The sequence below is a fragment of the Mauremys mutica genome, chromosome 2 (genome assembly GCF_020497125.1).
Source record: "Mauremys mutica isolate MM-2020 ecotype Southern chromosome 2, ASM2049712v1, whole genome shotgun sequence".
NCBI lineage: Eukaryota > Metazoa > Chordata > Testudines > Geoemydidae > Mauremys > Mauremys mutica.
In genome coordinates this window covers 55,364,854-55,436,942 of record NC_059073.1, presented here as the reverse complement: position 1 = coordinate 55,436,942, position 72,089 = coordinate 55,364,854, and the positions used below count along the sequence as shown (strand labels likewise).

Here is a 72,089-nt window from a genome sequence, read left to right as displayed (position 1 = left end):
CAACTGAGAATACCAAATTCAGGACAAACTGTTGAGAAATAGGGCGGACACACCCCAAGCTAGTGGTTATTCTCCCATGAGATATACCAAACCAGCAACAAAAGTAAACTTCTATTTCACCAAGCTGGCTAACAAGTCATAAAAACAGTTCCCTTAGGCATTCCAGTCCTTGTATCACCACCAAAATCACTAGACTTAGAGATGAGTCGTTCTTTAAAACCAGTTTCACCAAACAAAGGGTTCTTCTGATCCCAAAGGACCAGCCACACACCCAGGTCAATATACAACTCAGATCTTACCCAAACATCACGCTGTCGCCAATCCTTTAGTATCTAAAATCTAAAGGTTTATTTATAAAAAGAAAAAAAGAAATGTGAGAGTTAAAATTGGTCAAAGGAATCAAATACATACAACAATCGCAAAGTTCTTGGATCAGGCTTGTAGAGTGATGGAATAAACTGCTGGCTTAAGTCAAGTCTCTGGTTGCTTCCAAATCATTGAAAGGTCCTCAATCCCTTGGTTAGAATGCTCCCATTAGTATAAGTCCAGAGGTTTGAGCAGGAAAGAGGCAAAATGGAGGTGTTTCCAGCGCCTTTTATAGCTTCTGCCACCTGGAGGGAAACCCATTGTTTCAAACAAAGCCCTCAGCACAGCTAGTGGAAAATCACAGGTGACAAGATGGTGTTTGGAGTCACATGGGCAAGTCATATGTCTATGCATGATTCTGCTTAGTCACAGTAGAAGTCATTACCTATACCTCAAACAGCACATTCATAGGAAAGTCCAGTTGGGGTAGGTGGGCGTCTTCCATTGTGAGTTAAATGTCCTTTTGATGGGCCACTGTCATTTGAACAGATGTGCTGGCTAACTACCTTGTGGGTGCTACCCAGGAGCAAACATTTTGAAATACAGGTATAGAGCCAACAGTCATACTTCAAATACAAAAATGATACATACATACAAATAGCATAATTATATGCAGCAAATCATAACCTTTCCATAGACACCTTACTTGACAACCTTTGTACAAGATTTGTTGCAAGTATATAACAGTCATAGCAACAATGATCTACATGGTCAGATAACATCACAGCGCTTACCTGCTGACATCTCCAGGACAAGAAAGCTGGACCAAGAGGAACAGAGAGAGGACTGGGGGAGTGAGGGATGCTCCCAGCAGAGAGACTGGGGAGGAGGGTTTGCACTCCAACTGGAAGGGTTAGAGTGGCTGTCCAGGGATAGAAGAGAATCTGGATGTGGCCCGAAGCACTGGAGGGTATGTAGGGCCTTGGGGAATGAGATGACAGGTGATCTTAATAACTGTTTGCAGTGGGGGTGATAAAGGGATTTTATGCTGGGACTTTTTTATGGACTACTTGCATGAGGTTCACTAATAATTCAGCCCTCAAAGAGGGATATTATTGAGAGAGGAGAATTTGCATGAAGTTATTGTTTTACCTGAGAGGGGAAACTCAGGCATGAGGCCGCTGACTCTGTTACAGTCTTGAAAAATTTGGATTAGAGAAATAAAAATAAAAAACTCAGGTGTAAATCGTGACCAGGCCTGGGTATGTTGGGGGAACATTGTAAGGCTCTTCATAACTTAATGCACCCCTACTTCCTACTTCTCCAACCTTGTATCTTCTCTCATAAGCCACAACCTTCTGTTCCTCCAGCCATGCCAATGTTCACATTCATTTGTCTGCTTTTCCCCACAAGCACCTATAAAGCATGGAATGCCCTCTATGAACTATTCAATAATACCATAATCCTGTCCTCTTCAAGAACCACTTCTACCATACTTATGGGAAATGGCCAACTGATAATGATTAGGTAGATGACAAGTAGGAGTTTCTGATGTTTACCTTATTATTTGTGTTTTATTCTGTGCTTGTACAGTGTCTAGAAGAATTAGGTGTTACCATAATAGAAATTGCCAGTATTGAAGCCTACACTCAAGTGCATTGCCAACAAACTACGTGAGCAAGTGAAAAATATGATTGTGAGTATAGAGATAGAGCTCTTATCCTTGATATATTTGTTCCCAAGACACACTTATGTATACAATTAAAACATAATACTGCTATAATTTGTGTATTAATTTATACACTTTTTATTATATGGGCAGACCTGGAAGGCCTATTGAAGGGGGCTTTGCATATATATGAGGAACTTATAATGCGAAGGAGAGTATTGCACGCTTACAACAAGAGGGCATCATCCTGGCACTAAAGACCACTCTGACTATTACCAGCTCTGCCACAGTCTCTGTGATGTTGGGTGATTCACTTAACTTCTCTGTACCTGTCTTTTCCCAATTTGTCTATTGGGCCCTGCCTGCACTGTGTATGTCATTGTGCCTCTCTACATAAATAGCATAAAGGGCAGAGTAGCCACAACTGTCCTTCAGTTCACTTGCTAACTCAGAATCCCAGATAACAACGACTGAAAAAGTGGGAATGAAACGTAAGTCATGGGCTCCATGGAGATAACAAATATCTGAGACCCACAGTTACTGTAAGGTAAGTAACCACTCGTATTTCTAGCAGAGATAGGGGAAGTGTTATTAAAATTGCACAAGGCACTGGTGAGACCTCATCTGGAATACTGGGTGCAATCCCATGTTCAACAAAGATGATTTCAAACTAAAATAGGTTCAGAGAAGGAAGGGCTGCTAGGATGATCACAGGAATGGAGAAATTACCTTACAAGAGGAGACTTAAGGATTTTGGCATAGGTCCTGGAACTAGCAGTTCAGGGGGTGATGCAGCACCCTCTGACTTGAAGTGGTTTCCATTATATACAGGGTTTATAGTTTGGTTCCATGGCTCACAGCACCCCCACTACAGAAATTGTTCTTGCACCTTGTTTAGCCTAACCAAACGAAGGCTGAGGGGAGATATGTTTGCTCTCTGTAAATACATCAGAGGGATAAACATGAGGAAGAGAGAGGTGCTATTTAAATCAAGGGCCAGTGGTAGTACAAGAACAAATGGATATAAACTGGCCATCAACAATCTTAAGCCTGGTCTACACTACGCGTTTAAACCGGTTTTAGGAGCGTAAAACCGATTTAACGCCACAACCGTCCACACTAGGAGGCACCTTATATCGATTTTAATGGCTCTTTAAACCGGTTTCTGTACTCCTCCCTAACGAGAGGAGTAGCGCTAGTATCGGTATTACCATATCGGATTAGGGTTAGTGTGGCCGCTGATCGACGGTATTGGCCTCCGGGCGGTATCCCACAGTGCACCACTGACCGCTCTGGACAGCAATCTGAACTCGGATGCAGTGGCCAGGTAGACAGGAAAAGCCCCGCGAACTTTTGAATATTTCCTGTTTGCCCAGCGTGGAGCTCCGATCACCACGGGTGGTGATGCAGTTAAAAATCAAAATAAAGAAAGAGCTCCAGCATGGACGATGCGGACGTGATCGCTGTAAGGGCAGGCAAAACTGTTCTATCAGCGCTCCGTTACAGAAGACGAAATTCAAAATCATTTTTTAAATATCTCCAGACAGACGCCATAGCAGGGACTCAGCGCACTGCTGCGTGGCAAGCGTAACGGAAAGCCAAAGAATCAAATGGACGCTCATGGACTGGAGGACTCAAGCTATCCCACAGTTCCTGCAGTCTCTGAAAAGCATTTGCATTCTTGGCTGAGCTCCAAATGCTTCTAGGGTCAAAAACAGTGTCCGCGGTGGGTCAGCGCATAGCTAGGCAATTTACGCACCCCCCCCCCAGAAGTGAAAGGGAAAACAATCCTGTCTTGACTCTTTTACATGTCACCCTATCTTTACTGAATGCTGCAGATAGACGGGATGGTGCAGCACTCAACAACAACATCCTTCCTCCCACCCCGCCATGGGTGGCTGATGGTACAATAGGACTGCTACCCGTCCTCATCATCAGCCTATTGGCACATGGGGCAGTGCAAAAGGACTGGTAACCATACCAACTTGCTTGGGACAGGTCGATCAAGGTCGCCTGGTCCTAATTTTTCCTGGTAGATGGTGCAGTATGGCTGATATCCATCATCATCATAGCAACAGGGGGCTGAGCTCCATCAGCCCCCACCCTTCATGTGTAAAGAAAAGATTCAAGTGCCCCTGAACTAGCAGAGGGATGCACTCCTTACTGTCCTGTCTGGACTATCATAGCAGCTGGAGGCTGCCTTCACTAACAAGTCACTGTGTCTTATTCCTGCATTCTTTATTACTTCATCACACAAGTGGGGGGACAATGCTACGGTAGCCCATGAAGGCTGGGGGAAGAATGAAATGAACAGGAGGGGTTGTTGCAGGAGCACCCCCTGTGAATAGCATACAGCTCATAATTTCTGCAGGATCTGACACAGAGCAGCTGTGCTCTCTGGTTCTCTGATACAGTGGTTTTCTAGTACACTTGCCCATATTCTAGGCAGGACTGATTCTATTTTTAGATACCAAAAAGGAGGGATTGACTCAGGGAGTCATTCCCAATTTTGGCTTTTGCGCCCCTGGCTAAGAGCAGCCAGGGGCACTTATGACAGCAGCAAATGGAACAGTGCAAAAGGACTGGTAGCCATGATCATCTTATTACCAATTTATGGATTGGTAGATGGTGCAGTATGGCTGATAACCATCTCTGCTATCATGCAAAAGCAAAAGCATGCTGCTGTGTAGCGCTGCTGAATCGCCTCTGTCAGCGGCATCTAGTACACATACGGTGACAGTCACAAAAGGCAAAACAGGCTCCATGATTGCCATGCTATGGCATCTGCCAGGGCAATCCAGGGAAAAAAGGCGTGAAATGCTTGTCTGCCGTTGCTTTCCCAGAGGAAGGAGTGACTGACGACATTTACCCAGAACCACCTGCGACAATGATTTTTGCCCCATCAGGCACTGGGATCTCAACCCGGAAATGCCAAGGGGCGGGGGAGGCTGCGGGAACTATGGGATAGCTACGGGATAGCTACCCACAGTGCAACGCTTCAGAAATCGACGCTAGCCTCGGACCATGGACGCACACCACCGATTTAATGTGTTTAGTGTGGCCGCGCGCACTCGATTTTATAAAATCTGTTTTACAAAACCGGTTTATGCAAATTCGGAATAGTCCCGTAGTGTAGACGTACCCCTAGGCTTGAAATTAGATGAAAGTTTCTAACCATCAGAGAACTGAAGTTCTGGAAGAGGCTTCCAAGGGGAGTAGTGGGGGCAAAAAAACTAACTTGTTTCAAGACTGAGCTTGATATGTAGGGCTGTCAAGCAATTTAAAAAATTAGTTGTGATTAATCAGCTTTGATTGCACTGGATAAAAAGCCAGTTATATGTAGCTGTTGCAAAGCTAAGTTCCAATACCATCAAAGTACTTCAAGTCTGCAGTAACACCAACATGCTAAACATGCTTTCGCCTCCAGTTCTTGCGCCGCAGATAACCCACTGACAGCAAATGAATCCCACCAGCTGATACAGAGTTCGTTTACAGAGTTTCAGGATCGTTACAAGCCCATGGATCAAACAAAGTACAACAGCTTAACCAATGCTAATGCAAAGTGGATATCTCTGGACAACAGACCACTCAACCAACACTGTAAACGACAGAGGGCTAAGAGATGTTATTCAAATTGAATCTTCCAATCAATCATACCCCTTGCCCTCCTGAGGAACCATTGCATCACGAATACATGACCTATATTACAATGACAAGAATACACAGTTGAAGCTTCTGAAAAATGCACTAACTGTTACTTTGAGTGGCATTTACTGGACAGGGAGCAATCACAGCTCTCTTGGAGTCACGGCACACTTGATGGATGCTGCATGGACAATGCAGTCGTTTGCTTCAACAGTCGCACATACTGAAGAGAGACATTATGCTGAAACACACATAGAGCATTTCTTGGATGCTGTGAAAGAATGGAATATTTAAGAAAAGGTAACAACAACAATTAGTACTAATGGTGTGATCAAAACTGCGATTAATCACGATTAATTTGTTCTGACTTAATCACTAAGTTAATTGCAATTGACAGCCCTAGTGCACACAATGTTATTGCAGGCACTAGAGGATCCCATGTCCAGCTATGGTTTCTGTAGATCTCAGCTGGGTGACCAGGCTACAAAATGGCAGATGAAATTCAATGTTGATAAGTGCAAAGTAATGCACATTAGAAAACTTAATCCCAACTATACATACAAAATTATTGGGTCCAAATTAGCCATTACTGCTTAAGAGATCTTGGAGTCATTGTGGATAGTTCTCTGAAAACATCTGCTCAATGTGCAACAGCAATCAAAGAAGCGAACAGAATGTTAGGAAAGGGATAGAAAATAAGACAGAAAATATAATACCGCTATAAAATATCCATGGTATGCCCCCACCTGGAATACTGTGTGCAATTCCAGTCACCTCATCTCCAAAAAAGATATATTAGATTTGGAAAAAGTACAGAGAAGGGCAACAAAAATTATTAGGGATATGGAATAGCTTCCATGTAAGAAAAGATTAAAAAGACTGGGACTGTTCAGTTTAGAAAAGAGACAACTAAGGGGAGATATTACAGATATCTATGAAATCATGAACGGCAGAGCCATCCCTTGGGTAGGGAAAATTGGGGTGACCGCTCCAGGCCCTGCACTTTGGGGGGCTCCGTAGGCCGGTGTGATTGGCCGGCGTGGTCGGTCCTGGAAGACATAGGCATGGGAACTAGGGGAGCAGGGGATGCTGCAGCACCCCCGGGCTCCCAGCTGCCAGCGCTGCACCTGGGGTCTCGGCTGCCGGCCTGAGTGCCCGGTCCCAGCTGCCACCCCGCAAGCCAGGGTCCCAGCTGCCACCCTGCGCACCCAGGATCTCAGTTGCCACCCCGCCCCTGGGGTCTCATTTGCCACCTTGCACGCCCAGGACACTACTGCTGCCCCGTGCCCAGAGTCTTTCCTGTTGCCCCACGTCCAGGATCTCTGCTGCTGCCCCACACCCAGGGTCCCTGCTGCCGCCTCGCACCCAGGGTCCCGGCTGCCGGCCCCACGCCCAGGGCTCTGAGGCCACCCCGCACATAGGGATCTGTTGCCGCCCCATGCCTGGTGCTTTGCCCCTGGCCTCAGCTCTGGAGGTGTAGGCAGGGGTAGGGGTAAGGGGACTAGCTTTCAGCACCCCTATTAAAAATGTTCCAGCACCACTGCCAAAAGATGAACCCATCACTTCCGCAGGGCCGCCATCTTGTTGGCAGTTAGCAGAGACAGCACCCGGCTCGGCCGCCCGCCTTTCAGTGCAGTGAGTCCCCCGCCCCAGCCGGAGCCCTGAGCTGCCGTGGCGCGATGGCCAACAATAGCAGCAGCAGGCAGCCCAGCACCAAGCCATATCCGTCCCGCCAGCCCAGCTGCCAATGCAGAGTGGGGACCCCAAACCAGCAGGGGCTGATTTGTCCCAGGCTCTGCATTCCCCTAGGGACAGCCCTGATTAATGGTGTAGAAAAAGTGAATAAGGATGTGTAATTTACCCCTTCACCTAACAAAAGATCTATGAAATAATAGGCAGCAGGTTTAAAACAAACAAGGAAGTACACAGTGAGCCTATGGAACTCACTGCCAGGGGATGTTGTGAAGGCCAAGACTATAACAGGGTTCAAAAGAGAACTAGATAAGTTAATGGAGAATAGGTGCATCAACAGCGTTTAGCCAAGGGACACAACCCCATACTCTGAGTGTCCCTAAACTTCTGACTGCTAAACACTGGGTGTGGATGACAGGGGATGGTTCACTCGACACACTCTCACTCTTCTGTTCATTCTGTCTGACGCATCTGACTGCCCACTGTCAGAAGACAGGATACTGGTCTAGATGCACTATTGGTCTGACTCACTATGGCCATTCTTATATTAGCAGTACTTATATCTTCTTCTTCTACAGGTGCACTGAAATTCATTACCAGTCATTAGGTACTTTTCTGATGTCTGTAAATGTAACAGAAACATTGCTAAAACGAATAAAGAAGGGAGAGGACTGAAAAATATATCTGAAGAAGGGGGATTCTGCGTGTTGTGTATTTGGTTGTCATGGTTTTTGTTGCTATGGCAACTGAGTTAGATTATTATGGGTTAGCTCAACCGGTTTCAACCGGCTGAGTGAGCTCTCTGTATATCTGTAAATAAAATGGAGGTTTTTGGTTAGCTGCCTGCTCTCTGCCTAAAAGTGATTGCTTCCTAACACCGGCTGCCCCAAGGATATAACACTGGCGACGAGGATGGGATCCTGGTGCTGCTCCAAGTAACAGAAGGAAGTAGAAGTCAAGGTAAAGAACAAACAAACAAAAAAAGCTGCTTGTTTGCACTGACTGTGAAAGTGAAACTAAAAATCATGGGGGGGCTACTCTGACCAGGCCCCTGGGAGCCTTTTGATGAGAATACAGAGCAGTGGCATGTGTATACTGAGCGTTTTGAGCATTTTGGTATTGCAAATGACATTACAGAAGCGAAGAAGGTGCCCAATATTCTTAACTGTTTGTAGGGGGCTAAAACCTACTCTCTGCTACTCAGATAAAGAAGCGGCAACTCGCGTTGACCCAGTATTGTCCCCCACATTATGGACCTGTGATGCATGGAAAATCTCGACAAACCTCTCCAGTCTCATCCGACCTTGTTCCCTACATGTCCCAGCGGACGGGGGGGGAGTTTAAAAAAATCGGAGTCCAAATCTGGTTGATTGTTGACGTGGGGGATGACGTTGTGTCATTATTCCACCACCACTGAGATCACAGATGTTAGAACAGCTACATTCCGTTCACTGTGGAATCGTAGTGCGGCATAGAAGGAAATTGCTGCACGCAGCTTATTCTTGGTGGCCTGGACTGGACAAGCGCTATTGAAAGAGAAGGCAAAAGCTTGTATGTCATGTCAGGTGTGTGAGGAATGCACCCCAGTGGGCACCCCTACACCCATCGGGACTGGCCTGAAAACCCATGGCAACGTAATTCACGTTGACTTTTGCTGGACCCCCCATTGAAGGAAGCATGTTCTTGGTGGCAATAGATGCCCATTCTAAATGGCCAGAAGTCTCTATAATGGCAGTCCCACATTCTGGAGAGAGAACTATCCAAAAATTACGAGGACTCTTTAGTCGTTTTGGTCTGCCAGAAACAACTTGTGTAGCGACAACGGACCCGCAGTTCGTTTCTCATGAGTTTCAAAATTTTATGAAGGCAAATGGATACACCACATCACGTCAAGCACCATATCATCCGTCCACCCAACGTAAAAAGATTAGCTGAAAGATTTGTGCAGACAATGAAAAACGCTTTGAAAATCAGCAATCACTCCATTTCAAAAGCGTCTGGATACCTTCTTACTTTCCTATAGAAACACACCTCATGCTACGACCCAGGCTTCCCCAGCCTTTTTTAATGATGGGACGACAGCTTTTCTGGCACTTGCTTTTGATCTGCTGAAAACCTTCTGAACCCCGACAAATTGTGCAACATCAGCAGCAATATCAAGTCATCAGACGGGCACCCAGAGCAAAAGACCGAACCTTTAGCCCGGGACAGCCAGTTTTTGGCTCGGAAAATTATACTTCCAGAGCTAAATGGGTTCCGGACCACAGTCATCACTCAAACAGGACCTGTTTCCTAACACCAGTCCGGACTGCAGAGAATCTTACCTGGCGGCGACATGTAGATCAGCTGTTGCCAGGTCATGCCAGACCTCAGGGGACCCATCTGCAGTTGAGGGGTCTGACTTCACCTCTTCTAGTGAGGGACCGAATCACGAGTCACCTGTTTCTGACTGTTCTCCACCATTACTGCCGGCGGCCTGAGATACCCCTTTGCCCAGCACGAGCTGATACCACCTCCTCACCTGTTCGTGCTGCGGACCCTGAGCCCCCTAGTGCTTTCGGGTGCAATAACACCAGAAGTGCTCGCCGTAATCCACCTAGAGACAGAAGGCCTCCTCATCGGCTGGATCTTTAGCTAGGGCGAATCCACCGTTATGGGCAAAATAATCCCCAGGGTTTAGCCGGGAATGGAGGCAGTCTACCCTCCTTCTCTAGTCTAGTGTAGTTTGGTGTGTTTTATTTAGGGGATGTTCTTATTGGGGGGGAGGATATGTTGTGTATTTGGTTGTCATGGTTTTTGTTGCTATGGCAACTGAGTTAGATTATTATGGGTTAGCTCAACCGGTTTCAACTGGCTGAGTGAGCTCTCTGTATATCTGTAAATAAAATGGAGGTTTTGGTTAGCTGCCTGCTCTCTGGCCTCAAGTGATTGCTTCCTACACCGGCTGCCCCAAGGATATAACACTGCGGTACTGTGAATTTCCAGCAGCTTCAGGTGTGCTGTTAGCACTTCCCACATTCTCTCTAGATTTTTAGCATCGCCAAGAACATTAGTCATAATTAATAGATAACATGCTGCTGCAGAGGGATCAGTTGTGTGAAGTAGGAGGGAGGAAAATGGTGTAAGGAGATTTGAGATGGAGTCTATAAGACATATAGTGGGATTTGAGGGTACAGGGAGAGTTGATACAAGGGGCCAGAAGAACACAAGGATGGCACAGTGGGTCAGACCAATGGTCCCTCTAGCACAATAGCCTGTCTTCAGACATGGCCAATGCTTCAAAGGGAGTGAACAGAACAGGGCAATTATCAAGTGATCCATGTCATTCAGTCCCAACATCTGGCAGTCAGCGGGAACTTGGGAGGTATGGGAAAGAGTAGCAATGTACGGAGATTGAGGGGCCCAATAAAAGATGTGCAGGGATTTGTCAGAGGATTCAGGAGGATGGAAGGTAAATTGGATTTGGGGACAGACTGGCTGCAAGAAAATGGGAGGGGCTGGGTATTTTGGGAGATCTAGGAGTTGCTGGGGTATTGGGGGGAAATTAGAGATGCGGGAGAACTGGGGGCCAACGGGGATTTAGAGAAATTGGGGGACATGGGGATTTGGGAAAGATTTGGAGATGGAGGGGACTAGAGGCCAGGGGCATTTGGGGAGTGATTAGAGATGCAACAAAGAGTCCTGTGGCACCTTATAAACTAAGGGTACGTTTTCACTACCCGCCGTATCGGCGGGTAGCAATCGATTTCTCGGGGATCGATATATCGCGTCTCATCTAGACGCGATATATCGATTCCTGAACGTGCTCCCGTCGACTCCGGAACTCCTCCAACGCGAACGGCGGTAGCGGAGTCGACATGGGGAGCCGCGGACATTGATCCCGCGCCGTGAGGACGGTAAGTAATTCGATATCAGATACTTCGACTTCAGCTACGTTATTCACGTAGCTGAAGTTGCGTACCTTATATCGATTTTCCCCCATAGTGTAGACCTGCCCTAACAGACGTATTGGAGCACAAGCTTTTGTGGGTGCTTATGCTCCAATACGTCTGTTAGTCTATAAGGTGCCACAGGACTCTGTTGCTTTTTCCAGATCCAGACTGACAGGGCTCCCCTCTGATACTTGATTAGAGAAGCAGCAGATTGAGGTTTGGGGGTGGGCTGGCGGCGGGGGTATGTGAGGCGGGCTAGGGAGAGGGCGGGGTCAGCAGGGACAGGGGCTCTGTCTCCCCCTCCCTCCCGCACTGTGCGCCGCGCCGCCCGCCCGCTCCGGGAAGCCAATGGGAGCGGGGGATGTTAGCGGTCGGGGTGGGGCCGCGTTGCTACAGCAGCGGCAGCCGGAGCCGGAACGCGCCATGGAGGAGCTGGAAGGTGAAGGGTGGGGCGCGGGCGGGGATCAGAGACCGCAGCGGGCCCCTACCCCGGGCCGGGCCTTTGTGTGTGTCCGGGGGTCTGGAGCGGAGGGACCGGGGTTCCTGGGGGAGGGGAACATGAGACCTCAGCTCCGCCTTGGGCACCGCCCCCCCCCGCCCCCTGTAGGGAGCCGCGGGGTCGGGATGAGGGGCCTGGCACCCCGGGCTGGCTGGGCTCCCTGTCAGCCCCCTCCTCGCTCCAGGGCAGCAGAGCCCGCGGGCCGAGCTGCTGCCAACCCCTGCGAGGTGCCGGGCAGCGCAGGGCGCGCTCTGCCCGCAGCGGGGCTGTCCGCGCCCAGGGACACAAACCGCAGAACAGCCTGGTTTCCTGCCACTGAGGGCGACTGAACATGCGCCGGGGGGGGGCGTCCCCCCCCGTGAGTGGGGTTTGGCAGCCAGGCTGCGAGTGCTCTTCTCGGTAGCCAGGTCCCCCCTGCTGTTTCCCCCCTCCCGGCGCCCCTGTCGAGCCAGTGCTGGCTTCACAACTGAGCGCTCAGTGTTTGACTCTTGTGTTTAACGTACAAAAGCGAGCACGCCCCTGATTATCGCTGCAGCCTTTCAAGTTCCCAGCATCAGGCTCCACCTTGCTGATGTGCTGCAGCTGGCTGATGGGGATGACTACAGCATTGTTTTGGGTGGTGCAGGCATCCTTGTCTGTCTGCTTTTTTTAACCAGAGGATTGGGCTTGATAGTATTACAAGTTTTAAACACTTGCTTTGGGATTGCTACAGTGGCGAAGTATTACAGCTATTGTAAATGGTTGATTATGCACTGGTCTATGCTACAAACGTATGTTGATATAACTATGTCCACTTTCCTGAGCGACGTAGTTAGACTGAACTAATCCCCCAGTGTAGACAGCGCTAGCCCTGTAGTTACTGCCTCTTGGGAAAGCAAAGTACCTACACCAATACATAGTGATCAATGGCTCCATGTCTAGTTCGCAGCCGTTATCAAGCGGAGTGCTCCAAGAGTCGGTCCTGGGGCCAGTTTTGTTCAATATCTTCATTAATTATCTGGAAGATGGCATGGATTGCACCCTCAGCAAGTTTGCAGATGACACTAAACTGGGAGGAGTGGCAGATACACTGGAGGGTAGGGATAGGATACAGAGGGACCTAGACAAATTAGAGGATTGGGCCAAAAGAAATCTGATCAGGTTCAAGAAGGACAAGTGCAGAGTCCTGCACTTAGGACGGAAGAATCCCATTCACTGTTACAAACTAGGGACCGAATGGCTAGGCAGCAGTTCTTCAGAAAAGGACCTAGGGATTACAGTGGACGAGAAGCTGGATATGCGTCGTCAATGTGCCCTTGTTGCCAAGAAGGTGAACAGCAATTTGGGCTGTATAAGTAGGAGCATTGCCAGCAGATTGAGGGACATGATCATCCCCTCTATTTGGCATTGGTGAGGCCTCATCTGGAGCACTGTGTCCAGTTTTGGGCCCCACACTACAAGAAGGATATGGAAAAATTGGAAAGAGTCCGGCGGAGGGCAACAAAAATGATTAGGGAGCTGGAGCACATGATTTATGAGCAGAGGCTGAGGGAACTAGGCTTGTTTAGTCTGCAGAAGAGAAGAATGAGGGGGGATTTGATAGCTGCTTTCAACTATCTGAAAGGGAGTTCCAAAGAGGATAGATCTAGACTGTTCTCAGTGGTAGCAGATGACAGAACAAGGAGTAATGGTCTCAAGTTGCAGTGGGGGAGGTTTAAATTGGATATTAGGAAACACTATTTCACTCAGAGGGTGGTGAAGCACTGGAATGGGTTACCTAGGGAGGTGGTGGAATCTCCATCCTTAAGAGGTTTTTAAGGTCAGGCTTGACAAAGCCCTGGCTGGGATGATTTAGTTGGGGATTGGTCCTGCTTTGAGCAGGGGTCTGGACTAGATGACCCCCTGAGGTCCCTTCCAACCCTGATATTGTATGATTCAATAGAAAAAGTTTGTACATAGTATTTCCACTAAGCATTACAGTGCTGTAGCAGCATTGTAAGTGTAGACAAGCCCAAGCCTTGTGGAATATTTGCACCTTTTTATCTCCTACGGTTAGATTAATGCAAATAATATTTTGGTGGGGTTGTAGCTTTTCACAGATAACAGAGGTAAGAAGATACTCTTGCATTAGTGAAGTTATCTGACATCTGTAAACGTTTATAACTTTTAATGTTGCTAAAAATAACATGAACAGAACTGTAAAAGCAGCAAAGAGTCTTGTGGCACCTTATAGACTAACAGACGTTTGGAGCATGAGCTTTCGTGGGTGAATACCCACTTCGTCGGATGTCTGTTAGTCTATAAGGTGCCACAAGACTCTTTGCTGCTTTTACAGATCCAGACTAACACGGCTACCCCTCTGATACATGAACAGAACTGTTTTGTGTAAATATCTGTAAATGATCATTTAAAAAAGCATTCATACTCTGTTTGTCGTAACCAATTGAGTATTTAAGATAAGAATGATATGGGCAATCTAGCCTCCTCTTCTTTTTGCTTCTACTTCAAAGAACTAAAGCAATTAAAATAATTTTTACTGTATAGCAATTTTTATCTTTATAGCTAGGCTAGGCAAGTCAGTCAATTGATTTCCTATTTACTTGATCATGGTCAAATATTGTGAAATTTTCCAACAAGACTTAGGCAGTGGCCTACCTTTTTGATTCCATCATGATGCCATTCTTTCATTTTTAGAACTTTATTTCATTGTGCTTCACATTTTTCTGTGTTAAAATAACTCAGGCCTGGTCTACACCTAAAACTTAGGTTTACGTAGCTTTGTCATGCATGGGTGTGAAAAATTCACACCTCTGACAGACGTAGTTAATCCAGCCTAAGGCCTGGTGAAGACTCTGCTGTGTCGAAGGAATAATGGTTCTATTGACCTTGCTTCTCAGGGTGAATTTACTACAGTGATGGGAAAACCCCTTCTGTTGTTGTAGCTAGTCTCTACACTACAGCGGCATAGCTGCAGTACAGCAGTTGGCCACTGTAGTGCTTGTAGTGTAGACACATCCTCAGTTAAGTAACTTATTTTTTTATAAGCAGGCAGAAGTATATATCTAAAGCCTATTGGAGACCATATAGTTTTACTCTTGTTTGTTACTCTTCTAATAAATTAGTGCTTTAAAATATTTAACCATTTTTAACATTATTTGACTGGTTAGTTGATTTGATTATTTTTGGACCAAATGCCCCACCCTATATATACGCTTGGCAGAACTTCATTTTTTAAAAAAATATTGATGGATATCTATTTGTTTTAAAGCATTTTTTCCTATTTTTAACAATAAATTTTCACATTTGCAAGAAATTATGGGGTGGAGTGAGAATAATTGTTTAATGAGAGTACATGTTGAGATTCAAAAAGTTAGTTTTATAATTGTTAAAACACAAATTGTCAGCATCAGATGTCAAAATATGCAGTGTAAACTCTAAGTTATCAAACAGCACTTTTCTTTCATTGCCTATCTGAAATTGCTATTATTACTGATGAAAATATATTTCATCAATTTGTGTGTGTACAGAGGAATTGACGTTTACTGACATTTACTGATTAAAAATCTAATCCTTCCGAGGCTACCAGTGTAGCATTTACAAACATCATGAGCGAGATTCTGGTCTCCTTATACAAGCAGCCCTACTGACTTTATTGGGATTACTTGCATAAATACAGAGAGCAGGATTTGTCATAGAATCATAGGACTGGAAAGGACCTCGAGAGATGTTCTAGTCTAGTCCCCTGCACTCAAGGCAGGACTAAATATTATCTAGACAAGCCTTGTCAGGTGTTTGGAGATTTTAAAGAGCAGATTAGACAATGACAGAGATTCCACAACCTCCCTAGGCAATTTATTCCAGTGCTTAACCGCTCTGATAGGAATTTTTTCCTGAAGTCCAACCTAAACTGCCCTTGCTTCAGTTTAAGCCCATTGCTTCTTGTCCCATCCTCAGATGTTAAGGAGAACATTTTTTCTCCCTCCTCCTTGTAACAACCTTTTATGTACTTGAAAACTGTTATGACCCCCCCTCCAATGTTCTCTTCTCCAGACTAAACAAACCCAGTTTTTCAATCTTCCCTCATAAGTCATGTTTTCTAGATCTTTAATCATTTTTGTTGCTCTTCTCTAGACTGTTTCCAATTTGTCCATATCTTTCCTGAAATATGGCACCCAGAAATGGACACAATACGCCAGCTGAGGGCGAATCAGCGCAGTGTAGAGTGGAAGAATTACTTCTTGTGTCTTGCTTACGACACTCCTGCTAATACATCCTAGAATAATGTTTGCATTTTTTCAACAGTTTTACACTGTTGACTCATATTTAGCTTGTGATCCACTATGACCCCCAGATTCCTTTCCACAGTACTCCTTTCTGGGCAGTCATTTCCCATTTTGTATGTGTGCAACTGATTGTTCCTTCCTACGTGGAGTACTTTGCATTTTTCCTTATTGAATTCATCCTATTTACTTTAGACCATTTCTCCAGTTTGTCCATATCGTTTTGAATTTTAATCCTATCCTCCAAAGCACTTGCAACCCCTCCACAAACTTTCAGTGTACTCTCTATGCCATTAACTAAATCACTGATGAAGATATTGAACAGAACCAGACTCAGAATTGATCTCTGCAGGACCCTACTCGATATGCCCTTCCAGCTTGACTGAACCACTGATAACTACTCTCTGGGAATGGTTTTCCAACGAGTTCCAACCAGTTATGCACCCAATTTAAAATAGCTCCATTTAAGTTGTATTTCCCTTACTTGTTTATGAGAAGGTCATATGAGACAGTATAAAAAGCCTTTAGTAAAGTCAAAATATATCACATCTACTGCTTCCCCCATATCCACAAAATTCTTACTCTGCCAAAGAAAGCTATTAGGTTGGTTTGACATGATTTGTTATTGACAAATCCATGCTGAGTGTTACTTATAACCTTATTGTCTTCTCGGTATTTGCAAATTGATTGCTTAACTATTTGCTTCATTATCTTTCCTGGTACCGAAGTTCATTAATACCCTTGAAAGATTATGTCTCTTGTGTTCACTCTTAAAGTATTGCTGCAATTCTTAAATATGATCCTGGTGTTTAAAAAATCAGTAAAACCAAAAGATGGTGTCTTATGCTTTATCAAAGGACGGCCTTTTGGGCACTAAAAACTCATTAATAAGGCTAAGATTTTGTCATGGATATTTTTAGTAAAAATCACGGACTGGTCATGGGTAATAAAGAAAAATTCACAGAAGCCTGTGACCTGTCCCTGACTTTTACTAAAAATATCCATGACAAAATGGGGAGCTGCTGAGGGGGGCCCTGGCTGAAGCTCCAGAGGCCTCCATCACCTGTGGGGGTCTCAGAGCTCCAGGGTTCCCCTCCCCCCATGGTGTTGGGAGCTGCAAAGGCTAGCCAGGAGCTGTGGGGTCCCCCACCATGTGGCTTAGAGCCTCCCAGTGCCTGCAGCGGCCGAGAACTCCAGGGGTCCCCCCTGCCACCCGCAGCGGCTGAGAACTGTGGGGTTCCCCCCTATGGCAGCTGGGAGCTCAGTGGCCAGGAGTTCCTGGCAGCTGTGGGGGGCCACTGCCATTTGGGAGGGGGAGCTCTAGGGTCACCCCTGGGAGTTCCAGGGTCACCCCTGCTGCTCGCAGCGGTGGGCAGCTTCGGTATGCCACGTGCAGCAACGGGGACCTGTGGGGGGCCCCCAACTCCCATGGCAGCCGGGGTAGAGGGAGTCCCCCGCTATCCACAGCAGAGAGTTGAGGGGTACTCCTGCCAGGAGCTTGGGGGGGGGGATCCTACAGCTCCCAGCCACCTGCCAGCTGATGTCGCGGAGGTTTTTGTAGGTCATGATTCCGTGACTTCTGCGACCTCCGTGACGAAATCGTAGCCTTACTCATTAAACCTTTCTCACAAATACTTCTATGGCCAGATTCTGTCTTTACTTACACTTGTGGCAAATTTGCACCTTCCTAATTTGTGAGCCAGTTGGGGGTTTTATACAGTGTTAATCATGGCAGAACATTGCCTACTGTCTCTCCATCCAAACTAGTTTGGGGTTCACCTGAAACAAAAATGTTTCGAATTTTTCAGTGACTTGGAAAAAAAATAATTTAGTCTGAATAAAATATTTCATTTTAGAGTTTTTTAATTTGTGTCTTAGATGCAGTTGAACCAAATTTCAAAATGAAATGTTTTAGTAAAAACTTTGTTTAATAACAACAATCAAAATATTTTATTTAGAAAATATCAAAACAAGAGTTCTGATTATTTATTTATTTGCAGATTTTTATTTTTTTTTCCCAACTGAAAACATTTGGCAAATTTGGGAAATGTTTCAGTTGACTCAAAACTGCATTTTTCAGTGGAAAAAGTGTTGGCTGAAAAATTTCACCAGTTCTATCCTGACTAGTTGAGTCACGAGTTGATTCAAGGCTATCCACATTCCATGTATTGGAAATCAATTTTGGGAGTTAAAGGTGTAACATATCCCATATTTACAAAGCAGGCCTTTTCCTCAACCCCGATACCTTGTTTTCTGAAAAATAAAATATTGCTCTTGTGACATGAAGCTTATTTTCTTTATGATCACTCCAGATTGATATGAGCACACCAAAAGGTAGCTTAGATATTTTAAAAAAATTGAGTTGGGACCATGTAAACTTTCTTATCCCAAATAATTTTAAAGACAAATTTCCTCAGAACTGTGAAGAATAAATTCAATGACTTCTTGACTTGTCACTATAGTGCATTTCTCTTAAGTGAATCAGTCCAGTAAGAAGCAAATACTTTCTTTGTTTTTTCTGTTTCAAAACATGTACTAAAATGGCTTGTATTTGTGTTCCAGCAGTTGCAGGGTAAACATAGGTAAGCAAAGCTTTTATTTACTTGAAAAGACAGTGCCAGATTAAGCTGTACCTCTTTGGGGTGTGATGACATTGGATCTCACAATTTAAGGATCAGGTCTAGTCAACATTTGTATGGAGGGTAGTCTCCAAGGAAAATTGTGGGACAGAAAGTACTGATATTTCATTAGGTAGCATTTTCCCTTTTAAGACATTACTGAACTAGTGACGCAATATACTGGTGTTGGAGGTGCCATCTTGGATTAAATGTAAACTTCTGGTAAAAATTCTGGCATAGTTCCCCCATCCTTGTAACTTGCTGCTTCTAACAGGCATCTAAAGCTTAATATTGTAACCTGTAAGATGCACCTGTTTAAACTAGCTTTTAATCAATCAATGAGCAGGGATTTTCTGATAAAGAGTGCAGGGGGCTGATTGGGTAAGTTGGAGAGTATTTTAGAATATGTGACTATATTGATTGAATCTTAGAGCAATGTTCGTAACATTCAAAGGGCTTATCATATTTCTTGTATTGTGATTATACCCCTTAAGACATGTATCTAGTGAAACAGCAAAATAAATCTTCTCTATGTGACTTCTAATTTCCTTGGAATTCACTTCTGGCTTTCTTTTGAAATGACATCTAGTTCTGTTTTTGCTTTACTACTTTCTGAGCTGGTTCTGAAGAACAGTCTTGGAGCTTAGACTGGCTGTAGGAGGATTAGGGCTCAAATATATTAATTAAAGTGACAAAAGCTGACATAATTTTTTAAAAGCTAATCTAAAACTTCCTAGCTTTTGTTAGTTATTGTGGAATCTGTTTGCTGATTAGCTGTCGTCTTGAGAACAAATTTGGTTTTGTTAGCTTATTGTTAATTTTTTTAAAAGTTACTTTTTGAAGACAGTGTAAGACCTGACTTTTAGAGGTGCTGACTAAGGACCGTCAGCTCCCGTTAACTTCAGTTGGAGGAGTTTACGCTCAGCACTTCTTAAAAGTAGGTCCAAACTTCTTCACAGTCAGAGATGGGAGTAGTGTTTGGCAGAATCCCTATATCAGGTAGGGAGCAGAAAGATTTTTATAATGGACTTCATAGAATGTTTTATGAATGCTGACATACTTGCATTTCAAGAATTCTTTTGCCACCTTGAAGGGGTGCTATCAACTTTAAACTCATGTTTTAAACCTCATTAGATTTCAAGTATTTTCAAATATGACACTGGCCCCTGAATCCTCTTCCAATTTTTATGGTTTTACAATCACATTTTTGTTTTTTAAATCTTTCCCTCTTTCTGTTGCTGCATGGAAGACCCACAAAAACATGAGAGGCTGTATGTACAAGAGAAACAACTTAACTGACAAAATGCTGTCAAATGCACAAAGTTTTTAAAACATAGACAATTTTTATTTAGTCTCTGGTTCATAATAATTGTTTGTAGTAATAGTAGGTAAAATATTTTCAGATAGAAGTGTGTGTTTTGTTTGTTCAGATAGAAGGGAGTGTGCTCGTGGGCATCAGCCTGTCTTGCTTCCCCAGTGCATGGAATGTCTGACAATTGATGTGCTGATTTGTGGATATAATTATTTTAAAAGTATATGGGGTCAACGTAAAGGTTTTGCACTAAAATGTGAAATATATGAAGCTGAGGTACATACTGCTTTTTGGTATCTGTTCGAGATGGAAAGGAAAGCCTTATGGCAGTGGTTCCCAAACTTGTTTCGCCACTTGTGCAGGGAAAGCCCCTTGCGGGCCGGGCCGGTTTGTTTATCTTTCACGTCCGCAGGTTCGGCTGTTCACGACTCTCAGTGGCCGCGGTTCGCTGCTCCAGGCCAATGGGAGCTGCTGGAAGCAGCACAGGCCGAGGGACGTGCAGGCTGAGGGACGTACTGGCCGCTGCGTCCAGCAGCTCCCATTAGCCTGGAGCAGCGAACCGCAGCCACTGGGAGCAGCAATCTGCCGAACTTGCGGACGCGGCAGGTAAACAAACCGGCTCGGCCCGTCGGGCTTTCCCTGCACAAGTGGCGGAACAAGTTTGGGAATCACTGCCTTATGGTGTATTGTAGCGCTTTATCAATTGCATTGGCAATATGAAGATGGAAAGGAATGCGTAAGTCTTTCCTCTTCTTAATTTCATTCTCTTCAATTTTGGGTGGATAAAGTATGTCCTACTACTAACATTTTGTTTGCAAACTGCATTTTAAATAAAAAAAAACTGGCCCCTAACTAGAAGTATGTGAAAGGATGGGTATTGAGAAGAGAGAACTTATTATTGTGTTTGAAATGTGCTGGGTCTTTGAGCATTTAAGCATCTAACTTCTGAGGCAATCTAGTGAATAGTTTATGAAAACTGTAATGATGGCCTTGATTAAATGAAGTATACACTTACAATTTCCAGCAGCAGCTTAATTGTAACTGACAAACACACTTTAAGGAGGTGTCCAGTGTTGTTAGTTACAGCATACAAAGGATTTTATAAACACACCTTCTCCCTTTGACTTGATCATATTCTACAAATATGAGCATAGATAGCATATGTCTATGCAACATTCAAATGGAGAATTTGCAAAACTGGCAACCCAGATTATTAGGCCCTACCAAATTCACAGTCTATTTTGGTCAATTTCACGGTCATAGGATTTTAAAAAGCATAAATTTCATGACTTCAGCTTTTAAATGTGAAATTTGATTGTGTTGTAATTTTAGGGGTCCTGACCCAAAAAGGAGTTGTAGGGGAGGTTGCGGTACTGCTACCCTTCCTTCTGCACTGCTGTTGGCAGCAGCGCTGCCTTCAGCGATGTGCAGCTGGAGAGCGGTGTCTGCTAGCAGGGAGCCCAGCTCTGAAGGCAGAGTCGCTGCCAGCAGCAACGCAGAAGTAAGGATGGCATGGTATGGTATCGCCACCCTTACTTCTGTGCTGCTGCTGGTGGGGTGCTGCCTTCAGAGCTGGGCACCCAGCCAACAGCCATCACTCTCCGGCCACCCATCTCTGAAGGCAGCGCAAAAGTAAGGGTAGTAATACTGTGACTCCCCTAAAATAACCTTGTGACCTCCCCCTCCCCGCAACTCCCTTTTGGGTCAGGAACCCCAATTTGAGAATGCTGGTCTCCCCTGTGAAATCTGTGTAATATTGGTAAAAGCACACAAAATAACAGATTTTACAGGGGAAGACCAGATTTCACAGTCCATGATGTGTTTTTCATGGGTATGAATTTGGTAGGGCCCTATTTATTAGCCACCTTTAGTATCATTTTCTCATTTTCCTGTTTGTCCTATTGTGTTCTCTCCCTTGATTCATCCCTCATTTTAGTTTTCTTAATCTTTTAAACATGTTTAAATATGCCTTCCCAAGAAGTGTTTCCCAGATGGCATATTTTACATGTGGTCACATTGTCATTTTTGTATGACCATTGCTTGTGCTATTTGTCAGTCTCTGCTTCTGTTAAATAATATAGTAAAAATATAAATAAAAATGACATCCCAGACAACACTGATCAGTGGAAATATAATGGAAATGGGCGCTCAAGGGACTGTAGTCTGAATCAATATCAGAAGATCACAAGATCTTTCCAAGGCAAAACAATCTGAAGTGTATAAGCACTGAGATTCCCCCCCACACACACACACACAATTCAAGTGGATGGAATACCAATAATAGCAGGGAAAAATGCAAATGTTTTGGAAAAATTATGTGAGGAAGCAGTGAAATTTGAAATTGTATGGGAACACTTTTGTCAGCCCTTGCATAAATGTTTGTGAATTTTTAGAGATAATCTGATGCATCTATATCATATAAAAGGAAACTTTTATACTAGAGAGTTTCTGCAAGTTTGAATGGAGTTTTGGTTGCCACAAGTGACCAAGATTTTTTATGTCAGCACAGCAGATAAATTTTGAAGGACAACATATGGCATTTTACAGGAATGTCAAACTGCTACTAATAAATATAGTACATGCATTTTTTTCAGTTTATACAACAATTTTTATCTAGGTTTGTGCACACAACTTTTAAAAAGAGAAAACTTATAATACAATTTCAATTAAAAATTAGGGCTGTCAAGCAATTAAAAAAATTAATCATGTGATTAATTGCGCTGTTATTAATAGAATACCATTTATTTAAATATTTTTGGATGTGTTCTACTTTTTCAAATATATTGATTTCAATTGCAACACAGAATACAAAATGTAAAATGCTCATTTATTTTTTATTACAAATATTTGCACTGTAAAAAAACAAAAGAAATAGAATTTTTCAATTCACCTAATACAAGTACTGTAGTGCAATCTCTTTATCGTGAAAGTTGAACTTACAAATGCAGAATTATTTAAATAGAATAACTGCATTCAAAAATAAAACAATGTAGAACTTTAGAGCCTATAAGTCCACTCAGTCCTACTTCAGCCAATCACTCAGACAAACAAGTTTGCAGGAGATAATCCTGCCCGCTTCTTGTTTACAATGGCACCCGAAAGTGACAACATGCGTTCGCATGGCACTGTTGTAGCTGGCGTCGCAAGATATTTGTGCTAGATATGCTAAAGATTCATACGTCCGTTCATGCTTCAGCCTCCATTCCAGAGGACATGCATCCATGCTGATGACGGGTTCTGCTCAATAACGATCCAAAGAAGAGCGGACCGATGCATACTCTTTTTTTCATCATCTGAGTCAGATAGCACTAGCAGAAGGTTGATTTTATTTTTTTGTTGGTTTGGGTTCTGTAGTTTCTGCAGCAGAGTGTTGCTCTTTTAAGACTTCTGAAAACATGCTCTACCTCATCCCTCTCAGATTTTGGAAAGCACTTCAGATTCTTAAACTTTGGGTCCAGTGCTTTAGAAATCTTTAGAAATCTCACATTTGGTACCTTCTTTGCCTTTTGTCAAATCTGCTGTGAAAGTGTTCTTAAAATGAACAACATATGCCGGGTCATCATCCGAGACTGCTATAACATGAAATATATGGCAGAATGCGGGTAAAACAGAGCAGGAGACATACTATCCTCCCCCAAGGAGTTCAGTCAGAAATTTAATTAACGCGTTATTTTTTTAACGTGTGTCATCGGCATGGAAGCATGTCCTTTGGAATGGTGGCCAAAGCATGAAGGGGCATATGAATGTTTAGTATATCTGGCATGTAAATACCTTGCAATGCCGGCTACAAAAGTGCCATGCAAATCCCTGCTCTTACTTTCTGGCGACATTGTAAATAAGAAGATGGCAGCATTATCTCCCGTAAATGTAAACAAACTTGTTTGTCTTAGCAATTGCTGAACAAGAAGTAGGACTGAGTGGACTTGTAGGCTCTGAAGTTTTACATTGTTTTGTTTTTGAGTGCAGTTATGTAACACAAATGTAGATTTTTTTTGTTTCACTTTCACAACAAAGATTGCACTACAGTACTTGTATGAGGTGAACTGAAAAACACTTTTTGTTTCATTTTTACAGTGCAAATATTGTAATAAAAATATACACTTTGATTTCAGTTACAAGATGGAATACTATATATATGAAAATGTAGAAAAACATCCAAAATATTTAATAAATTTCAATTGTTCTATTGTTTAACAGTGTGATTAAAATTGTGATTAATTGCTATTAATATTTTTACTTAATCGCATGAGTTAACTGCGATAAATCGACAGCCCTAATAAAAATGTAGTGACACCAAAGACACTCCCCACAAATGTCAGATCCAACCACTGGAGGTGAACCATATTCTAGAAGCAAGCATTTCTGGTTATTGCTGCGGTAATTGGAGGCAGCTGAAAATTTGGGAAGCATTCTCCAGACACAACTGACAGAAGATCTCCTGGAACATGAACTTTTTATTAACCAATGGTGATATAGCTGCTCTAAAACTATTTCTGATTTCTTTTACCCAGACAGACAACGTCTTATCTAGATAGAGCTCAGCCAGCTTGTTCTTCTTCAGGACTCAATCTCTGCCAGATACTGGGAAAACCAGGTGACTGTGCAATCCGGGTTCAGTGAAATGGAGATTTAGAGCTGTGTGGCATAAGCATAGTGATACCACTTCAACGCAAATCATCTTGCTATTTCTCTCCAGTGTCCTTCCATACTTCTTGAACAAAACGGGTCAGGATGGAACACTGTAATTCTCTACATGAGATTACTACAGGTAGATAATTTGTACTCTGTCCTCTGGAGGGAAGTATATCAAGTCACTTAACTCTGACTCCATTTCCTGCCACACATTGCAGACTTGTTAACAGTTCATGATCCGAAGTATCAAAGGAAGCTGTTTGCAGGTTTTAAAAAAAAAAGATCTAAGATGCTGGATCTTTATTCAACCCCTGGAGATTAACCAAGGAGACTGTTATAGTCTCCATACCATTCCCAGGCCTCAAACTAATCTGAAAGGAAATCTGAATACTCTGGTATTGCCAGAATTGCCTTGCTATACTCTCACTGATCCTTTTTTTTTTTTTTTTAAATAGTTTGCATAAGGAGCTGGTTTCTCGAGCAGGATTGTTCATTTGAGAGATTCTGCTACCCTCTCATCCTCATGCAAGGGACTGGTAATATTCAGCAATAATGAACACAGTGTCTCCCTGCTTGATTTCGTCAATAAGGAAGAACATGAGTCTTCCATCTTTTTATTCTGTGTTTGTATAGTGCCTAGTACAGTGGGATCCTGGCCCATGACTAGGGCTCCTAGGTGCTACAGTAATACAAATAATAAATTATAAATCTTAACTTATGGCAAAAGCTCAGATAAAGGTTCTATATTTGTCCTCCTTTCCAGGTAGAAACTTGATATCTTTCTGAATTTCTGTGTAAACATTTTGCCTCAGGCTATGCTGGGAATAGAGACAATAAAGATGAGATTTTTCACAAGTAAAAGTGCAATATTAATGGAATAATATACTATAATCCATTTGGTGATAAAGAAACATATGCTGTAAGATATTTTAAGTTATACAGAAAAATATAAATAGACATTAACAAATCACCCTAAAAAATAGACACAAATATAAAATTTTAAGGGTAACAATTGAGAAAATGAAATGCAGCAAACTTGCAGAGAGTATAACTAAGAACAGGGAGCACACAAAGGTATTTTGAATTTCTGAAATTGGAGCCAAATAGTCTTAGAAAAGATGGCAGCATATCAACAGTGAAGTCAGTCCTGTTAAGATGCAGGGAATTGAACTAGAAGTTCCACTAGAAAATACCTTCCAACTTAATTTAGTTTGTGATCATCGGTTTTTCATTGATTCTTCTCATTTTTAATTCCAAACACCCCTATGAAAAGTACTCATGGGGGAATTCTGTGCAGAATTCATGTCTCCTGCAGATTTTTCTTTTTTTCCCGCAGAAAATAAATACATTCTGCTGGAGAAGTACTGCAGTTATGCCTTTTGCCCACCAGGGACTGCTGTGGTGCAAGAACAGAGGGTAGCAGCTTCTCACCAGCCATAACAGCCAGTAGGGAGAGATCAGAGGCTGTGTTCCTCACTGCGCGCTGCCCACGGGACCAGGTGAAGAGGCACATATAGTCGGGGGACAGACAGAGCAGGGCACACAGGACTGCTGGGGTAGTCACAGACTGGGTTTTAGAAGGGCTAGTTGGGGGGACAGACTGGAGTGGCGGTGTAGGGCCACATGGGGACGGGGTTGGGAGTGCAGGGCCACATTGGGACAGGGACAGCTATGCCTGACTGAATGGGAGAGGTTAGGGTTTAGTAGCTTCCTAACAATCCCTCCCCCACGGCCTTCCAAAAAACCCTTTTATATGCTTCTCCCACCCGTACCCAACAACCCTTCAGGTTCACTCCCAGGCTTCTTCTCAGCAATTACTTCCCTCTCCCTCAGCTCCTCCATTACCTCTGACTCCCCCAAGCCTTTGCCGTGCTTCTTAGAGGCGCTGGAAATTCATTTCTGTATTGTAGTTTAAATGAATTATTGCTCAAAGTTCTGTATTAGTATGCCTGTTAAGGAATCTGTTTGTGAAAAAACCATTTCCTGAATCTTTTTCATTGTCTGTGTTGTTACAGACATACTTGTTGACAGGTATTTTGAAATAAATTACCAAAATAATAGAAACTGGTGTGATTATATTGTTGTTTTGACAAATAAAATTTGCAGAATTTTAAAATATTGTGTGCAGAATTTTTATTTTTTTGGCACAGAATTCTCTTAGAAGTCGAGAAGATACAGTATCACCAGATAGTATTTTTTTTGGAAGGTAGCACAATTAATGTGGACTGAAATCAGCCTCTGTGTTATATTACAGACCTTACTTGTTTGTTGTGCTCTGTGTTGTCTAGAAAACAAACCCATTGGTAAAGCATGTCAGGTGTCTTGATAGTGCCTCATGCTGCATCATTGAAGTCAGTAGAAGATTTGCCTTGATTTCAATAGAAGCAGGCTTCTAGAGAGTGGTCATGTAGATGAGACACTCCTTTATATTAAGCGGTAGGAGTCTGTGCTAGGGATCTGAAGTAAGGGGAATTGATTTAAATTACCAATTTTAATCACTATTTAAATCATTTTTAATTTTGTTTTGCATTTGCACTTTTTAGTTATGGGGTAACCACTGAAACACATTGATTTGCAACTAAATACAGCCTTTACACTAAACTTGGTACTACTACTTGCTATCCAGGAGGTTACACTATATCAATACACATTTATTTAAGCAGTTACATTGCTTAACATACATTTATTCAGATTCTTAATTTTTATGTTTGTATTATGTTAGAAAATGGTGAATGATGCATTTCTTTCTTAGATTATTTTTTTACTTGTGATTTGTGTCAACGTATATTTGGATGAAATTTGGAATTCAATTAAAAATGTACAAAACCATAACCTTTTAAATCAGTTAAATAAAACTATTTTAAATGTGCTGGATGGGGCGGGAGGGGGAGTTTATCAAACCATGTGTGGTGCTAGGGAAGTCCTAAAATCAAACTTATCATAGGTGTTCACTAGCTATGTGTTTCTCATTTTCAAGTGCCTGATTTGAGACCTGGGGCCTAATCTGCAGAAGTTCTTAACACTCACAGCAGCAATGGAGGTCAATGGGAGTTATGCTTTGAACATAGAAAGTGCTACAGAATGCTAAGTACTCTGAAAAATCAGAGCGTAGGCATCTCTAATTGGGCACCCAAAACGTGGACATTTTCAAACTTTAATCTTAATTTCCTTGACCATAAAACCATGTTTATTACACCCAGTTGCATTTACACAGATTCTACAATGCAGCTTTTATAACGTCTATGATACTTTAACTTTCTGTACTATTTTCTTTTATGCTATATTTTGAAAAGTGTTTATAAGCATTGGTTATTTTGATTTGTATAAAATATTTAATAGACATCTTTAGCTTCAAGTTGTAAATATATTGTAAATGGCAGGTTATAAATCTGAGGTCCATTTTGGCCAAAAGGCAAACAAAACAACAAGAGGCCTTATCGAAAACAGGACACATCTCTTGTATATGACACCAGTTATCAAGATGAGCTTTGCCTTTTGGAAGAGACAGAAAAGCTTAAGATATTTGTTTTAGAAAGAGTCCTTACTTTAACAGAATGTAAGAAGAATGTTCTTTTTATGAGCAAAGAGGACTGTGAGGGCTGTTTATTTAGCTTGTAAGCTCCTTGGAGCAGGGACTGTCTACTTGCAGAGTTTTTCTATATATGTCTTAAGGTTAAGCTGTGCATTGTCTCCCTGGAACTTTCCCTAGAGACCCTTCTTCCCAGCAGGTTTCCCCACTGCCTTGCCTTCCCTCCCCAGGGACTCTGACAGCTTCTCTCAGGGGACCTCTCTGCTTCTTGTAGGCCTCCGGGTTCTCTCAGAGTGTCAAACTTCCTATTCCTGAACAAGTACATAGAGAAAAGCTACCCAGAGACCAATTACAAGTTCATCTTATTGAAGCTAATACCATAAATCTGGCACATTCTGGAATCCAGCCAGAGCATGGGGTCGCTTTAGTGGCAATGACAGATGGTCGGTCATTGGATAGAGGGCAGACACCCATTCATATCCTCCTGGACCTCTCCGCAGCATTCAACATTCCATTAGTACAGAATTCTGCAGTGCATATCCCCAGCAAGCCCATCACACATGTTTTCTGTACTCGCTTCCCCTACAACAGGAGTGGGCAAACTTTTTGACCTGAGGGCCACATCGGGGAATAGAAATTGTACGGCGGGCCATGAATGCTCACAAAATTGGGGTTGAGGTACAGGAGGGGGGTGAGGGCTCTTAGGGGTGCAGACTCTAGGATGGGGCTGGGGATGAGAGATTTGGGGTGCAAGAAGGTGCTCTGGGCTGGGACCAAGGGGTTCGGAGGGCGGGAGAAGGATCAGGACTGGGGCAGGGGTGCAGTTTCCGGCTGAGGGTGTGGGCTCTGGGGTGGAGCTGGGGATGAGAGGTTTGGGGTGCAAGAAGGTGCTCTGGGCGGGGACCAAGGGGTTTGGAGAGCAGAAGGGAGATTAGGGCTGGGGCAGGCTCTGAGTGGCGCTTACCTCAAGTGGCTCCTGGAAGCAGTGGCATGTCCCTTCTATGACTCCTACGCGGAGGCGTGGCCAGGTGGCTCTGCATGCTGCCCCATCTGCAGGCATTGCCTCTGCAACTCCCATTGGAGCCAGGGGTGGCTCTAGGTATTTTGCCACCCCAAGCACGGCAGGCAGGCTGCCTTCGGCGGCTTGCCTGTGGGAGGTCCCCGGTCCTGCGGATTCGGCGGCTTGCCTGCGGGAGGTCTGCCGAAGCTGCAGCACCAGCGGACCCTCCGCATACACGCCGCCGAAGGCAACCTGCCTGCCGCCCTCACGACGACCGGCAGAGCGCCCCCAGCGGCTTGCTGCCTCAGGCATGTGCTTGGCGTGCTGGTGCCTGGAGCCACCCCTGATTGGAGCCCAGAAGGGGCCAATGAAGGGCATAGGAGCTGGAGCGGTGAGGAAATGGCTTAAGTATTGTCAGGTAACTGATTCCGCAATTAATATAAATATTCTGTACTCAAATGGCTTCTTGCATTAGTAACCAGTTATAGCAAAATCATTGGGCTCTATATTGGTACAGAAAACACCTTACCGTTTACATAGCAGTGATATTGGGAAGTTCTTGGGTTAGCTGCTTACATTTAAATGAAAAAAACACTTGCAAATGTATATCTTAAAAGAGATTTATGCTATCTTTAAGCATCTAAGGGGTTACAAGATTTGGACCATTGAGAGAAAATGAGTTAGCAGAAGTAAATGACATCTTCTGTAAAACATTTTTCAGCCATCAATGTTTTTCTTAAAGTTTGAAGGCCTTAGAGTGCTTATAGAAGAAATTATTTTCAATAAGAATTTTGTAGGGGTTTAATTGAGGTTTTTGTCTATGAAGGTGGAGGGGGTGGGCAGAAAGCCCATTTTTATGGCTTAGTTTTATAACTCTGACACAATGTATTATTAGTATAGTAGTGTCTAAGGGTCAACCGAGTATGGGGCTCCAGAGTACTAGGCATGGTACAAACCAGACTAGTAGACAATCCCTGCCTACTAGTAGGGATCCCCTGCCTCATTCATTACACACCTTTTGCTTTCTTCAAGAGATGAAGCAGGGGTCTTTCAGACAAGAGTCTCCTTTACTACAGAACCATGACACATCCATAGTGCAGAGCCATCCTTTGCACCCAATAACACAGGGGTCATATGGAAAAACTAGTATGTATATTTAAAGTCTCCATCATAATGCATAATAAGGGGATGCAATTTAAGATTGCACAGGCAACCTTAATTCTAGCATTTCCTAACCTCTGAATGCTTGACTTTGCAATCTTAATTATGTTCTTTTAACACAGTTATTTTTTGTATAATTTCTTAGATTTGTAAAAAGGCAAATAAAAAAACCCAAACAAATCCCATCACGTGGCTTCGTATTGACACTCACATAGTTCCTCAGTAGGGTGGAACCTTTAAATGTGATGTCTGCCACTTGAGCTAATGGAATAAAAGATAACAATAAATAGTAGAAGCAGCAAAGAATGTGTGTAGTGGCACCTTATAGACTAACAGACGTTTTGGAGCATGAGCTTTCGTGGGTGAATACCCACTTCGTCGGATGCATGAATAAATAGTAGGTGGTCATCCTTTGTGAACTAACACCAGAGAATAATGAGAGTTTTTGTCAGCGAGGAGTACACACACTTGCTGACATCAGAGGAATGGTGAGATCTTGGGTTGCATTCCAGGCTCTGCAGGGGAGTATATTCTAGAGAGCACACTCTTCTGCCTGTTCCCTCACCAAGGTTGATACCTTCTGCTCTGTCTCTTCCAACTTGTCCCTGCCTTGCTCCTGGTCCCTATCCCAGTCTCCACTCCTCAGGCTTCTTATCTCAGTGCCAACCTCCTTGTCCTTCCAGTCCTAGCTACCTGCTCCGGCTTCCTTTCCGAGTATGGTCCCTGCCATTCCCAGCCTCTGCCCAACCAGTCCCAGTGCCCTCTCACCTTGACTGCTTGTCCCCAGTCTGCTTGCCCACTGAGTCCCAATTTCTCACCTCTTGGCTCCTTGTCTGATCTGTCTCTCCCCTCCGACCTAGCCCCCAGCCCCATCTTCCTTTCCCCCCCTCCCACAGGCTCCCTTTCACAGTTTTTCTCTCCAGTCCATTCCAGTCTCACTGTCATACACTCAGGTGTAGGTCGTGAGATCTAGCAGTCAGAGCAGGAGTCTGTCCTAGTGGTCGGAGCACAATCAGAGGGCAGAACTGGAGGCGTGGTCAAGAGACAAGTCAGTGGTTGGAGCCAGGAGTTAGGAATCAGGAGTTCAGAGGTAGGCATGGACTAGGGCTGTGGTGGAGCAAGGGCTTGTAGCCCAAACGAATACTTTGCTAGCTATTATGTCCTACTAAGCCAGCCAGCCGTATCAAATATGTTTCTCTTTCTGAATTAATCCATTTCATATACGACTCTTATATTTTATCAGTTTTAATTCCTATGAAATTAGGATGTGTTGCGGCATATGTGTTTCCTAATAATTATACATAGAATAAGTTTTGCTGAAATGCAAGAAGCCTGCCAACTTGTATCCGGTAAGATCCGCTAAATAGCTAAAAGTATAATCAGTTAAGAGTAAATCAGCATAAAAGCTGGCAACCTTTGGCACAGATAGAAATGGTCCCTAAACTTTGGGGAACCAAAGGGAGGAACTACACACAACACTGAACAGATTTATCCGGCGTTTGCAACCGGTTGGTAACCGCAGGGTATACCACAAACCTGGAAGTTTCCAAGAAAGCCTAGGTTGGCAGTTTTTGGAGTAAAACAATCCTTATTAATATGTAGAAAGTAAGTGTCATAATCCACTAACCTATAGGATAAGGGTACCCATACATTTCGGAAATAAGATTTGGGTATAGTAGGTTGGGCCTGAATTACATAGCGTCAGGATCCTATAACACACCATGTAAGGATATCTTAGGAAGCTTTCTTTTCTTCTCCTATATTCTATAGACTTTTTTATCCACCTATCATTCTGTCTTCTATCACGCTATCAGCTCAGCTTGTGCAGTATAGTATAACTACTGAACATTCCTAACTATTGGGGAAGCGAGAACCATCAGGTTATTGGGTATACCAGGAGTAAGGCTGGTCCTTCACCTCCTATTACCAGGTCCTCAAGGAAGGGTATGAGTATGTTAGTTAAGGTACTTACAATAGAAATGTTACCACCAGGAGTGTTGGAATTCTTTTACTGTTTTGCAGTCATAAGTTTCATAGCATTTATTATTCTTTTATTAATCTCAATAAAGTTTTTATCAATTTGATATTGTCCTCAGTGTACACGTTCTTGCCAAGCACCCTGAGAGTCCTCTCCTGCTATAGAACTCTCTGAGTTCTTGGACCCTGTAGTCTGAATTGGACAAGAACGTATAAATCTTCTGGTCAGATGCGATCAGTGGCGAGCCATAACATTTAACCCAAAAAATTCAAGTCAACAGACTGGACAGGAAGCAGGCCTGGCACACCTGCAGTTGTGGAATGCATTGAGCAGCCACTGTGCTGCTGCTGTTACAGTGCTTAAATGGTGATCTGTTGGCTCTTCTGACCAGTCGTGGAGCACAGTCACTTATTAGTCCCAGTGAGCTCATTGTGTTTCTAGGCAACTAAGCAACTGAGTTCCTGACATTTACTAGCAATTTGTCCCAATATGTTCTTTTCCCTTTAAGTGTTGTTCCATGCCTGGGTGGAGCCAGGCATTGGAACTGAGAGGAGGGAGCCTGTATCTCTTGTGCTCTTAAAGGGTATGTCTACATCACAGTTTAAGACTGGGTGTGAGCCCAGGCTCAAGCCAAAACCCTGTGGTGTCCATAATACATTTGTACTAACCTAGGGCTCGAACCCAGCATCCCAGGACCCTGCAGGGTCTGAGACCCATGTTAAACTGGGACCTAGGGTTTCCTGTATACACTCAGCCATGGCTTTCCTCAGGTCCCAGAGGGCCTGAGGAAGTTCTCTAAATGTGTCCACAGTTCCTGGCAGCAAAGTAGCAGAGCTGCAGGCAGCTAGTGCAGCTGGTTGGAAGTGCCATTAGTGTTTGGTCGAGCTCATTTCCCCCTTCCTGCTCCTTCTGCAGCAGCAACTCCTGCTCCTCCTTGCTGCTGAGTGGCACTTGCACAGAACAAGGAGCAAAGTAGCCAGGTGGGAGGCAGCTCCTGGCTGTTGGGGGTTATCCCTCCCCGGGCAGGGCTGAGCCAAGAACTCAGGTGCTCCTTATGGGTGCATCAATAGCACCGCCGTAATTAGGAAACGGGGGGCAGTAGAGTTTTCCCACAGTGCACCATGTTCCTAGGGCTAGAATGTCAACATGGGGTTGGTGCTAGGCACTCTGGGATACAGTTACTTTGACTTGGGTCTGTGCACTGCAGTGTGAATGCCAGAGCCCTAGGTTTGAGCATAGGTCAGAAAATTCTTATCCTAGGCTTAAAATGCAGCGCAGATGCTCAGGTCCAGATTCCTATGACATAGGTGAGCTGACTTGAGTCCCACTAACCCTAGGCTTACATTGGGTAGACATAGCTGAAGGGACTAACAGCCAGGATACATTGAGGAAGAAGCCATCTGATTTGAATGCAGAGGGGACGAGCCAGACTGGGGAAGAAATTGCCTGGTCTGCTGGGACAAAGTCGGCTGGAGTGTGTTCCATCATTCTCTTGAGGTGGCATATGTGTAATTCTGTCAGCACATAGGAACTGTGAGGAAATGGAGCATGTTCAATGATGGCAAAATTTTAGAGACTTTTCGATACTGAAATGCAAGTTTCTACTGAATAGGTACAAACAAACTTTTTTTCAAAGGCTTATTACTTACAAAATTTGGGTGGATTTTTAGTGTCAACAAAAGACATTCCTGATACAAAAGGCCGCCCTATGCCAAATTGCAAGTATCTGCTTCAAATCATGGGGGCACTAGAACTTTTGGAAGTCAAGGACACCAGATTTTTTTTCAGTTGCAAAGCAATGTACTTTCCTCTAACCTTGTTTTCTGCTGTTTCTGAGCTGTTTTGGCTGAAACTTGAAAAAATCAGCCCCGAGGCAAACACCTGGCATGGAAAACTTCAGCCCTAAAGTTTAGTTTGTCAGAGTTACAACTAAAACAAAGTCTTGTTCTGGAAAATGTTGTGCATCCTTAATGCGGTGCTACCAACCATGCCTATAATACTTCTATGTCAAATTGTTTTATGTACTGTTAGTGTTAAATTTAATACCTTACATCACTATTGGTGAAAGGCATTAAAATATCTTTTATCAAGTTTTTGTTTATTTTGTGGATTTGATAGCATTTATTGCCAGCCAGTTTTCTCTATTTGTGTGGGTCTTTCACATAGCAACAGAGAGATGAAAACATTTTAAAAAATAGGAACATGATTATAGTTCCACAGCAGCTCCGTTCTAAGCCCCACTCCTGGGGAGGGAGCACCACCCAGCCCCACTTTGCCCCCAGTTCTGCTCTGGCCCTGCCACCAGCTGCAGCCCTGGATTCTGATCCTGCTCCCAGCCTCGACTGCAGCCCGGCCTCAGCTCCACTCCCGGCCCCAGCCCCTGACAGCAGCTCCGTTCTCAACCCCACTCCTAACCCCAGAGCCGCCTGCAGCTGCAGACCAAGTCTCGGCTCCCTTACTCCTGTCCACCCTTCCCCCACAGGGATAAGGGGAACATGACCCTGAAAATGTTGAGGCCCACTTAGAACGTCTGGAACTTTCACTGTTAGTTTACAAAATTGCATTTTTGTTTTCTTGGTGATTTTTGGCAGAAGAAATTGCTCTTGGGAAATATTTTTGTTAGCTGGGTGTCTACCAACAGCAGCAGTGAAATGTTAAGAATGCTGTAAGGAAATTCACTACTACTGATTCTGTAGCTCCAATGAGGGCTAATTGGTGTTCATTATGTAGAACGATGTTATCATTTTGGCATGGGCTTGTAGCAATACTTCTAGATTCACTGAGTGTGTCCAACCTAGTCTGTTGTTTTTAATGGTGAATTTGAGCACCAATTTATGGTGAGTAGTTGGCTACTGAAAAGTATTTGTTCTGTTATTGGGAAATGTGGGGAAGAATGAGTGGCTCAGGGGACTGGTAAGGAAAGACAAACTATGACTTATTTACTGATTCTTACTTGTTCCTACTGACTTATGTAGGAAAAAATGCTGGTTTTACTCCTTTTCCTGGGGGAAAGCCACCCTCACATTTGGCACGCTTGATGGCAATTTCAGCAAAGAGGCTAAGGGGTACACTGGAATGTGGAGCCAACTACTTTCTCACAATTTGTTTTTGGTCAGGGTTGAAGCACCTTGGCAGGTGATATGAGGAAATCTGAACTGTGGCTAAACAGAAGACTTCAATATTTTGTGCTGTCAATTAGATTAATTCACTAAATTAAAAATCGAAGGGAAATGAGGCTTGTATTTTCCATATTATTGACTGTCAGATTCTGGGGAATGAAGAAAAACCTATATAAAAATGGCTTAGCTGCCTAGCTCAGTGTGAAAAATGACACAGGCTGATCAAATCGTCTAGACTGCATATGAGTAAGTAATGCACATGTTTAAGTGTTTGCAGGATCAGGCCCTTAGAAAACTGACTAAAATGGTTTGATTCATTTGATCTGAAGACAATTTTCATCTGGTTTGCAACAGTATTTTTTATCAAAATCAAGCCTCCTAGTTACTGTTGCCGTTTTAAGTGTTATCTGATGGGAGACCACGCTACTGCATAGCATTTGCGTGATTGTGCTGAAATGCAATTATATATTGTTTAAATGATGGAAAAGGAAGTTCGATTATGACTTACGTCATTAAATATATCTCAGGATTACTGTCAAAATTAGTTTTACAATAGGAAATGTGGGCCACATAATGCTGTGATAAAGGACCTGCTCATGCATGGTGCTCAAAAATATTGTTTCTTTCTGAAAAGTTGCAATAATTAATGAGCTAAAAATATGAAATATAGAATCATAGGCATGTAGGACTGAAAGGGGCTCAATAGGTCATCTAGTCCAGTCCCTTGCACTGAGGCAGGACTAAGTGTTATCGAGGCCTTCCTTGACAGGTGTTTGTCTAATCTGTTCTTAAAAGCCTCCAATGATGCAGATTCCACAACCTCCCTAAGTAATTTGTTCCAGTGTTTAACAACACTTAAAATTAGGAAGTTTTTCCTAATGTATAACCTAAATCTCCCTTGCTGCATTTTAAGCCCATTACTTCTTTTCCTATCCTCAGTTATTAAGGAGAACAATTTATCACACTACTCATAATGACAACCTTTTAAATATTTGGAGACTGTTATCTTGTTCTCCCTTCTCCATGTCCCCTTTTAGTCTTCTTGTCCCCAGACTAAACAAAACCAACTTTTTCAGTCTTTCCACCTAGGTCATGTTTGCTAGCCCTTTAATCATTTTTGTTGCTTTCCTCTGGACTGTCCCCAATTTGTCCACATCTTTCCCAAAATGGTGCCCAGTACTGATTTCCCATTTTGTATTTGTGTAATTGATTATTTCTTCCTAAATGTAGTAATTTTCATTTGTCCGTGTTGAATTTCACCCTATTTATTACAGATCATTTCTCCAGTTTGTCCATATCATTCTGAATTCTAATTTTGTCTCCAATGCACTTGCAACCCCTCACAGCTTGGTATCATCCACAAACTTTATAAGTGTTCTCTTTTTTTCCATTATCCAAATTATTTATGAAGATATTGAATAGAACTGCACCCAGGACAGATCCCTGTGGGACCCCACTCGATATGCCCTTCTAGCTTGAATGTGAACCGTTAATAACTACTTTCAGAGTTGTGGTTTTCCAACCAATTGTGCACCCACAGTATAGTAGGTTCATAATCGCCAATGGCTCAGAGATCTCTTCAGCCAGTTCTTTAAATATTCTAGGGTGTATTTCATCAGGCCCTGCCAACCTGAGGATATCTTCTTTAAGTTTCGTCTAATGGAGATTCAGTCCTGCCTGGAATATCATGCCAGCTGGAGGCTTCTGCCTCAGGCTGCTCTTCCAGTCAGCAGCACCACGCGGTCACGCCTACCCCTTGCTCCCATGGCTCATGAAGCCTGGACACTAGTAAGGAGCAGTTCAACTGTAGGCTGAGCGAGTGCATAATGATGGTAGAATGTGCCTTTGGACGTTTAAAAGCTCACTGGCGCAGTTTACTGACTCAGTTAGACCTCAGCGAAACCAGTATTCCCATCGTTATTACTGCTTGCTGTGTGCTCCACAATATCTGTGCGAGTAAGGGGGAGACATTTATGGCAGGGTGGGCGATTGAGGCAAATCGCCTGGCTGTTGATTATGTGCAGCCGGACACCAGGATGGTTAGAAGAGCACAGCAGGGTGTGCTGTGCATCAGAGAAGCTTTGAAAACCAGTTTCATGACTGGCCAGGCTAGGGTGTGAAAGTTCTGTTTATTTCTCCTTGCTGAAAACCCACCCTCTTGGTTCACTCTACTTTCCTGTAAGCCAACCACCCTCTCCTCCCACCTTTGATCTCTGCTTGCAGAGGCAATAAAGTCATTGTTGTTTCAAATTCATGCATTCTTTATTACCTCATCACACAAATTGGGTGATAACTGCCAAGGTAGCCGGTGAGGGAGGAGGGAAGCACAGGGGTGGGGTAGTTGTAGGGGCACCCCCTAGAATGATATGCAGTTCATCATAGAAGCGGCATGTCTGGGGCTCTGACCCGGAGTGGCCATTTGCCTCTCTGGTTCTTTGGTAGGCTTCACGCGACACTGCTGCGGGTCCCTGTTATAACCTTTGTCCTTCACGCCGTTGGAAATTTTTTCAAATATTCCAGCATTTCGTCTTTTGGAACGGAGTTCGGATAGCACGGATTCATCTCCCCATACAGCGATCAGATACAGTAGCTCCCGTTTGGGCCATGCTGGCGCTCTTTTGTGATTCTGGGACTCCATGGTCACCTGTGCTGATGAGCTCTGCCTAGTCACCTGTGCTGATCAGCTCGCTACACTGGCCAAACAGGAAGTGAAATTCAGAAGTTTGCGCGTCTTTTCCTGTCTACCTGGCCAGTGCATCTGAGTTGAGAGTGCTGTCCAGAGCGGTCACAGTGGAGCACTCTGGGATAGCTCCCGGAGTCCAATACCGTCGAATTGCATCCACACTACCCCAAATTCGACCTAGCAGGGTTGATTTCAGCACTAATCCCTTCGTCGGGGAGGAGTACAGAAATCAATTTTAAGAGCCCTTTAAGTCGACAAAAATGGTTTCATCGCACGGATGGGTGCAGGGTTAAATCGATCTAACGCTGCTAAATTCGACCTAAACTCATAGTGTAGACCAGGGCTTTGGCAAATTTCCAATTGGCTTTCATAGTTTCCCCTACTGATACAATGGGCAAAGTGATACTCTAAATCCAGACACCAAATCTTCTTTTTATTAAAGAGCAATGAAGCGAATTAGTGTTCTGACTTAAAATCTCTGGTATGTTTGTAGCTTTCTTTCTTTAGTTTCAGCTATTGGATTGCCAAAAAGAAAAATAAATTCAAAATATTTGTCTTGTAATTATAGTATTGTCAACTATTTGGTGGAAGATAAGATTTTTACATAACTAAAGTTGGCAAAAGGTTGAAAAATTCAGTTTGCTTATAATAAATATGCATGCTTTATTTTTCTTTTTGTTAGAAAATGATATACTGCCAGCTGGAGATCTATTACCATGCAAGATTTGTGGAAGGACATTCTTTCCAGCAGCACTGGTGAGTAAAGTGATTATATTTTCCATTTGCTTTTGGAATGGGTATATCAATCTGAGAACCCTGTGTGCTGATACCTCTGACATGGTCAGTGCAGCAAAGCATCTCAGTTTAAATTTTCAAAAGTTACTAATGATATTGAGTTCCTGTTTTTTTAGGGTGCTCAACTTGAAACACCTTGAAGGAATCTGATTTTCAGAGTTTCAGTGCCCAGCACTTTGTGAAAATCAGGCCTCTTTAAAGCCACTTATAATTACTACTCACTTCTGAAAATGTTATAGCAGTCTCAGATGATGACCCAGCACATGTTCGTTTTAAGAACACTTTCACAGCAAATTTGACAAAAGGCAAAGAAGGTACCAAAATGTGAGATTTTTAAAGATAGCTACAGCACTGGACCCAAGGTTTAAGACTCTGAAGTGCCTTCCAAAATCTGAGAGGGACAAGGTGTGGAGCGTGCTTTCAGATGTCTTAAAAGAGCAACACTCTGCTGCAGAAACTACAGAACCCAAACCAACAAAAATGAAAACCAAACTTCTGTTGGTGATATCTGACTCAGATGATGAAAATGAGTATGGATCGGTCTGCTCTGCTTTGAATTGTTATTGAGCACAATGGTGCTTGAAGCATGAAGGGACATATGAATCTTTAGCGCATCTGGCATGTAAATATCTTGCAACACCGGCTACAACAGTGCGGGGTGCCATTGTAAGCAAGAAGTAGGCAGCATTATCTTCTGCAAACTTGTTTGTCTGAGTGATTGGCTGAAGTAGGACTGAGTGGACTTGTGGGCTCTAAAGTTTTACATTGTTTTATTTTGGAATGCAGTTATTTTTTTTGCATAGTTCTACATTTGTAAGTTCAAAGTTCATGATAAAGAGATTGCACTACAGTACTTGTATTAGGTGAATTGAAAAATACTATTTCTTTTATTTTTTACAGTGCAAATATTTGTAATAAAAATAATTTTACACTTTACACTTTGTATTCTATGTTGTAATTGAAATCAATATATTTGAAAATGTAGAAGGCATCAAAAATATTAAATAGATGGTATTCTATTATTTAACAGCGCGATTAATCGTGATTATTTTTTTTAATCACACGATTTATCGCAATACATTTTTTAATCTCTTGACAGCCCTAGTTATTTTTTGTTGGTGATTGAAATAGCTGATAAGGAAGAACTTCATGTTGTTCTGTATCCAAATATAAATATTGCATACAATAGATTTCTTTCCTCTTCTTCTTACAGAAAAAGCATACACCCATTTGCCAAAAAAACGCTACTAAGAAAAGGAAGACATTTGATTCCAGCAGACAGAGAGCAGAAGGAACTGATATTTCCACAGTAAAACCTCTAAAGCCACGGGTAGGTAAATAACCTCTTGAATATTATCATTTTTGACAAAATACCATACACAGGCATGTATTACACCTCTACCTCAATATAACGCTGTCCTCGGGAGCCAAAAAATCTTACCTCGTTATAGGTGAAACTGCATTATATCAAACTTGCTTTGATCCATTGGAGTGCATAGCCCCCCCCCCCCCCATGCGCTGGTTTACCACATTGTATCCGAATCTGTGTTATATTGAGTCGCGTTGTATCGGGATAGAGATGTATGTGGTTAATTCATTGCTTATATGCAAGGAATGCCAGTGCTAGTACTGGGTATATGGTAAACGTAGTTAAAACGTGCAATTAGATCAAGAGAGCAGTAATAATTTTAAGGTCCACTATCTTGCAAAAAATTGAAATTTAGATAGAAACAGACCTAGCTTTCCAGTGATATAAAGTAGAAACCTGTGTCATTTAATATGACATTGGCTACTAAAATCATATTGTGATCGAAATACAGGAAGAAAAAGGTGGTAATCAGAATGACATAATTTTGAAATCTGAAGGACCAGTGCAAATGTTTTGGAGATTAATATACTATTCAAAGTGCAACAGCCTGTCCCATTTCCCTCTGGATGGCCATGATTGGACCCAACCACTGGGTCCTACATGCATCTAAACTAACTGGGTCTGGGCAGATTCTGGTCACTGTTCTTGGTCTGGATTATGTAAGACACACTCTGAAGTTCAGACCCCTTGTCTGAACCCTACCTTAAGATGTGGAGACTCTGTAATCCAGCTGCCCCAGACTCTGGAACCAGTGCCTCAGAGTTCCACCTAACTGTGGATGTAAACCTTTCAGGGATAAGATTACAGGAAAGTCAGGAACACTGGCTTAGCCAAGTCACTTTTCTCTTAAAAAGCACTAGAAAATTACAAATCTTTAAAAAATAAAGTCCTGAGGTGCATCCCTACTCTGATCTCCCTTCTACACATCCTGTCAGTGTTTGAGCTTAGGCCGCATCCCCCCTGCCTTCTCAGTGGACATACCCTCTTAAATACAGTCTCACTACTTTTGCCATGGTCTCTGCTGAGCAGCTGCAGATCTACTAGCTATGCTGATGCTCCTGTGTAGAAAATCCATTGTTCCATGGAGTTGGATCAGCGGTTGAGACACAATCAAAATTGCTGGCCCTAGTTTGCTCTGTGATGGCTTCTCAGTGACAGTCCTTGAACAAGATGACAAGCACCTTTCCTGGGCAGAGTACATCATAATAGACTTGCCTTGGGGAAAGTTATACATGTGTTTAGCACATAACACATAATAGAACAGGGGTGTCCAAACTTACTGCCCCTCTGAGCTGCATACAACAGTCTTCAGAAATTCGAAAGCTGGAGCACACCTGCTGGGAGCCAGAGCTTGGGGTTTCAGCCCCAGTCCTGCTGAATCCCTGAGCCCCAGCATGTGCACCCCACAGGACTGAAGCCCTGAAAGCCTCCTCCCTCTGGACAGAAGCTCCTACCCTACCACACTAGTGCAAGGCAGAGATCTCGAGTTCCCTCCCACCGCAGCTGGTAGGTGGAGAATGCAGGGGGCAGAGAGGGCTTGCAAGCCACACTTTAATGGTAAAAGAGCCGCGTGTGGCTCGTGAGCCACAGTTTGGCCACCCCTGTAATAGAAGTTACAGTATAAAATGGAGTTCATAGGTTGCTGCAGACATATCCCACTACATCACACTAAGCATTGGTTCTGGACTAGGGATCAGAGAGAAAAAGAGTATCAGAGATCAAGTTTTCAGGAAATACCAATCATGTTGCTGATAAAAGTATTTGCTCTTTATATTTCTGACACAAAATCTTTTGCCATCCTTGTACTGAGACTGAATATCCAAGTTTCTCTCTGTTTCTTTTTCTTCTTTTTTTTTTGGTCTAAGGTGTCAGCCATACTCTCTTTGCAAGCCCTGAGAGCTATTTGTCTTCCTTAGCTTTAGGGTCAGTCAGGATTTTAAATATAATGGTATTAAAAATTGCATAATAAAAGCAGAAATGTGGGTTTGGGGTTCTTTCATTTTACAGTAAATACAACAGCTTTTTTTCTGTTGGCTTCTTAGCCAGAACCTCCCAAAAAACAGTCCAACTGGAGACGAAAACATGAGGAGTTTATAGCAACTATACGAGCAGCCAAAGGACTAGATCAAACTCTCAAAGAGGGTGGAAAACTTCCTCCCCCTCCTCCACCTTCATATGATCCAGGTATGTGAAATGGTGAACTGCTGTAGATGTTTGTAAAGAATTTTGATATGTTGTATGTGTTGAATTGATAAGGAATATATTGGAATAAAATGTTCATGAATGCATACAGAAAACTGTCATCTGATAACAGCTAAGCAGCTGATGAGTTGTGGTTACTTATTCTGACTGGCTAAAAATTGTTTATGTCCTATTATTTTTGTTATCCCATTTTCTCTGATTTTTTTTTCACTTTTAACACATGTATGTCAAAATGTTATTGAACAATCTGGCGGTTGGCTAAGGAGCTGAGGGAAATATGTAACTTTTACGAGATTAGTCAGGTTTTTGTTTCCTTTCTTTGGAAAAGGAAATCTTCCTTTAAAATGCAGGCCCCCCCTACAAAATATGAGAATCATGCTGAGGATCATACATAGATCTCACACTGTTATACCTTTTTTTTCCCCCCCTGATAGCTGCCTATAGTCAAGTGAAGACTTCACTTTTATCTGATAATATATGTGTATGTCCCAAGATTTGGACTGACATATTATACTCTTCTAGACTACTGTGCCAAATTTAAAGTCAAGAAAACTTTAATTAACGTTATGGATAATGTACATCTTGTTTGAAATTGAAGTCATGCAGAATATCACTGGTATCATCCTGTACTAGTGTTTCCTCCTGTTGAATACTCACTTTGACTGACTATGTCCACAGATATGTTTTGTTGCGGTCCCTTCAGCAAGCCAGTGAACAGTTGCCTGATGGCGCTGATAAAGCATCTTTATTTGAGCTATTTATTTGTAGCTGCATCAAATCTGGGGTGTGCTTTGCTGCATATGTTTATGTCTGCTTGTTTTAATTACGGTAAGTTACATGTCGAAAACCTGCATTCAACCACTGCAATGCTACAGGACAATGAGAACTGTATTCCTCCTAGCCAGGAGGCTTGGTTGTTAAAAACTTCAAAAAACAAACCAACCAACTACAGTTTGGAAAGGATACACACCCTGATGCTTAAGGACTTAAGCTAACCTCTAAGGGTCTGATTTAAAGCCCATTGAAGTAAATGGAAAGACTTCTGTTGGGTTTCAGATCATGGCTCCTCTGAAGAGGTTGGAAAGAATTCTTCCCTGTGAGCAGTTTCTTCCATAATTACTCATTCAGGATTCTGGCACTATCTGTACTGGCCAATGTTGGAAACAGGACAATGGGCTAAATGAAGTACTAGTATGGTAATTCTTATGGTACACTGCTTGGGCACTGCCATCATTTATTGTTGATTTGATGGTATTTGTGTAATTCTAAAGGTAACCACGTATGCAGGACATTCTCCTTTCCCTCCTCATTCAGCACCGACGTGAAGAGGCCTACTAGCCTGTTAATTTGTATGTTGCCATACTGGACTAATTCTCCTTTTATTACCATTCCTCTGTGTAAAGTCAAAACATTGAAGCAATGTGAACATTGACTGCTGTGGCCTGTTGAGTCTGGCATCCATATCTCAGAGGGTAGTTTCAGACATGCTGAGTGTTTTGCAGCTTTACCTCTAAAGTCCCAAGTATATTTACTCCTTGAAATTTACCATCTCTAAGGAAACATATTTGAACATAGAAGCCAGGATTGTCTTTCATTGTTATAAATTTTAGCGTAGTTCTTCCTAGCTTTTGCAAAGTTAATAAAAGTTGTTCCTCTTGTAAGAGAGACTGTAGTCATAAAGTTCATCCTGAATTACAACACGCCCACAAATTAGCCTGTTTAAGAATGCCTCTAACATGAGCTACGTTTTCCCCTTGATTCAGTTTCCTCTGTTCCAGATGTGACCTCATTTTTTAGTATTGCCTTCAATATGCACGATGGATTGTTCACTTGCCTGAAAAGTATCAGTGAAAACTTGAAATTGCTGCTGTTGTCTTTTGGAACTTAAGTAGTAAAGTTGTTGAAAATGTATTTCAAACCCCAACCATAACTAAGGGCCTTCAAATGCAAAGGGCACTAGTGGCTTCAGGGCAATATCTTGAATTTTAATTGGGCTTTTGACCCAATCTTGTAGACATTCTGATAAGCAAACTAGAGAAATACAGTCTAGAAGAAATTACTGTAAGGTGAGTGCACAATTGCCTGAAAGACCAGTCATTGTTCATGTCCCCTTTTTCAAGTTAAGGTGCTTTTTGTTTTGTTTTAAGATTACATTCAATGCCCATATTGCCAGAGAAGATTTAATGAAAATGCAGCTGACAGGCACATCAATTTCTGCAAGGAACAGGCAGCACGTATTAGTAATAAAGGAAAATTGGCTGCTGATGCAAAAGTGAAGCTGCCTGCTCGAACACAGGTGAATTATAATACTTTCTTTGACTGGTGATTTCTTTTATGTCTTTGTGATTGTTAAGCCAAGTCAGTTAATCATTTTAGGTGTATCACAAAATGCCTTATAGAGTTAAATAATACAAGTCCAGAATAACATAGCTGTGGGAGAGAGAAATCAAGAGGCATAGACAAGGGAAAAGTTTGGGTGAGAGTTAATCAGGTGTAGAAATGTAAAAAGATTTTCCCAGATGATAGGAGTCAGAGAAAAGAAAGCTCTCTCATAAATATAGGTGGAGATTATGAGAAATGGCAGAGAAGTAGTTCTCCAGACTTCTGCATATACAAATTACTGAAGGTTCATGGCGGCATTAGGATGATGAGTACAGAGAGGCAAGGTTTGTAAACTAGGTTGAAACAAGTTCATAGAACATCATAAAAACAAGAAATGCAATTTTAACTAGATTCTGAAACAACTGGGGAGCAAGTGAAGGTACTAGAGTATGACAGTTATGGCTCTGCTTTATGGGACATATGAGAAGTTGGACAGCAGTATTTTGTATATCCATCATCTGAAGAGCTACTTGAGCAGACTATTGAGATGGGAGTTGCTCTTAGTTATTGGGAGGAGATGGAAGACCTAGATCAGCATTTTAATAGACACACAGTAAGGAAAATAACTTACATACACACAGTTGGTAGGCAGATTTCTGGAAATCAGAGATGTAGATGGAGAAGGAAAATGCTAATGGTCAAAATTGATGCTAGGTTTACAGTACAGGAAGCAAATGGGAGATCAGAGAGTGTGTATTATGTCTTGTTCCTTTCTATAGTACTTTCACCATGGGGGGGTAGGTGCTTTAAGTTCAGAGGGTAAAATACGAAACAAACACAAACTAAAACAGTTAATAAAAAACTAAATAAAATTAGTTAATCTTACATTGTGTCCTGAAGGTGACTAGGCTCCAAGTCTGTGCAGAAACTGGTCCAACATCCAGATGTGTGAATGGAGTTTGGAGCAATGAAAAGAGGCTACTTTCCTGAGCACTCTCCTAAGAGGAAAATTTTAGTTGTGGGGTGATAATATTAGGGGTTATTAAAAGAGATGAGCAGTGGGAGATATTGGGGGGTGAGGAGAGATACAGGGGGATACAATTTAAAAGTTTCTACCAGTTAGAATGTGTTTTAACCTTTTCTACAGTATTTTACATTATATGGATAGGAAACGTCTTTCAAACCAGTAGAAACAATTTCGTCAACCACTGTACCAGAAGCAATGCTGACTGATGATGATTTCAGGAGCTGGGGTGGGAAGACAGGCTAACAATCTTTCACGTTACATTTAATTACTTGATTAAACAGCTAAATAATTAATTATGTTATAGTTGAGTTTTATGTCCATTGTTACAGTACAAGCCTGCTACAGTTAAAAAGGCACCTTCTGCAGGATCAACACCATCCTCATCACGCTTACCACAGCCAAGTAATGTTAGCAAAACTGTTGTAGGTATGAACTGGTATTTTGAATTATGCATCTACTTTCTAAATAACTGATTTCCAACTATGAAATCAAGATCATATAATTTTAGTAGCTGTAGAGTTGTACAAGTGGTGCACACAGAGAAAGACAGGACGTAAAAGCTTCTTATGGGGAACTCATAGAACTCAAACAGTAGCACACGAGTGAGTTAAATGGTGACTGGCTTTTACTTGCATACTATTTCCAGTTGCTTTTCCTAGTTTTTTGTAATCTCAGGCCTTTGGCTACATTTTTGATTGGCGCACATTACAATGTTCATTTATAAAGTTATTTACTCAACAAAAAATTAGTTAAAGTAAAGATTTACTAAATGTCCTAAAATAGGGATTTCAGTCTCAGTTCATCAAGACACTTTAGTATGTACATATCTTTAATCATAGTTCTAGTGAGGTCCCTGGGACTGGCACATGTGGTGGTTAAGTACTTTGTTTAACTGGGACCTCTGTGTACTGATCAGTGTAACATTGTTTTCAATTTCAGCCGTTTGAAGTCAGATTTTTCTTTTGGTTGCTAAATTCTCTAATAAATTTGTACACTGCATATACTAGTAAGCAATTTAAAAATACATGTATAGTAAAGCAAATTCTGTAAACATTAGACCCTACTCTAGTCGCAAATAGGGACCTATCATTTATCTCTATAAAATTAATTATTGCAGTTATGCAGGCCCTCTGCATTATAGAATTTTCTTTAAAAAGCAGAACGCACCAACCCATGTCCCATATTTTAGAATACAATAGACCTTATTGTCTCACTGGGCTTCTGTGAATTTTCTAGGTAATTATTAATACTCTTGCTAATGCCGTTATATATTCAGAAATTATTTCTAAGTAGTTGTCTAATGATTCCAATGTGGGCTGTACATGTTATCATACAAGAATACTATTTTTGCATCTAGTAGCAAAATCTAATATTAGCTTCTTTATATTGTAAGGTACACCTACAAGTAAAGTGTTATATACAGGTGGGCCTTCTGGAAGCAAAATTCAGACCTTATCTCCAGCTCATAAAAATTCATTGAGCATGACAAGCCCACAAGCAAGGTAAGTCCACATTAATTTTGTAGTTAAAGTTTTATTTGTCCCTGATGATAATTTTAAAAATGTTAGTTGTTCTCTGTGCTCTTGATATAATTTAAACTAATTACTCTTCTTTCTATTAATGATAGAGATTAAATGGGTGAATTTCATCCCCGATTTAACTCTCTTGACTTTTCTGTGTATGAACCAAAGATGAATTTGGCATGGTATGTTTACATAGCATGCTATGATTATGGTAAATTTAAGGGCCATCAAGCTTGACAAATGCCTCCTTGACTATGTAAACAAAAGGGTTTGATGCTGAGAAAGCTTCACCCCTCCCATGGCTCAGCTCTGTTCCCAACCATTTCTGTAGCTCCACCCTCCTGACCTACCTCAACCCAGCTTTTCCTCCCCCATTCTGTGGCAGCCTTTCCTACTCCTTCCCTCCTCCAGCAGCTAGCTTTGTGGGCTCACTCCTCTCTAGAGTGCTCCTGTCACAGCTTCATGCAGTTCAAGAAGCAGGGTAGGTAGTTTTTGTGTATGCCTTAAGGGGAAGGATAAGCATGTACTGTTAGGAACATGATGAGGGAAGCAGGAAGGGATGTGTGCAAAAAAGAGCTCGGAGGTAAAGACAAAGAGATAAGTAGGAATACAAGAAAGGGTAGGAAAATAAGTGAGAATTAGAAAGCTGAAGACAGAAATATGAAGAGAAGAGAAGAAAGAAATAAGGAAATAGAAGGAGAAACAGAAAAGGAAGAAATGATGCCAAACTGTAAAGTTAGAAATTGTTGCATTTATATTATTATTATTATTATTTGTATTACCATAGTGTTTAAAAGCCCCAGTCATGGACCAGGACCACATTTTGCTTGGCACTGTAGAAACACAGAACAAAAAGATGGATTGTAAGCACCCCAAAGAGCTTACAATCTAAGAAATAAGACAAGACAGATGAATACAGACAGATGGAGGAGTACCAAGAAATACTGAGACTATATTCGTCAGCATGATAAGCAGTGGTATCTGCACACTAGTGGTCTAACTGTAAAAACTTAACAAGTGGACAGTGAAGGCTGATATCTTAGGCAATCAGAGACAGGCCTTGACATTTTGATAGTAAATGAGAAATGACATACTCAGAGTAGTTATCAATGGTTTGCTGTCAAACTGGGAGGGCATATCTAGTGGAGTCCTGCAGGATCAGTCCTTGGTCTGGTACTATTCAATATTTTAATTAATGACTTGGATAATGGCGTGGAGAGTATGCTTATAAAATATGCAGATAACACCAAGCTAGGAAGGATTACAAGCACTTTGGAGGACAGGATTAGAATTCAGAAAGACCATGACAAATTTGAAAATTGATCTGAGTTCAAGATAAATTCAGTAAAAGACAAGTGTAAAGTACTTCACTTAGGAAGGAAAAATCAAATGCATAACTACAACATCAGGGAATAACTGGCTAAGTGCTATTACTGCTGAAAAGGATCTGGGGGTTACAATGGATCACATATTGAATATAAATCAACAATGTGATTCATCTGCAAAAAAGGCTATTATTCTGGGGTGTATTCACAGGAGTGTCATATGAAAAACATGGGAGGTTAACTGTCTCACTCTGTTCAATGCTGGTGAGGCCTCAGCTGGAGTACTGTGTCCTGTTCTGAGCACCACCATTTAGGAAAGATGTGGACAAATGGGGAGAGCAACAAAAATGGTAAAAGGTTTAGAAAACATGACCTATGAGGAAAGCTTAAAAAAACTGGACATGTTTAGTCTTGAGAAAAGAAGACTGAAGGGCTACCTGATAACAGTTGTTAAATATGTTAAGGGCTGTTATCAATCAATCAATCAATTGTTCTCCATAGCCACTGAAGGTAGGACAAGAAGTAATGGCCTTAATCTGCAGCAAGGGAGATTTAAATTATATGTTAGGAAAAACTTTCTAACTATAAGGGTAGTTAAACTCTGCAATAGCCCTCCAAGGCGACTGTGGAATTGCCATCATTGGAGGCTTTTAAAAACAGATTGGACAAACACCGGTCAGGGTCTAGGTTTACTTGGTCCTCCCACAGCGCAGGAGGCTGGACTTGATGATTTCTTAAGGTCCCTACCAACACTACATTTCTATGATTTTATGACAATAAGTAGGGTGGCACTAGGCTGTGTAGGGACCAGGAAGTAAAGACAAGTAGCTTATGTCTGATGTGGTGGAGAGGGGATGTCATTCAGGAGATTCAAATAGAGGGTTGGCATTGTCAAAGCAATGGGTGAAGAGAATCATTTTTGCAGTAGCAATCCGAATGGATGTGAACGAGGCAAATTTGGATTTGTCAGGGCCTGAGAAAAGGGTGTTTGTTTCAGTGATCAAGACATGAAATGATGTGAGCCTGAATGAGAGTTTTAGCTGTGTGGATGGATAAGAAAGGCAGTCTCTGAAAGATGTTATGCAGAAAGAATCAAGAAGACTTTGACATAGTCTATATGTGATGACCTAGAGTTAGAGGTCCAAGTTGAAGATGACACCCAGGTTATGGGTCTGAGCGACGTGCAGGAAGTGGTGTTGTCCACAGTGATTGTTAAAGTAGGTAGCGAGGAGGACTTAGCGTAGGGGTGGGAATACTGGGAGCTCTGTTTTAGCCAAGTTGAGTTTGAACTGATGGCTAGACATCCATGAGGAGATGTCAAAGAGAGAGAGGCCGAGATTTTAGTTTGGACAGAAGAAGACAAGTCTGAAGTAGAGAGGTAGATCTGTGAGTTTTCAGCATAAATGGTAGTGGAATTTATGTTTGTGGATGAGATTACCCAGAGATAAGATGTAGAGGGAGAAGAGAGGGGGACCAAGGACAGAAGTGTGTGGAACCCCCACTGAAAGTTTGAGAGTGGATGGTGACGATCCTCCAGAGGACATGCTGAAGGAGTAATTAAAGAGATAGGACAAGAACCAGGAGAGGACAGAGTTAGAAGCCAAATGTGTCAAAAGCAGCTGACAGGTCAAGGAGGACAGGGATGGAGTACTGGTTCTGAACTTCAGCTAGGAAAAAGTCATTAGAAACTGACGAGAGCAGTTTCAGTGGAGTGGAAGGGGTGAATGCCAGATTGGAGAGGGTCTAGGATGGAACTGGAGGAGAGGAACTCCAGACAAAGATTGTATACAGTGCATTCAGTGAGCTTAGAGGGGAAAGGTACATGAGATGGTGGTGGGAAAAGCAAGTGTGGTTAAGGTTTCTGTTCTTTTTTTTTTTTTAAAGAAGGGAGAGGCTACAGCATGTTTGTATTGTGAGGGGAAAGAGCCAAAGGGGTTGTGATGGGAGAGAGGGGCAAAATAGTTAAGGGTAGAGGAGAGTGAAGCATGGAAAGAATCAACAGCCATGGAAGAGGTGAGGAGAGAAAGCAGAGAGGAGGGGACTGAGAGCAGACAACAAGCCATCTAATGCTGATAGACTGGCAGTCATGGAAAGGCTGACTGACAGGACCTGAGGGCAACGGTTGGTAGGGGAGGAACACTGCTGAAAGATATTAAGTCAATAGCAGCTGTGCTTTGAAAATATAAAGGGCTATAAAAATGGTGACCAGTTTGGAGAGGGGGAACTCAGCAAGGGGGAGATGAGAGAGAGAGAGAGCACCATGGTTGGTAAAAACCAGGTCAAGTGAATGGCCTTCTTGTGGACTGGAACGGTTGATCCAGGGCTGCAGGTGGAATGAAAAGGTTGAAGGAACAGCCAGGGGCTGGGAGGGTGAGGAAATGTGCAGCTAAGGGGTCAGATGGGGCATCGACATGGAAGTTGAAGTCACTGAGGATGAATGTGGGAGATTGTGAGGAGGAGGAGGAGAGAGAGCCAGGAGTTGAAATTAGGAGAGAGGCTGAACATAAGAATGGCCATACTGGGTCAGACCAAAGGTCCATCTAGCCTAGTATCCTGTCTCCCAACAGTGGCCAATGCCAGAAGCCCCAGAGGGAATGAACAGAAGGGGTAATCAAGTGATTCATTCCCTGTCGCCCATTCCCAGCTGATGAGAAAGAGTTGAGTGGGTGATAGATGATGGCAGCATAGAGGAGGGAGAGAAGAGGAGCCAGAGAAGTGATGTTCAGAAGAGGAAAAAGAGTGGGAAAGGGGAGGAGGAGGGTGTTGGAAGTGGCAGGAATGGGAGAGGAAAAACCCAGTACTCCCCCAACAGTCTGATCCACATCAGGGAGTATGTAACGAGGAGAGGGCAGCTGCATAGGCAGTACCGGTCAAAGGGATCCAGGCCCCTGAGAGAGCCAGGAGCTGAAAGGAACAAGATATAAAGAGGTGGTCGATAGCTGTGATTATTTTAGAGGTGGAGTGGGCATTCCTGAGAAAGCAAGAGAAGGGGACCAGTGGATGGGGAACAAGGGGCCTAAGTGGGAGCTTAGGAATGATGACATGAAGGGGTCAGACATAGTGCCAGGAATGAGTGTGGGAGATGGAGGGAGGGACAGGGCTGGGGCAAATGTCACCAGAGGTGAGGAGGAGGATGCAGATATGGGACCTGAATTTGTGGTGGTGGGAGGAAGGAAGGAGCTTGGGATGGAGAGGGGAATAGGAGTAACCAGGGGTGGTGGGAACTGTAAAGGAGGGAGATGGAGCCAGTGTGGGGAGGGAGGAGGAGGAGAGATGCTATGGTGCAGAAAAGTGGTATGATGAGTGGCAGATGGACAAGATTACAAAATAGAAACACCCACAGAAGGTATGATTTCAGCCTGGCTCTGAGCCCCTCTATTTGCAATGGTCCTCTGCTATGGAAAGAGCTTTCCAATGATAGTCTCTCTTGATGATGAGGGAACAGGTCCAGGTGGTGATAGAGTGTCTATGATGGCTCCTGACTCGGCACTAAGCCCTAGCTGTCTGTCAAGCGGTCCCCTGCTGTGGTAGAGCTCCCCAGTCAGTCTCGATTGGAATTCCCATATTGAACTAATTTCCCAGTTCAGTTGCTCACTGAGTAGTTTCCTTCAATCTGTCTCTGCTTTAGGAAATGTAGTGGGGAAAGGAAGAAAATAAAGGAAACATCTTCCATTTCCTCTTTTGATACTTAGGCTTATCTATACTTATGGCTAGATTGGCATTGATTCACCAGACCTGCTAAATCTATGGCAGTGCACTCTCCCATCAACTCCTGTACTCCAGCTCCCTGTGAAGAGTAAAGTAAGTTGGTGGGAGAGTGTCTCCTGTCGACACAGTGCGCTGTAGACACCACTGTAAGTCGACCTAAGTTATGTCAACTTCAGTTACCTTCAGCTGTAGTGTAGACCAGCCCCCAGAAATTAAAGAACACCTGTATGGCCACTTCAAATGAGTGCCTTAAGTAGCATCTTGCAGATGGCTTGGAGCAAACTTTATTTAGAGAATTGCATAACTGACTAGACATTATTTTCAAGCAGTGAAATGAATTTTTACCTAGACACGTTTTTAAAGCAGAGCAATTTAAAACTTGCACAAATATGCAGTGGTATTCCTTCCAATTTACGATTCCTTAGTTTTTAAAACTTTTAACTATAATTTTCAGAAATGTCATTGGCCTGTGGCTTGCCTGTTGGTTCCGTTTTTCTGCTCCTTTCATAATCTTTCTAACTGTGGTGTGGATATTCCTGTTTAAAGTTCATGCTTCTAAATAGTTGTAAGTTCTAAAAGCACATCTGTACTGGCTGGTCTGCATGGAGGATAACAGCCCTACCACTGCTACCAGTTATTCTGTTAGTTTAAGAGGTGGAGGTCTGTTCTCTGGATCTAAAAGTCACAAACCTGCTGATGACCCTTATGGATGTCAATAAGATGTTCCTAGATGGACTTTGTTTTTACAGAATGTTTTTTAAAATTAAATTACACTGGAAAAATACTACATTAAAAGAACATTATTAAGGTTTACAAAGTCAAGCACTCAGAAGTTAGGAAATACTAGAATTAAGGTTGCCTTTATTTGGCCGACTTATGTGGACACTTTAATTACATAATCCCATACTATTTTTTTCCCCACGGTCCCCTGCCTCATTCAGTACACAGGATAGACCTGATTTGGACATAAACCAGGGTTATACAATGAAGGAGACTTCACTGTAGGACCCCTGCTTCATTTGTTGCAAAGGAAGGTGTGTAGGGAGTGAGGCAGGGGATGACAGGAAGAGAAAGGATGGTCTCATGGTTGAGGTAGTTGAATGCCCCTTCTGAGAGTTTGATTCTATCTGTGCCTCTGCTAAATAGTTCCTGTGTAATGCTGGGCAAGTCAATGAAAACAATTTTTTCACAGTTGGCCATTGATACTGTGTTCCTCATTTTCTGGGTGCCCAACTTGAGACCCTGTGGATTGATTTGCAGAAGTGCTAAAGTACCCATAGCAGCAGTTGAAGTCAATAGCAGCTGTGTTTTGAAAATATAAAGGGCTATAAAAATGTTCCATACTCTGAAAAATCAGACCCTAGGCATCTCAAGTTGGGCACCCAAAATTAATGGACATCTTTGACAATTTTGGCCTTTATTCTCATTTTACAGATATGAAACAGGTACTTCGAGATTAATGTAGTTCTTTCTATGTAATAGCCACATAAATCAGAACAGAGTATAATGAGAGAGAGTCTAATCGTCAACATTCTGAAAGGGTAAATTAGAATTAAGTTTCTATCAAGATGAAACATTTTTCATATTAAAATATTTATTATTTAAAATATAACTAAATTGCATCCAGAAATATAGAAGAATAAATCCCTTTTAAAAATTCAAAAGGAGCTTTAAGACCTTCAAAAAATTATCTTCATAAGGAAAAAGCATAAGAGTTTATTCTCTTATTTACTTTGTTACGGATAATTTACACAGTAAAAGAATGTTAGATACTTACCTTTAATTATACCATACTGCTGTGTGCTTTTGTTATACCATACAAGATAAACAAGTTCAGGCATAGTTAGCACTATGGCAGGGGTCGGCAGCTTTTCAGAAGTGGTGTGCCAAGTCTTCATTTGTTCACTCTAAAAAGGTTTTGCGTGCCAGTAATACAATTTAACATTTTTAAAAGGTCTCTCTCTATAATATATAACTAAACTATTGTTGTATGTAAAGTAAATAAGGTTTTAAAGTGTTTAAGAAGCTTCTTTTAAAATTAAATTAAAATGCAAATCTTATTAGTTTAGTGTGATCTTTGCCCTTGCTTTTCCTTGCTGAGTTTTCCAATGTCTGGCATGTATTTGGATACTTTAAGCTGCACACAGGCTTCTGTTAACTGGCTCTGAGGGGGACAGAGGACAGATTTCATGTGTTAAAATACCTGTTCACACAGGTATGTGGATCTAAATGCTGAAAGCATTGCAAATGCAATTTTCTTCAAACAGTTAAATTTCACTGGCAGGGACGTCCAGCAGGTCAGAATAGAGGCCCCATGATCTCTCTCAGTAGCTTTAAATGCACTCCGCAGATCTCCAAACTTTGATGCCCACAATTCTGAGCTTTTTAACTGAATGAGCAGTTACACCCATCCACTGAAATACAGACAAATCCAAGTCACTTTCGTTGAACTTTTCAGGCTTGATTAGAAAAGAAAGCATTGGGCCAAATCACTGGAAATCTTGAAATCTGTCAGAAAATTCTGATTCCAGTTCTTGCATGTACATTCCAATCTCATCGACACTGACAGTGCAATGTGTCGATAGCTCATTTATGTGTTGGAAGTAGTGGAAAGTCGAAGTTCGAATATCCTGAGAAAAAATTGCTAGCTTTACAACAAATACCTTCCAGGCTTCATAAAGATCCAGAACTGTTTGCCGTGACTTGATTTTTACTTACACGTAAGCATTTTAAACACTGCTTTGCTTCTCATATCCTGCTACTGCCTTTTTGATCTATTCAGTCTTGTCTGCTTCATCAAGAAAGGTTTTCTCGTGTTACATTTGAAAATGTCGTCGAACACTTGATGTGCGACAACACTTTCACAACAGAAAGCACAAACAGCACAGTCCTTCTTTTGAATAAATCCAAATGTGTCTGTCCAAAAAGGCTGAAATGAATGGACATCTAACTTTGCTTTCTTAGGAGCTGACATTTTGTCAAATATACCCCTCAGCTTACAGTGGGGAAAAAAAATTGTGACAGACGGCACAACGTCAAACGCAATGCGCTGTGATAATGATGTAAGCAGCAAATCAGGACTTAAAAATATCCCAGTACAGTGGTGCTGGAACAATTTTTAAAGTGGGGGTGCTGAGCTGTGCCCCCTCTTGCCCCTGTCTGCACCTCGCACTGGGCTGGGGCCAGTCTGCCGCAACTGGGGGTGGCTGCAGAGTCCCAGGCTGAGGCCAGGAGCAGCCTCCCCGGTCCGGCGGCCGGTCCCTGGGGCCTGGCAGCAGGCTAAGCGGGGCCGGGGGATGGGATCCCAGATGGCAACAGAGTCTCCGGGACCAGTGGCTGGGACCCAGGGCCTGGCAGCGGGCTGAGTGGGGCCAGCAGATGGGACCCCAGGTGGCAAGGGGCCAACAGTAGGACCCTAGGCCAGCAGCAGAGCCCCCAGGACCGGTAATCGGGACCCGGGACTGGCAGCGGGGCTGAGCGGGGCCGGTGGACGGGACCCCGGGTGGCAGGGGGCCAGCATCCGGGACCCCAGGATGGCAGCAGAGCCCCCGGGACCGGTGGCTGGGACCCAGGCAGTGTGAGTGCCACTCAAAATCATCTCACGTGCCGCAGGTTGCTGACCCCTGCACTAGGGTGTCAGACCTCCAAGTAACGTGCTGCAGGAAGTGTCACATTTCCCTCTGAGTCAATACTGAACCAGTTATTGAGTTGTTTGAAGTAATATATTTCAAGTGAAACATAAAATTAAGGTCTCAATCACTTTTAGGCATTAAAGAGTCTACACAGTTTTCATGAAAATAAGCAGATGAACCCCAATGTCCTGTCCATATTCCAACTTGAATAATTGTATTCACTCTAACTAAATCATGCCTGAATTTTCAACTAAATACAGTGTTCTTCATGTCCTATGATAAACTGTGGAATAGTGTTTCTGTATACTATTAAACAACTGACATCTTCCATTTCTGTGTTAGATAAAGTAGTCTCATACTGTTACAAAGATGGTGTGAGGCTTAATTGATTCACAATTATAAAGTGCTTTGAGGTTCTCAGATGAAAGATACAGAAATGCAATATATTATTTGTAGTCCAGACAATATGCCTCTCACTACTAGAATTAGAGTAGGTATTTTGTGTGGTGGAGGGAAGGAAGCACAGATAAGATATCTGTGCATAGATAGCTAAAACTAGAAGAATCTACTGGCAGTTGAACGCATAAGGATACAAGAACGCATAAGGATACAACGCATAAGGATATAAGAATCTACTGGCAGTAAAACGCATAAGGATACAGCTTTACTCTTGCCCTCTAGGTGGCACGCCTTCACTGCTGCACGAGAGGATGGTTAAAAAGAATTGCTGTTCAGATAAGGCCATTAACCACAACTGTTTTAAAGGCGATTTCTAAAATGCACTGTTGCTTTTAAATAATTTTGCAATAAGAAAAATCTGTAGCTCCATTTTATGTTGTAATTCTATACTGCAGAGTAAAAAGAGGTGGTTAGAGGCAAAAAGGCATCCTTTAAATATTGGAAATCAGATCCTACTGAGGATAATAGGAAGCATAAACTCTGGCAAGTCAAGTGTAAAAATATAATAAGGAAAGCCAAGAAAGAATTTGAAGGGCAACTAGCTAAAAACAAGAAAACTAACAGCAATTACTTTTAAATATATCAGAAGCAGGAAGCCTGCCAAACTGTCAGTGAGGCTACTGGACAACTGAGGTGCTAAAGGAGCACTCAGGGAAGACAGACCCATTGCAGAGAAGCCAGATAAATTCTTTGCATCAGTCTTCATGGTTGAGGATATAGGGGAGACCCCCACACCCAACCCATTTTTTTTTTAGGAGGAGGAACTGTCCCAGATTGAGATGTGAGTAGAGGAGGTTTTGGAACACATTAATAAATTACACAGCAGTAAGTCACCAGGACCAGATGGTATTCAACCAAGAGTTCTGAAGAACTCAGATATGAAACTGCAGAACTACTAACTGTGGTATGTAACCTACCACTTAAATCAGTTTCTGTACCAGATGACTGGAGGATAGCTAATGTAGTGCAAATTATTAAAAAGGCTCCAGAGGCAATCCTGTCAATTACAGACCAGTAAACCTAACTTCATACCTGTCAAATTGGTCGAAACCACAGTAAAGAACAAAATTAACAGATGAAAAGATGAACATGATGTGTTGGGGAGGAGTCAACATGGTTTTTCTAAAGGGAAATGCCAATTTAAAGCCTTTGACAAGGTCCCTCAACAAGATCTCTTAAGCAAACTAAAGGGATAAGAGAAAAGGTCCCCTCGTGGATCAGTACTTGGTTAAAAGGTAGGAAACAAAGAGCGTGAATAAATGGTCAGTTTTCACAATGGAGACAGGTAAATAGTGTGGTCCCCTAAGGATCTGTAGTTGGACCTGTGCTGTTTGACATATTAATAAATTACATGGACAAAGGGGTGAACATTGAGATGGCAAAATTAGCAGACAACACAAAAGTGCTCAAGATAGTTAAGTCCAAAGGGATCTCACAAAATCGGATGACTGGTCCGTAAAATGGGAGATGAAATTCATTCTTGATAAATGCAAAGTAATGTACATTGGAAAACGTGATCCCAACTATATATACAAAATGATGGGGTCTAAATTTAGAAAGAGAGATTTTCTCTGAAAACATCCACTCAATGTGCAGCAGCAGTCAAAAAAGCTAACAGAATGTTAGGAACCATGGGGAAAGAGAGAAATGATAAAACAGAAAATATTATGTCACTATATTTTCATGGTACGCCCACACCTTGAATATTTTGTGTGCAGTTGTGGTCACTCCAACTCAAAAAAGATATATCAGAATTGGAAAAGGCACAGAGAAGGACAATGAAAATGATCTGGGGTATGGAACAGCTTTCATACAAGGAAGATTAGAAAAGACTGGGATTTCAGCTTAGAAAAGAGATGACTAAGGCCTGGTCTACACTGGGGAGGATCGATCTAAGTTACGCAACTTCAGCTACGTGAATAACAAAGCTGAAGTCGACATACTTAATCGACTTATCGTGGTGTCTTCACTGCGGTGAGTCGACTGCTGCCACTCCTCCGTTGACTGTGCCTGTGCCTCTCGTGGCACTATATCTCCAATTATTATTATACCTATCTCCTAGAACTGGAAGGGACCTTGAAAGGTCATCGAGTCCAGCCCCCTGCCTTCCCTAGCAGGACCAAGTACTGATTTTTGCCCCAGATCCCTAAGTGGCCCCCTCAGGGATTGAACTCACAACTCTGGGTTTAGCAGGCCAATGCTCAAACCACTGAGCTATCCCTCCCCCCTACTCCTGGAGTACAGGAGTTGATGGGAGAGTGCTCGGGAATCGATTTATCGCATCTAGACTAGATGCGATAAATCGATCCCCACTGGATCGATCGCTGCCCGCCGATCCAGTTAACCCTAACTAAGCAGTAGACAGGTTCATATTTGGATAGTGAATCAGGCTAATGAGGCCATGAGTTAGTTCCAGTGCACACTGGGAAGGAGCTCTAAATAGTGGTGTATTATGTCAATTTCTTCATTTTAGGGGAGGAGACGATTCCTGGTAAGATGCTTGGAAAACTCAGATCTCCAGTAGAGCAAATTCCATTGGTTCCAGAGTTTTATTTCACCTCAGGGCTCAAAAATGCTAAGTCTTGCATGACAAGACATGATACCAGATGTGTGGGTGGCCAGACAGTGATCAGCTTATTCTACTGCACAATAAAATTTTACTGGATTTGTGAACTGGGGTTGGAAAATCAAATGGTGATAGGATTAAATTTTATTATGTACATAAAATTAGAGCTGGGTGGGAAACAATTTTCCCATCCCATGAGAATTTTTGAAACTTCAAATATTTTTCACATCCCAAATCAGTACAAAAGGTTAAAATCTCAGTAATAGTCATGAACCAACCCTCTTCCGCCCCCTGCAATTTCTGATACGGTCAGTAGAAACATCTCATTTAGATAATTTTGAAACATTTAATGTTCATTTAAATCTTGTTTCTTTTTTATTGTTTTTACATTTTTTTTACTATACATTCACTTATATTTTGAAACCAAAATTTGTTTCTACCTAAGAAATTAAACTTTTTCATTTAGAAAATGTCCAAACAGGACATTTCAACAACTTGGAAATTTTTTCCAAATATTTTTCAGATTGGGAAATTCTTCAAATTGATCCTTTCCGGCAAAGGGTTTCACTTTTGTCAAATTGGCATTTGCTGACAAAAAAAGTGTTATCAAAAATATCTGATTAGCTCTAGTTCGCATTTCCATTTTATAATGATAAAAGGCAGGTCTTTTGGAGGTCATGCCTTACGTTGACAATAATGCTGTTTGTTGTGGCTAAAGTTTACTGTGTGCTCATTCTGAAGACCTATCCAGTCCCAGAAATCCCTTCACAAGCTGTTCTGCCACAGTCTTTTTAAAATCCCTTTGTTTCTGCGAGCTATTTTAGTTTGTCTTTAAAATACATTTATACACAATTCTTACACAGCTTTAATTCTCTATTGAAGACTGCTTAAACCAAGGGTTCTCAAACTGGAGGTCGGGACCCATCAGGGGGTCATGAGGTCATTACATGGGGGGTCGAGAGCTGTCAGCCTCCACTCCAAACCCTGCTTTGCCTCCAGCAGTTATAATGGTGTTAAATATATTAAAACGTGTTTTTAATTTATAAGGGGGGTCGCACTCAGAGGCTTGCTATGTGAAAGGGGTCACCAGTAAAAAAAAGTTTGAGAGCCGCTGGCTTAAATGCATACACTTCCTGATCAGTTCCACACCTCCAAACATCATCTTTCTGACTGTACTGACCTCAGATTCCCACCAAGAAATTAAAAGGCTCAATCAGTTTGGATTTTTAAGGTCAGCTATATTGCTATGGCAACTGTATTTAGTATTGTTGATCGTGTTATTTATTGTATAGCTGTTTCTACTGACACTCTGTTAAGGTAATGTGAGTTTCAAGAGCTGCGAAAAGCCTTACTGCACTTCTGTAGTATCTTGCAAACCGTATGAATTCAGCATCTTTAAGATGATGATACTGTAGAAATGATTGAAGGATAATCATGTTAGAGAGGTATACAAGGTAAATAACTAATTTTCATGGGTTATTAAAAGCCAGAGCAAAGCTGAGAGTATGTTGATGAATTAAGAGGCTATGAAGCCAATACTAAAATTACATTTCAATGGCCATGAACTTTTATTTTTAAAAATCTTATGGCGTTTGCTGAGTCTTTTTTGGCATATAACAAAAATAAAGTTCTCCTCCTTCCCTTTCCCCCATGGGATTTTGGAAATTAAGTGCTTTTGCCTTCTCAGGCTTTCCAGTGACATCATTTTGAGGGCAGGGCTTATTATAGACAGAGAATGTAGCAACTTCTTTACTAAGAGGTTATTTTCAGTTTTTATTTTTCCCCAGTCTTTTACTTCTATAGCTGAAGTTTAGGAGATATGTAATGCCTGTTTTTTCAGGGCTAGTTCTCCTCTATTTGAATCTCTAACACTTTGGATGGAAGGCAGGAGACCTTATTCCTTTTGGGATGATGGGCTCCAGGTTTGTATGACACTGTGAGGAGGAGGAGAATAGAAGGCATATTGCATTGTTTTAGTGTCATGCTCAGGAACTTCTGGAAAGGAAGAGGGAGAACAGGCCTTTACAGGTAACCTTTGACTGGAAGAAGATAGCATTTTCCTCATCCCTTCCCACCATCTTATCCAAGGGTTTGTCTACACAAATGTTTGGTTCGCAGCAAGCTGGAGTGTGAATCTACCCTGCAGTAGCCAGCTGCATACTAACTGTCGTGCACTAACAGTTCCTTGGAGTGCTTTGATCTATTCCTGTTTCAAAGTAGTGTAGATCAAAGCACACTAAGGAACTGTTTGTGTATGGCAGCAGGGTACACATAGATAGTTAGTGAGCAGCAGGTGAATATGGGATAGATTCATGCTCCAGTTTGCCACAAACTAAATGTTTGGGTAGACAAGCCCTCAGTTAAGTTTGTATGAGTTCTGCCTATGAACTCTCTGGTCTGCTTCATTGCCATGATGAATTTTACTTTATAATGTTACAGTCTACCCAGTTTATTGTGAGATTGTCAATCATTAAATAACATCATTTGAGATAACCTAATTTTAATAATCTGCATGACTGTTGGAGACACTAGTCCCAGTAAACTCTCTGATACTTGTGAAGGAAGTGCTTTTTGGAAGACCAGGCTTGTAAATGACTTCCTGAAGTTAATGTGTTCACTAAAAGTTTGAGGTCTGACTGTCCCAGATAAGAATAATTCAATTTCAAAAAGTTAATAGAGTTCTGATGAGGAAGATAAATGTTTAATTGTGACTTGTTTGAAATACTTGCAATAATATAAATAGAAAACTAGCCAACTCCTTTATATATTTTAATAGTAAGACGGACAAGTTAGGCCCACCACTGCGAACTGGAAGAGATGTGCAAAGGTTGTATGACAGTGATACAAAAGCAGACAGTACCGTCAAAAGACCAAATGAGTTGTTGCCCATTAACAAGTAAGTATTGCAAATCTGTGTGATTTATCTATTTTTCAGATATGTTCCCCAAAAAGGGTTGGAATATTAAAAGCATCTTGTGACTTTTGAAATATGCAAAGCTTCCTAATGAAGTTGTTACCTAATGACATTGTAACAAACTTGCTGCCCCCTTTTTCGTGTCACTGTGAATGTCTTGATAGACCAAAACCAGTGTCTTGTGGGAAGGAGGAAATTAATATGTAACTTGACACATTATTCTATATAAGTATAACTTTCGTATTGGATACAATGTTTTATGGTAGGACAGAAAACAGAATATAATGTTTGTACTTGAAGACCTTTTCCACCGTGATTTCTTCCTTTGTTGACTCCAGTATATTATATTTACTCTTATTTCATGTTTACAGTGCTAATACAAAGCAGTTATATTGCAAGCATTTAAACATAGAGAACAATAAAAAAAAACCCACAATCATAGGCATATCACATAGATAAGTCATTACAACAAGATAGCTTATTGGTTGCATTTAGCTTTCAATAGCTATTAAAAGCTGACACATATACCATTGCTTCAACATGGTAGAGAAATATCTGTAATATTTTAAGATAAATTTTAATGAAGAGTTAGTTACAAATGGTGACACGTTGGGAAAATACACAAGAAATGAATATGACTTATTAAGGGGATGCTTTCAAATAATAAAAACAATTTTCCTACATTAATTGTTCTCAGATGCTGTTTTAATTTTTTTTAAAATGTAAACTAAAACATTTCCAGAAGACTATTTAGACTAAAATATTCAGACTTGAGTGTCTAAAGTTAGGTACCAATAGGAAAACACAGTGGCCTTTTTCCCTGAGATGCACAGTATCTGCATCTTCTGTTGGCTTCAGCTGGAGCTGGTAGAGTGTTCAGCACCTCCGGAAACCAGGACACTTTTAAAAAAATTATTTAGATGCCTAATAGTAAGCATGCAAGTTTGAAAAATCAGGTGCTAGTAATTTGCACAGTGAACATGCTTGAATGAACATGCCTTGTATCAACAAAGAGGATGTGACCTGGAAGAGAACTACTGGCGTGGAAGGTATGGACTTTTTGGCAGTCCCAGGAGTCCTACCACTGACACTAATTTTTGACCTACACATTTACCTCTGTAGTCATAGGATAATGATTGACTGTTCTTACCGGAGATCTTCTTTTGAGAGCTTGGCATCTAGACAAACACTGCCACTATAAGAGTTTTTATTGTCCTACTATGAATATTCCAACCATATGTAGAAATGTCGCTGTCGTGATTATGTCCACTCAGCTACCCAAGCAGATCATGTAATTTGAAGAACTTGTAGTAGCAAAAGTGGGCTCCATAATTTTTAAACTCCTAGTGCACTGGCTATAATCAAGGTTGCCCAACAGTTCCCATTATAAACCCCCTGTTTTCAGTTACTTATAATTTTGCCAAAGTTTAACCATTTGGGATGAAATGTTCCATTAGAGTTGTCTGCCTCAGGCTGCACTTTTTTTGTTTAACTTCAGCCAAAACTGTTCAGCTATTTCAGAGAATGAGGTTAGAGAAAATCACATTTTGACCTTTAAAATTTTTTTTGGCAACCTTTTCTTAGAAAAACTCCACTGTCTCCATGCTTTGGAACAAGGACTGGAAATTTGGCAGGGGGTGGTCTTTGTGATAGTGATGTGCTTTTGGACATCCCTATTAAAAATGTGCCCAAATTTGACCAAGTTTAGGGAAAAAATCACAGTTTGCACATGCTCAGTGCAGAATTGCATAAGAGCAAAAATTTCCAAAGATTCCATCCTCACTGACCAACTGACTCCACTTGGATTGGGAGCTGTGGGATGGAGGGGAGATTAGAACTGGTTGGAAGAGAGGTTGAGGCTGGGAGCTGTGTGTAGGGAACTGGTTGAGATTGAGTAAGGAGACTTGGAGCTTGGAAGGTAGGGGAATACTGAACAAGGACACTGGGAGCCATTGAGGGAGACAGCTGGGGACTGGGAGCCAGTTAGTTGGGCTGGGGTGAGTGGGGAGCAACAAGATTGGATGATGTGCTGGGTGGAAAACTGGGACTGGCTGGGCAAGGAGAACCAGGGTGTGGGGGGATTGGGAAAGGGGAGACAAAACTGGCAAGGAGCTAGGTTGTGAGGGGGCAACCTTGGACTGGCTGGACAAAGAGAGTAGGTAGACAGCATGAGTGGTCTGGGGATGGAGACTAGAACTGGGAGCCAGTGGTCGTGAGGAAGAAAGATACAGACAGGATGAGGAGCCAGGAAAGGAGAACTGAGACTGACTAGGCAAGGAGGGGATGGATCTAGGACTGGCTGTGCAAGGAGACTGAAACAGGGATAAGCCTGAATGGAGAGTGGGAATGGGTGAGCAAAGAAAACAGGACTGAGACAAGGAGCTGAGGGGGAGGTAGAAACAGGACTATGAAAGGTTGGCTGGTATAGGACAGAAGATGACAGACTTGAGGGGAATGGGCAGTATAGTCTGTGCCCATTAGAGCAGTGGATCTACAGATTCTAACCCTGTTGATGAACAATGTGGGTGTCAGTATGATGCCGCCTGATGAAATTTCATTTTCCGGTTTGCTGTTTTAAAAGCCTAGGAAACTGTGCACAAAAAATACATTAAAAGACATTGAGGTTGCAAAGTCAGGCACTCAAAAGTTAAGAAATGCCAGAATTAAGGTTGCTTTTGTAATTTTAATTTGCCCCCCTTGTGCATATGCATTAGTATGCAGTCTTTAATTATATGATTGAATAATATTTTTTCCGCAGGACCCTGACCTCATTCAGTTCACAGAAGGACCTGCTCTGGGGATTAATCAGGGTTGCATGTTAAAGGAGGCTGTGGCTATAGCTTACTGAGGAAGTGGAAGATGCATATTATTTGTAGTACTAGGGCAAGTGGGTATAGGCCTGCCCAGAACTAAAGGCCTGCCCCCTCAGCTAAGAGGGAGGAACCACTAGACCCAGGCTACAGCAGATTTCTGGGAACAACAACTGGAAGAAACAGGAGTCAGAGTGAGGTAAAAGATTAAAATGAGAGAGCCAGAGATGACACAAAGCAGAGAACCCCAGGCAGCACCCTCTGCTTTTCTAAGGCGTCCAGAGTAGAAGGTGTGTAGTGAATGAGGCAGGGGATAGCAGAATGAGAAAGGAGGGTCTTATTGAGACAGTTAAATATTGCCCTGGAGAACTGGATTGTATCTTTGCTTTTGCCACAGAGTTCCTGTGTGATGCTGGGCAAGTCACTTAAGCCAGACTTTTTGCAGGTGATAGGGAATTGTGTGTTCATCGTTTTCTAGGTCCCTGACTTCACAACCTGAGTCTTGATTTTAAAAAGTGCTGAGCACTCACTGCTGCAACTGAAGTCCACGAGAACTGTGCTTTGAACAATCAGGTCCTAGGTGTCTCAAATTGGGCACCCAAAATTAGGGGATATTGTTTACCTTAATGTCTCTGTGAATCAAGTTCCTTATCTGGAAAATGGGGATAATAATTCCTTGTCATCTCAGAGGTGTGTTGTGGAAATATATTCTTTAGTGTTTATGAAGCACTCATACTATAATGATGAGCACAGTAGACAAGCCCATGAAGAAATACATAATTCTGTTTTCAGAGCAGGATTTGAATAGTGGGCAATAAATGAGGCCTGTGGGCACACACTGAATGATAAATAGTTGCTCATAAGTTTCTCACTCATGCACTGAATGTGGGAAAAAACAGTATGTGATAATGTAATTAAAGACTGTATAATAATGCACATGCACAGGGAGACTTAATTAAGGTTGCCCAGGCAAACAATTCTGGCATTTCCAAAATGTTGAATGCTTGATTTTGCAACCTTAATAATGTACCTTTAACTAACTTTTTGAGAGTAATTTGCACTTATATTGTGGCTTTTTGATTCCACAATGCTTTTATAGAGTAATCCTTACAATGCTGTTGGTAAGTAGGTAGGAAAGCAGCCTATCCTACAGACAGGAGAAATAAAGGAGAAAGTTTGCGACCAGCCTGATGTCACAAAGCCAATCTGTGAGCTGGGGCTTTGGGCCAAATTACTCGCTGGCGTAAGTGGGTGGCATACTTGTGTGCTTAATTATTAGACCACTCCCCTCACTTTGGGTTTTTCACAGCAGTGTTCAGGCCACTGGGTCCAAATCGCAGGGGTCAAGAATCCTGCCTTAATCTACCCTTGACTATTACTGATGAAGGTAAATTTTTTAAAAAAATAAATACATTCTTCAACACACTATCCAGTGTGTGGTAAATTTTTGGAATAAGACAACAGAACTTATCTTTAATTACTGGTAGTGAAGGGTGCTTCCTCCTCCCCATTCCTCTTGATGGTGGCAATGCTACTCAGGGATAACATCCTTACTATCCCTGCTCAGGGATAGCGCAGCTTGTCAGTGCTTTGATGTTTCTCCATTTCTTCAAAGTGAGCAATTGTCTGGAGATTTGAATGGGACAGAGCAATCCTTTAGCTGGGTATCACCACCCAACTTCCCTTCTTCTGTGTGAGGATTCTTGAGAGAGCTTCTGCCTCTGTATTGCTGCAGTATTGAACTAAGGATTTGACAAGCCATAAAAGATGGGTGCTGCTACCTTGTTGGATAAAAGTTATTCCCCCATCTCCATGCTTAGGAGGAAGAGGCTGGACCATGAGGGCATCACCATCCTTCATAAGCAGGGGAGTAACAGCCACCTCCAATGGCTGCCATGGCTGGGTTCAGTATTATGGGAAAAAGAAGGCAGTGGCCGTGGCTCACCTAAGAATTGACTGTGAAGGGGAGCAAGGCATCCATCTGCCTAAAGATTCTTCCACTTCTTTAAGGCCACCAGTCAGTTGCTTTTCACTCTTCTAGCAGTCCTAACAGAGCCATAAAGTCACTTTTAGCCTGGCTGCAAAGAGGTGGAAATCTTCTGTACCATGAGCAATCAATAGAGAGTGCATTTGCTCTATTCTAGTGTGATGCAGAACAAAAGGTTGGGAGTAGGAGTGAAATGCTTCTCCACCATTAGCCAAAAGGGTTGCAGTGTTACCATCACTGGTCCAGGTTCTGGGCACTCTGTGGTCCTCAGACCTTGCTAATCTTGCTACGGCTCTTCACTCTGTCATTGGTGGGGTTAATGAGGTTCTACTGTTTTTACAAAGTATTGGCAATGTTGTGCCTGGGTGGTTTGTTAAAACTGTTTATTTAATTCACTGACTATCTACTCTCTTCCAGACCCACTGTGAAAACTCGAATATCAACCCCTCCAAGTATGGCAAAAAATGCGGGCACAGGTGCTCTAGCAAACAAAAGGAAAGTCTATAATTCAGAAAGTTACTCAAGCAGGTAGTTTTTAACTTTGTAATCTTGTAAGTAAATAGAAACATTTTAGGGAAATGATGGGAAGGGTGGTACACAGACAGTTATGGGAACCTCTTAATTCAATATTCTTTGGTAGATTTAACAATTTTAGTGCTTTGACTGTAGATTTGGCATATTTAGTGCTGTAGCTTAGTGTAAAAATAAAATTTCACCTATCCAAGTGTGTAAGGCTGAGCATTAGAAGTTTCAGTACACTTGTGAAAAGGTTATGAGAATGGCTCCTTCAACCTACATTTAAGTCAATTGCTGCTAACTGAAGAAGAGAAAATAGGGAATTTATAGTTCTAACTCCACATGATCTGAGGGTGATATGGTCGGTGTGATTTTCCATACAGCCATACAGCCATACAGTGCTAATATTTCTTTGACTACATACTTTCATTTGTTAAAGATATATTTAGGGTTACTTTACAACAAAACCTTTGATATGTCAGTGATAGAATTTCTAGTTAGACTAACTTGTGACTTGAATGTTTCTTCTTGCTTCTAGGATTCTGGTGTTAATTTCCTTTAGCATCTCTCTTTTCGTTTCAAAGTAGGGAGCACTTTGGAAAGGGTGTACAATATGATATTTCAAGTAGGTAGGCTGATTATCCCTTTCATGGCACAAACTTTAAAGCAGGGATTGGCAACCTTTGGCCTGTGGCCCGCCAAGGTAAGTACCCTGGCGGGCTGGGCCGGTTTGTTTACCTGACGCATCCGCAGGTTCTGCCAATCGTGGCTCCCACTGGCTGCGGTTTGCAGCTCCAGGCCAATGGGGGTGGCGGGAAGCGGCGAGGGCTGAGGGATGTGCTGGCCGCCACTTTCCGCTGCCCCCATTGGCCTGGCACAGCGAACCGTGGCCAGTGGGAACCGTGATTGGCCGAACCTGCAGACGCGTCAGGTAAACAAACTGGCCCGGCCTGCCAGGGTGGCGGGCCGCAGGCCAAAGGTTGCCGATCCCTGCTTTAAAGTATATATTTGTCAGTTCTTAAATAGTAATTCTTTGCAAAGGATTAGAATGGATACTTATACCAAATTGCACTGGATTAAATTATATTATGAACATTTGTTATCTGAATTTTCAGGTCTGATGGTAAAATTGGGTATGATAGTGGAGACTACTCATCCTCAGTCAATGGAGGAAGTACAAAAAGCAGCAATGAAAATTCACCTGTACAGTTATCAAAATTTTGCCATGAATGTGGAACCAGGTACCCTGTGGAATGGGCAAAGTTCTGCTGTGAATGTGGAATTCGAAGAATGGTTGTGTGAATGCATTCATAAAGGCAAACAAAAACAAAACAAAAAGAAAAAAAGAAAGAAACCCAAAGCTTCAGTTGCATATTTCAGCATGGAATGCTGGAGCACTCCTTCCTGTTAGATTTCATGCTGCAAACATCCTGAAATACCATGTTGTAGTAATTTACTGAGTGCAATCCTTTTGGTTACATAGTTATTTATATATAAATATATATACTGTATATAAAAATAACAGGTACCTAAAACTGTGCCATTTCAGGAGACTCTAATCTCTGTTGGAAAGTATTTTAAACTAAGTAGTGATGTGTTTGGCAACTTTTAGCAAATAGAAATGGATCTTTTTGTAGAACCCTAGTATGTAAAATATTCTAGTTATGAAACATTTGGGCTAAAAAATGCTTCTGAGGAGAATCAGATATACTTATGGGACACTAACTAAGAAATTGTCTTTTAAGGAAGTATGAAAACTGCATGAGCAGCTCCTATAACTTTCTAATTAAAATACTAAAAGATTGTTTTTGGTTAAGGAGATTAAACCATACTATTCTAATGAGCTTCCATGGTTATTTTCTGGCACTGCTTCTAAAAAATTTGCTAAAGCAAATGGACTGAAGTGCTGTGTGAAAGTAGTGTTTACCTATGTAAAGAATAATAGGAATTGAATAAGAACTAATGAAGGTTATTACATATTTACAGTCAGCAGTATGGGACCAGGCGTTTTTTTTTTTTAAAGCTACTCTTTTCATAATGACATGCTTTCCTTTCCACAACTGTCCACATGCATCTTATCCAACAGCTCCCATCTCTCCTTCCAGAGATGTCTGCAAGTTCCTGCTCCCTTCACTTCCCTCCTCTTTCTCCAGAAGGAAAGACAAAATAATTTACTCCAAAATTAAAAAAAAAAGTTTCTTGGATATGTATTAAGATTTTCCAGTAGATGGCTTTAATGGATTATTATCATAGATGATGAAAATATAATTTGTACATCCATTTTTTAAACAGTCCTTATAATGTATCTAACATGATAGAGGTCCATATAGTTATATGAAACTGGTACTGTACGTTTTGATAGAAGTCATCACTTCCTTTATTCTTATCCATGTGCAAAGCTACAGCCATATGTTTTATGGAGCAATTATGCTTCATGGGATAGTATGAATTTTTAATTATTATGTCTGCAATTTCTGCGTTCTCTTGGGCTGTGTATTGAAGTCAATAGCAAAACTCACGTTGACTTCCAGGAAAGCAGGATCAGGCACCTTAGCTGTTTAACTTTTGTAATATGATAACAAGAAGGGGGCAGTTTAAATAACCAGGCAAAAGCTGAGTTTCTTAGTCTGTGTCTGAATTTAAATGTTTCTGTAATGTGACGTTGCTTTGAAGTGTTTTTAACTATTTTGGTTTCCCAGGGAAAAACAATCTGAAAGAATCTAATTGTGCCTTTCCCAAATTAACTGCTGACTTGTCCAAAATTGTTATTTTTAATTCATTGCTGCCACTAGTATAGTACATGTATGATTTTTGTTAAGGTGGTATATTGAAGCTTTTTGCCACATATGGTATGACATTGCAATATTTTCAATTAATGTAATCCAAAAGTAATAGTCATATTTTTGGAGAATACAGATAATGGGGACAATTACAAACAAAATGTATTTGATATCCATTTTGTGGATACCCTTCTCTGATTTTTATGGATATCTTTAGGGACTTGATGCTGTCATTTTGTGGGCCCTAAAATATTATTGCTATTTTAGGATGACCAAGTTCAGTGGTACAGAATTGTTTTGTAATCTTTCTGAGAAATTAAATGCTTCTAGGAATTGTCCCTTTACCAAGTGTATTGACATCTTTTCTAATTCTCCAAATGGCCACTGAGCTGCCCATGTTTAGTGTGTAAGAGTGAATAACTATTAAATGTGATGTTATATAATAGGTAGACTTGATGGACTTTAACTGAATTTGGGTGCTAGAAATCAAAGTGAATAGAATGTCCTTTTGGCAGTTTCATATATACACATGGGAATTACAGTTCTGCATCCCTTGTGGACATAAACCCCCAGGGAAAATCTGCTCCAGAATCACATTAGGGTGTCCATTGTCCTTCTGTGGGCCTTCTGCTCTGGTGTGAAGTGCCAAAGGAATGTAAGAATGAGCCAAATATGGGCTCAGCCAAGGGACGCTGAAGATTTATAGGCCCAATATCTGATTTAGTTTCTGTTCTTATATATGTTGGCAAATTAAATGTTATCAGTTTTTAAAAAAATAAATGGTAGCAGCCCAGCACTCATCATGAGCAAACCTGTAATAACAGCAATGTGCGCGTACTAAACTTTCCCTTTATATTGTAAGGAAACAGATTAGTTTCAAACTTACAAGGATTTTATTGTGAATAGTGAGAGGAGTGAAGGAATTCTCTACAAAATTATGAAAGCCTGTCCTTTGAAACCATAAATGCCAGCTTTCACAATTCAATACATACAATACATGGATTTATATTCATTGCTCTCTGAGCTGTTGTGTAATGCAGTGCTTCAAAGTCAGGTTTTAGAAAATTATCCTAGAGTTATGCACCATTTATTTTCTTTTAATTGAAATTTTGTGTGTATTAGTCTAAAGTTTAATTCAGCATTACAACTCAGTAAATTTAAACCTAGATTATTGACAAAATGTAACATTTAATAATGTGCACGTTTGAATCTTCTATAATAAAGACATGAAAACACTAACAAAAAATTTGATTATCCAGTTTGTTACTGCATACTGAGGCTATATTCAGTATGTTAAGATTTGTTTATCAAAATGTTTTTATTATCTAATGTTATAGATTTTTCATGTATCTAGTGCTATCTACAGAGGACTGCATTGCATACTGTAGCAGCACTGACTGCTGCCTTTCCATCCAAATGTTTGTTAGCAAACAAAAACGGAATGGTTTTCATAATACTCAGTGCAGATGAAACACATAAGGAATATAATTAAGTATCATATAAAAAGCAAAAAATAAGCATGGTGATTGAAGGAAGATTAGTGAAGATCTTGAAAGCTCAGTGTACATCTCTCCAAGAATATGTATAAGCATATGTTCTGTGTGAACTCTTCAAAAGTTATTATCCAAAATTAAATTAATAAAGATAAGCTAATCATTTTAATTAAAATGGGAAGAAAACTAGAGAAGGATTATGAACCCCAAAACTTCTGAATAACAACATGCACTAACTGTACATTTTAAAAATCTCTGAATAATGTTTTGGTGTAATTATATGGTTACAGTATTACTTTCACCTCCAGGACCTTGACAACTTGTATTATCTACCATATATATTGTGCTATTAGTTCTCTTGCAAAGGTTCTCTTATTCTGTAGGAGGGAATTAGTGGAGGGTTCTTGCATGAAGAGCCAGCTCTGAGGTGAAGGTTAATGGTAGGTTCCACAGTTGCCAACTTTCACATGGTAAATAAACACCCCGATTTTCACAATAAGCCAGAAATCAAGCTAATCCCATTTCAAAACAAGCCAGTCCCTAAGAACCACAACATTCTATGTGACTAGATCCTCCCTCCCAGCGTGCAGTCTGGGACTGGGGTGGGCCCACTGTGCACCTCTGACT

General features: G+C 41.9%; 1 protein-coding gene across 1 annotated transcript; it reads left to right on the top strand.

The window, feature by feature from the left end:
• The first annotated feature begins 11,566 nt into the window (after positions 1-11,566).
• On the top strand, positions 11,567-69,688 carry ZC2HC1A (zinc finger C2HC-type containing 1A). Its single transcript, XM_045006743.1, has 10 exons — positions 11,567-11,683; positions 38,717-38,790; positions 40,043-40,159; positions 42,241-42,382; positions 44,548-44,696; positions 46,079-46,175; positions 47,143-47,251; positions 61,739-61,858; positions 67,091-67,201; positions 68,305-69,688. The coding sequence occupies exons 1-10, from the start codon at positions 11,593-11,595 to the stop codon at positions 68,489-68,491; spliced, it is 1,197 nt and encodes a 398-aa protein (XP_044862678.1). The 5' UTR covers positions 11,567-11,592; the 3' UTR covers positions 68,492-69,688.
• The last annotated feature ends 2,401 nt before the right edge of the window (positions 69,689-72,089 follow it).

Bases quoted from the DNA above. Each gene is read 5' to 3' on its own strand.
- ZC2HC1A (XM_045006743.1), top strand. From the start codon at position 11,593: ATGGGAGCGGGGGATGTTAGCGGTCGGGGTGGGGCCGCGTTGCTACAG. The intron at 42,383-44,547 runs GTATGTGAAATG...TTTTGTTTTAAG, and splicing joins TCCACCTTCATATGATCCAG to ATTACATTCAATGCCCATAT. The intron at 67,202-68,304 runs GTAGTTTTTAAC...CTGAATTTTCAG, and splicing joins TCAGAAAGTTACTCAAGCAG to GTCTGATGGTAAAATTGGGT.